This window comes from Rhinoderma darwinii (genome assembly GCF_050947455.1).
Source record: "Rhinoderma darwinii isolate aRhiDar2 chromosome 5 unlocalized genomic scaffold, aRhiDar2.hap1 SUPER_5_unloc_3, whole genome shotgun sequence".
Lineage (NCBI taxonomy): Eukaryota > Metazoa > Chordata > Amphibia > Anura > Rhinodermatidae > Rhinoderma > Rhinoderma darwinii.
Window position 1 is genome coordinate 52,129 of NW_027461787.1, and position 72,089 is coordinate 124,217.

Sequence of the window (72,089 nt, forward strand, 5' to 3'; positions counted from 1 at the left end):
AATGATGGCCGGGACCCGTGCCCCAAAGCATTTTTGTCTCACTTCCTCCTGACCCCATGGTCGGAGAACAGTAGGATGATTTCCGGTAAATCCCCCACCTCCAGGCAAACTGGTCACGTTTGCCGACAGATATCTCAGACCAGTCTATCTCCTAGACTGTCTTACCAATACGATATCAAAAGTCGTTCCTCCAGACATTCTAGCAGTAGGATCCCCTTTCCTCTGATCCCTCACTGTATTGCACATCAAGAACAGACAAAATGCTGCCAATCAACAATTACAAGAGCAAATTCTTCAACACAATCGACATTCATGAACCTCCATTGATTCAAGCAGGAGTTGGTCACATTCACTTATGCAGAACACTTGCTGCCGGGGGGTGTCTTTCGGTTCATACAGCCTGTGATGTAGCATATATCCCAAACTCTTTCCTCTAGCACTTTGCAATGGTTTCACAAATTATATTTGGTAACATATATGTTATCCTCCCCGCTCAGCCGTTCACTCTGTGGGTTGTAGTTTAGGGGCCTGTTATGTATGTTGGTGATGATTTCTTTAGGGGCTCTGGGTCTGAGCCAATACCAATGTCCTTCACTGTAATTACTACTACGTCACAGGTGGCATCTGGGATAAGTGTCAGGGTCATTCATTGAATACAGGATGTTATATTACAACGGTATTCAATCCAGCGGTCTGATGTTATACTACTACAGACTTAATTACTTGGATGTTATTATACATCAAAGTGTATATGCCGGATTATCACGTGCTAGAAATCAGTCTGTACTGATTCCCACCTTATGCCAGTCTGGCAATGCATACAACTGGTTTATGGACCCTTACACACAATATCACTGTCTGGCAGTGAGTTAGGAAAATATAAATGATTTTCTAATACAGTATTCAAAGTTTTCCCTGTTGCACTGGATTCTCCATTATCAGGACTTAACCATTGAAGCCCCTGTGGTACTACAGGATATTACTCACAACTATCCAACTTTTCTCTCACCTACAGACAGTCAGTACCTCCCAATTATAATCCCAGCCAATCGGGTAACAGAACAACTATTAATCCTCAACAATTTTACACAACTAAATAACAAATGACACATTACAACAGAGCAGTAAGCACAAGTTTTTTTCCCCTCACTGTCCAGACTACAATCTTTTCATTTCAAATACTTCACCTGTGAGTTACAACTTCTCTCCACCATGCGCTACGTCACTGCATTCCAAAGGGGGAGGTCTTACACTTCTCACAATTTTTCTGGTTAACAATGTAATTGCTGGCAAAAATTATCTCATGTCTTTCATATCAACAGTTTAAGATCACGTACACACCTGCAATCTTTCATCACACAAAAACTTCAACATACCTTTTTGGATCCATCTTTCAAGCCACTGCTGAACAAAGGGCCACGTCCAGAAAATGTGACGTCATGACAGCTAGATTACAAGGCTTACGCAATACATGTGTGAATGGTGTAAGAATAAGTTCCTTACCTACCGTGTTTTTTTGTAATTCACAGATGCAAAGCCAGACCTCTCCAGTGACAGCTTATCAGACGTGCAATCTCCCAGGTTTTATCGGCACCATTACTGTCGTGGAAATCAATGGCTCAAAATATATTAGACTGAAATTTAGACGAGTCCAAACAGACTCTCAGGCCAGGCCCCATTATTCAGAATCCTAATCAGGATATTTCATACCGATATATATCGAGAGAGGAGAAGAAAACACACAGACGCTGCTGATATGCTCAAAATACTCCTCTGAAGGTTTATTTCCAAACTCAAACTATAATACTATCATTTAGAAGGGGTGTGGGCTTGAGGTTAACCAATCAGAGACAATGTGACAATATTTGTTATTCAGTAAAAAGCAGATCATAACGTACATCCCAGATACATCATTATAATTCTTCACACATTAGGTTTGCAGGTGGCCTTATCTCTCTTGGGCAGAATGTTCCTGTAAGATGGCTCTCCCACACGCATATTTGCCACCCTCCCTTCTCACTCCCTGTTCCTTCTCTGCAAGCTTCGTATGGGAGCCAAGGTCAAAGACAAAACATATGAAATCAACATTACTTGTATTAAAGGAACAATGACTTTCCTATTCACTACAAAAGAACCAAGATGGGAACTCCAGACAAGATGGCGGCTGCACGAAACGAAGTCATTTAAACATTATTAGAATCACTTTCACATAATACATATCTTAGTAATTCGGCCTCCTGCTTAATAATTCATAATGTAATTTCATAAAGAGAATACAAGCAAATAAACCGTCATTCACAAGACCAAAGACCTTAGTGAATCCGTCAGCAGTATCAAGTGTTTTAATAAGTAAGTGACCAGGTGGAGGATAATAATAAATCCCCCACTGAACACCACTGTGCAGTCTGACTCGACAGAAGACAGGAGAAGAAGAGGACGATGATGTACAGGGCTGGCAATGAACTAATGGGACCCAAAACCTGAGGGTGATAGCATGAGCATGGTGATAGCATTATATTATTAGTTGAGGCCCTATTGTTTATATTGTCTGAGATTTATAATTATAATGTGTGTAAATATGCCGCGGCACTGCAAATTACAATCTGAGGAGTTTTATGTGGAGGTGTGAGGTGAAGGTCACTGGTTACTCATATGTAAGAAGTACATGGCAGCAATGACAGCCCGGAGGTTATGTCATCTGGGTGTCTTTAGGTTTGGGGAAGATGCTGCCCATGACCTGTTATATCTGCAGGGGTAAAAGTCCCATTAGGACAGTAAGTGACAGGGCGACAATTATTATCACTAATAAAAATGTAGACTGGATTAATTATATATATTACAACCAGCAGTGGTTTGTAGATTATACCAAGACAACCATCCTGTATCCTGAGGAGAATAGGGAAAGTTAGGACCACTCCGAAACCTTGGAAGTCCAGGTACAAAGGGGGGTTACTCAGAAGGAGTAGCTCGTCTCAAGCTGGTGAAGAAATAAAAAAACCCTACCCGCCTGGTTTGAGTGGTCAATGGTAGGTTGCTAGGCAAGACTCAGGGATAGAGTAATAGAGTAATAATATTATTTTTAGGGGGGACTGTCAGGGATCATTAGCTTGTATATTGTTTGCAAAAATATTATCTTTACATATATATATCAGTATATTACACAAAGAAATCGAATCTATGGAACAATGGAGGCTGTATGAGGGGCATGCCTATGGAAGACACCGCCCCTGGAATGCAAGAGTAGTGTGCAGATGGACTTACAGCTGAATAGAGCCAATAGGGCTTAAAGGTAATGTGTTGCCAGAAAAACATGTTGTTTTTTTTTAATTAAACATTTAGTGTGTGGGTGATTAAACATTGTTCAAATTTTTTTTATTTTTTTCACGAGTCAGGAAATATTATAAATTAATTCTAATTTAGAATATTTCCCATTTCTGGTCACTAGATGGAGCTATTCCCAAAATTGCAGCATTGCAAAATTGGGTAAAAAGCCCTCGCTCTAGTGAGCTCTCAGCATCCCCCCCCCTCCTTTATCCTGGCTAGTGCCGGGATAAACTAGGGGTTTGAACGGTGTAACCTCCTACACTGTGTGTCGCCATTTTTTGAGCTAACACACAGTGTAGTAGGTTTACATACAGTAGTAAACACACACAAACACGAACATACATTGAAATCTCTTACCTGCTCCTGCCGCCGCGGCTCCCTCCGGCCCGTCCGCTCCGTCTGCTGCCGCTGGTCCATGTGCACAAGTCCGGAAGCCGCGACCGGAAGTAGTAATATTACTGTCCGGCCGCGACTTCCGGTCCACAGGAAAATGGCGCCGGACGGCGCCAATTTCAAATTGGACTGTGTGGGAGCATGCGCAGTTCCCACACAGACGCCGTACACAGAAGTGAATGGGACGGGACCCGTTCGCAGTCCCTATGGGACTGTGGCTGCCGTATTCCATGTCTGTATGTGTCGTTAATCGACACATACAGAAATGGAACAAAAAATGGCAGCCCCCATAGGGAAGAAAAAGTGTAAAAATAAGAAAAAGTAAAACACAAACACACAAATAAATATAAACGTTTTTAATAAAGCACTAACATCTTTAACATATAAAAAAATAATTTGTGATGACACTGCTCCTTTAAGCACGTCCCACATCTCTAGGGAGGAAACTTTTGGGTTTCTTTGTTCAATAAAAAGTCCAGTTCTTACTTCCTACTACACTGAGGGAGGATCTGTACCAACTTGTCTCCTGGTATATTTTTTCCACGCATGCACCCAGATTGCAACTTACGGAGGTGGTTAGTTGGTGTGAAATAACAGGGAGAAGGAAGCTACCCTGACACTACTACTACTACTACTACTACTACTACTACTACTATTACTACTATTACCACTACTACAACGACTACTACGACCCCTACACACCCGCACATCTCCTGCCTGTCCATCACGTTCGATACAGTAGTAGTACTACTACTACTGCTGCTACTACTACTACTACTACTACTACTACTACACCTACACAGCCACACATCTACTGCCTGTCCATTATGTTCCATCCTGTACTACTACTACTTCTTCTACTACTACCACTACTACTACTAATACTACTACTACTACCCCTACACAGCCACACATCTCCTGCCTGTCCATCATTATCTATTCTGTACTATTACTAATATTACTACTACTACTACTACCACCACCACCACCACTACTACTACTACTACTACTACCCTTACACAGCCACACATCTCCTGCCTGTCCATTATGTTCTATCCTGTACTATTATTATTATTACTACTACTACTACTACTACTACTACTACTACTAATGCTACTACTAATGCTACTACTACTACTACCCTGACACGGCCATACATCTCCTGCCTGTCCATTATGTTCTATATTGTAGTAGTAGTACTACTACTACTGCTGCTGCTGCTGCTACTACTACTACACCTACACAGCCACACATCTCCTGCCTGTCCATCATGTTCTATACTGTACTACTACTACTACTACTACTACTACTACTACTACTACTACTACTACACCTACACAGTCGCACATCTCCTGCCTATCCATCATATTCTATACTGTACTACTACTACTACTACTACTACTACTACTAATGCCATTATTACTACTACTACTACTACTACTACTACTACTACTACAGCTAACACCCCTACACAGCTGCACATCTCCACCCTGTGTATCATGTTCTTTACTGTAATACTATTACTACTACTATTGCAGCAACCACGAGGAAGAGCTTCCCAGGAGGATGGGAGCAGTAGTGAAGTGCACGGTGTATGGCCTGAGGTATCTGTAGGAATCTCTACCTCTCCTCCCTCGCTCCTTCTCGGGCTGGCACAGTGACAGGGGGGCTGCACTATGGATGATGGTGGTAATAGTCTTTTCCCCCGTAGCAACTCCCGTGATGGTGGTAGTAGTATGTGTGCGCCTGGCAAGGTGGTATGTGGGGTGCCCTTGATGTTATGCAGTGCAGGGACCAGACGACACAGGGGATTTGAATAACTCACGTTTACTGAAGAACTTTATACAGTCTTCCAAAATGGAGGCACGTTATCTTCTGTCCACTTCAACAGTTGAGGGGAAGAAGGGACCAGTGGGTGACCAATGAGGGTTTCAATTGTCCAGCTATATCTAGAAATCATTCACTTTTCCAGCAGCGTGTGTAATAAATGAACTCACTTTTCTCAGTGATGAGGGTTGTAGTTGAGTGACTTGATAGACACTTCTTATATTAATTGTGGCGTGCGGCAGAACCGGTAACAGCGCCAGCAGGAGTTCTGAGGCCCAATATTATATAGACTTCTCCTCAGAAACAGACAGACAGCTTTTCAGCTAAATAATACTTGCTGTGGTGATGATAGAGATGATATGCTGGTTACAATCTCCTTACTGTTCCTCCTCTTGCATTGGGCTGCAGGTGCTGAGACCTGTTGCCAGTTGAAAGGATTGTATTAATCTGCTGTGTCAGAGCAGCTAGCAGACATGTCTGTCTCCTCACAGACACGACCCGACTCCTCTGTGTAGACTGTGAGACAGAGTCAGAGTGAGGCTCTCGGGCTGTAGCCAGGCTCCACCCCCTTTTCAAACAATGCTAGATGTACAATGCACCCTCTAGTGGCTCCCCACTGATACCTTCATCCTTCTCTTCAGCTGGTGAACAGCACACTGTGTGAAAAATAATAAAGACATGTAAAACACATACAATGCATGACATACAAATAACAGGGAACCAGAAGGGTATCTTCTGGGATGCTGCATAACTCCCGGACTTAAGACAAGACGTCCTCGTCGTTTTCTTGGATATAAACAGCCTAAAAGATGTAAAAAGGGTTAACATGAAATGCAAACATCTTAATAACATTGTATTCCTGTATTCTTGACTCTCGAAGGGGGAATAGGGGCGAAGATTTCTTCTGTAACAGTTGGAAGATGAGGGGCAGAAGTCTCAAGTCAAGATGAGCGGCAGTGTCCAACAGTTTATGGCACTTAGGATATGAGGGGCTCTGGTACGTCAGAGTCTATGGGGATATTCCCTCTTGAACGTAACAAGGGTTGGTAGGCTTCGGCCTAACTTGGATAGGAATAAATGAAGAAATGAAGAAGGGGCTCTAGAACATAAGAGTCTTTCTTGTTCCCTACTTGCAATTATATTCAATCCCTATAGCGAACTGGTTTCACTCCTTTAGTGGTTCTCTCTGATCTCCTGACAGGTTCAGGTACAACAACAGCAGGTACATGATGTGATCTGTCCTCTGTGTGAGTTGTAGACACTGTAGGTGTAGGATCAGGTGCAAGGAATGACAAAATTGGGGTAAACCACCAACTCAGTGGGTTCTTTATGTCCAAGTGTTGCTCTTGAGTTGAGGACTCAGTAGTTGTTGCTTCAATAGCTTCAGTTACTTCTGGTAGATCAATTGCAACTGGTTCTTCAATTGATATTTCCTGTTCAATGGTAGGCAACTGTTGATCTTGTAGGCACAGTTTAAGCCTGTTACGGTGGACAATTTGCGGTTGTTTACCATCTCTTTGGATCTCATAGATATCTGTTCCTTGGTATGGGACAGCCTTGATGGTATAAGGGATTCTTTCCCACTTAGTGTCCAATTTGCTGGTTCTTTGAAAGTTTTTCAACCAGACAAGGTCTCCAACTTGAAAGGGTTTAGCATTAGCATGTTGGTCATAATCATGTTGTTGCTTCTTTCTCGCTTCTTCCATCCTAGCTTCAACAATTTCATTTGCATCAGCCATGCGTCTTTGGTGTTCACTCACCCACTCTGTGGTTGGTAGAGGGTTCAAGTCATCTGGAACGGACACATTCAATGAAATGTCTGAAGGCAGCTTTCCTTGTCTTCCGAACAATAGGAAGTATGGGGTGTAACCTGTGGAGGCTTGCATAGTGTTGTTGTAGATGTACACCAACTCAGGCAAATGATTTGGCCAGACAGCTCTCTGATGAGGCGGTAAAGTTCTGAGCATCTCAATCAGAATCTGGTTCATCTTCTCACACAACCCATTTCCTTGGGGATGGTAAGCGGTTGTTCTTAGTTTCTTACAGTTGTACAGCTGACAAAGTTCCTGAAATAGTTGGGATTCAAATGCAGAACCTCTATCTGTCAAGATCTTCTCAGGACAGCCATAGGGTAGAAGGAAAGTTTTTAGGAAGACTGCAGCGGTGGTCTTTGCTGTCAAGTCCTTTACTGGTACTGCGACTGTGAATTTGGTGTAATGGTCGATGATGGTCATGGCATAGGTGTATCCTGTTCTACTTGGCTCCATTTTCACATGGTCGATGGCCACGATCTCCAGCGGTCGATGACTCACGATAGGATGCAGAGGGGCCTTTTGGTTTGGCTTCTCTCCTCTTGCTAAGGCACAAGCAGTACATTCTTGACACCATTTCTCGACATCACCTCTAATTCCGATCCAATAGAATCTTCTGCGAATTGTAGCTTCTGTCTTTTGAACTCCAAAGTGTCCAGACTTGTTGTGGTATGCCTCAAGGACAACTTTGGCATCTCTCCTTGGGATGACAATTTGGTGCAGCCGATTACTGGTGATGGGATCCAGCACTCTCCTCAGCAGCAGACCATTCTCTTCAAAGAGACGTTTCCTTTGTCTCCAAAGGCGAAGTAGTTCTGGGTCTGTGTTGCCTCGGCGGATTCTAATGGGTATTTTTTTGGTATCCAGGTAGTCTAGGATATCTCCAATCACTCTGCTCTCAGCTTGCAACAGGGCCCATTGTTCTTGTTCTGGTGACTGCTTCTTGGCCTGTTGGGAAGAACAATGTACCTGGGTTTTGTTGTTGATAGCATCAGGATCTGCAAAGCGGTTGTAGAATGCAGGCATCTCTACTTCCTCTTTGTGGTTGTCATCATCAGGATTCTCCGGGTCTTCTCCTGTAGGCAGGCGGGACAAGGCATCCGCATTGATGTTGGACTTGCCTGTTCTGTATTTGACCACGAAGTTGTAATTTGCTAATCGTGAAGCCCATCTCTGTTCTAAGGCTCCCAGCCTTGCGGTGTTCAGGTGTGCTAGCGGGTTGTTATCTGTGAAGACAGTGAAGGAAGAAGCGGCAAGGTAGTCCTTAAACTTCTCTGTGACGGCCCAGACCAATGCAAGGAACTCCAGCTTGAAGGAACTATAGTTCTGATCGTTTCTTTCAGCTCCTTTGAGTGCTCTACTTGCATAGGCGATCACTCTTTCTTTGTCTCCTTGTTGTTGGGCCAGCACTGCACCAAGTCCTTGGTTGCTTGCATCTGTGTAAAGATGGAAGGGCAGGCTGTAATCTGGGTAGCCCAGAGTGGGTGGTTCAGTCAATAATCTTTTCAGTAACTGGAAGGCAATTTCTTGTTCTTCTTTCCAGTTAATGGGAATTCTCCTCTTCAAGTGTTCTTTAGGGTGCCCCCTCAAGAGTTCTTGTAGCGGTTCAGCGATGCGGGCAAAATGAGGAATGAATCTCCTGTAGTACCCGGCAAATCCGAGAAAGCTTCTTACTTCCTTCACAGTGGTAGGTGTAGGCCAACTGTGGACAGCAGCTATCTTCTCAGGATCTGGCTTTATGCCTTCTGCGCTCACTATATGTCCCAAGTACTGGACTTGAGGTTGGAGGAGGTGACACTTGGAGGGTTTGATTTTTAAGCCATTTTTGGTTAGGACCTGGAACACTTCAGCTAGATGCTTGAGATGATCTTCATAGGACTTGGAGTAGACTATGACGTCATCCAGGTATAGGAGCACAGTCTCAAAGTTCCGGTGACCTAGGCATCTTTCCATCAGCCTTTGGAATGTTCCAGGAGCATTGCACAGTCCGAAGGGCATGCAATTGAACTCGAATAAGCCCATTGAGGTGGTGAAGGCTGTCTTCTCCCTATCAGCTGGAGACATTGGTACTTGCCAGTAACCACTTGTGAGATCCAGTGTAGAGAAGTAGGCAGCTGATCCCAGGGCTGTCAGAGATTCTTCAATCCTTGGAAGAGGATAGGCATCCTTGTGGGTAATGTTATTAATTTTTCTGTAATCCACACAGAAGCGAAGGTTGCCATCTTTCTTCCTGACAAGAACTAGTGGTGCAGCCCAGGGGCTGTGACTTTCTTGGATGACTTTAGCCTCTTTCATGTCGTGGACCATCTGCTTCACGTCTTGGTATAGGGCAGGTGGTATAGGCCTGTGTCTTTCCTTAATGGGAGGATGAGTACCAGTGGGAATAGTGTGCTCAATGTCTTTTGCTCTCCCATGGTCCAGAGGATGCTTACTGAAGGCTTCATGGTTATCCTGAGCCACTTCAAGTACTCCTTGGATCTGGTAGGCAGGTGTTGTTGCAGTTCCCACATGGATTTCTCCCCACCAGGGTGTTTCTGGTGCTTCTTCTGACGTCTTTAGTTGCTGTGCAGCCTGTTTAGCGGTGACAGTTGGAATGTCCACCAGGTCTTGCACACTGAGTTGGGACAGCTGTGCTACAGGGTAGTACTTCCTCAGGGTTACTGAATGGTCTCCTAAGTTGAGAAGACGGATGGGTACTTTCCCTTCGACCACAGTCACTAAACTTCGGGCAGCCATAACCATTGGATGTTCATCTAGTGGTATTGGTTCCACTAGGGCTTGGTAGTCAAGTCCTTGTAGGCCTGAACGGGCCCGACACCATAGCAGTGTTTCTGTGCCAGGTTTTAGGGTTACTGGATGGTGGTCCTTGATGCGAGCTCTGCAGATCTCTCCTCTGGCGTTGGTGAATCGCTGTTGGGCAGCCAGTACACGGATGGTCTTGTGTATTACCTTCTGGGCAGCCTGGGAAGCCGTGGGGACGGATTGTCGTAGGGCCTCTAGCATTTCTCCATAGCAGTGCTTTAGGATGTTCATTCCCAGAATTACTGTGGGTTGTCCTTGATCTTTAACTTTGATCACGAGGACTCCTTGCTGAGGTAAGTGCACTCCTCCCACTTGGACAGTAGGCTCCCAGTACCCGTGCAGAGGTAGGGACTGGCCGTTGGTAGCGATGACGTCTAACCAGGCTTCTGGAGGTTGCATCAGGATCTCGCTACTCCAGTGTTGTTCAAAGGCGGCCTGCTGGATGGTTGTCACTTGGGATCCCGTATCCAGGAGGGCAGCAAATGGTACTCCATTGATGCGGATGGTAACTTCTGGACGAGGTCCGACAAACCGTGGCAGCCATTTTGGATCTTTGGGACCTATTATTTCTCCTCCCGAGGAATGGTCCTCTGCCTCGGGAGACGTCCGTTTAACGCCCAGCATTGACGTTCTTGGTGACCTATCTTATGGCAGTGTCTGCAGGCAGGTCTCCCATGTTCATCAAAGCGATCTGTCGACGTTTTGTTGGGACTATTGCGGTAGCCCTTGCTAGGACTATTTGGATAACTGTCTCTAGATGTTGGCAGCTCACATTTTACTGGAGAGCTGGCTTCTAGATTCTCCAGTCGTTGGCAGACTTGCTCCAGGCTTTTGGCAATGAGTTTCAGTTGATCTTGGTACTGATCTCCTCCAGCTGTGATTTGAGCCTGTGTAGCCTGGTAGGTGATGGGCTTGCAAGGTGTTGGATGTGGTGCTACTGGGGCAGGTTCCTCTTCTGCCTCTTTAAGAGGGGTGGTAGCCCTGACTGTTCTTCTTCTGGGCCTTCTTTCTAGTACCTCTATGGCCAGTTCTTTAAACTCATGGAAGGTGCTGTCAGGGTTCTGGACGGACATCATTTGTAGTTGATGACTCATGGAATCTGAGGCGACTCCTTCAATGAACTGCTCCCTCAGGATTCTGTCTGCTTTTTCAGCCTCATGGGGGTCGGCTTGTATCATGGCCCTCATGGTCTCCTGTAAGGAAAGAGCAAAATTTCGGAGTGTCTCACCTGGTTGCTGAACTCTGTCCATGAACCTCATCCTGAGCTCAGAGATGGATTTGGGCTCAAAGGTGGTACGTAGCTGGACCAGGATCTGATCCACAGCCTTCTTTTGGATACGTGGCCAGGACTCCACTTCTTTTAGGGCCACATCTTGTAGTTGTCCCATTAAGATCTCTACCTTCTGTTCTTCTGGAATGGGGTAGAGGCGGAACATGGCAAGCATCTTTTTTCTAAAGTCTTTTAAGGTGTGTGGTTCACCTTTGTAGTGGGGCAGCCATGGGGCCCCTGCATAGTAGGGCATGGACAGCGGCATGATGCAGGGTGCTGCAGCAGGTGTTGTTCTTTCTGTCATGGCCAGTGTAGTGACCGTGCTGAGACCGGGCTCTTCCGTGTCACTTGAGTCCGACATTGTTACTGTCCCTTTAAATTTTTCCAATGTCTATTATTGGCGCTCCCGGACTTTTAACTGAGTCGGGGGTCTTGTTAAAGGTGCTCCCGGACTTTTTATTGGGTCCGGAGTGATGTCCAGGATGCTCCCGGGGTTTTTTATTGGGCACCGGTGGTGGTACAGCAGGGGTTAACTTGATGGCCAATTGAATCGGGACTCACCGATGGTATGCTGTTGCTTCCCTCTGGGCTGTACTTTGTTACCGGGCTGTTCCGTTGCTCTCCTGTGATGTTTTTGGGAGAGTTGCTGGTTGCAGGGCATCCGCGGTGGAGGTGCCGTGCAGAGGCTTCACTCATCCAAGATGGCGGCGCCTAGCAGTTTTCGGCCGTTCCCTCTTGCCTGTGCTGGATATTGTGAGTTCCTATAATCATCCAGATGGTGGCGCTAGACTGGCGCCGCAGGTTAACCTGTCTGGAGCGGGTAAATGGAACTGTGACGCAGCAGTTTGTGAGGTAAAATGGCGGATTAACCCCTTTTGGGCTGGAACTGCCGGGAAACAGTGATTTTAACCCCTTTTGGGGCTGAAATAGTCTCTTGCAGCTGCGGTTGCAGCTTTGTACGGTGGGGACCAGGGCTTTGGGACAAAGTCTCTCTGGTTTGGGGCCCACATGAGATTTAAACGTATCCTGTTCGTGACGCCAAAGTTTATATGCAGCAACCACGAGGAAGAGCTTCCCAGGAGGATGGGAGCAGTAGTGAAGTGCACGGTGTATGGCCTGAGGTATCTGTAGGAACCCTCTATCTCTCCTCCCTCGCTCCTTCTCGGGCTGGCACAGTGACAGGGGGGCTGCACTATGGATGATGGTGGTGATAGTCTTTTCCCCCGTAGCAACTCCCGTGATGGTGGTAGTAGTATGTGTGCGCCTGGCAAGGTGGTATGTGGGGTGCCCTTGATGTTATGCAGTGCAGGGACCAGACGACACAGGGGATTTGAATAACTCACGTTTACTGAAGAACTTTATACAGTCTTCCAAAATGGAGGCACGTTATCTTCTGTCCACTTCAACAGTTGAGGGGAAGAAGGGACCAGTGGGTGACCAATGAGGGTTTCAATTGTCCAGCTATATCTAGAAATCATTCACTTTTCCAGCAGCGTGTGTAATAAATGAACTCACTTTTCTCAGTGATGAGGGTTGTAGTTGAGTGACTTGATAGACACTTCTTATATTAATTGTGGCGTGCGGCAGAACCGGTAACAGCGCCAGCAGGAGTTCTGAGGCCCAATATTATATAGACTTCTCCTCAGAAACAGACAGACAGCTTTTCAGCTAAATAATACTTGCTGTGGTGATGATAGAGATGATATGCTGGTTACAATCTCCTTACTGTTCCTCCTCTTGCATTGGGCTGCAGGTGCTGAGACCTGTTGCCAGTTGAAAGGATTGTATTAATCTGCTGTGTCAGAGCAGCTAGCAGACATGTCTGTCTCCTCACAGACACGACCCGACTCCTCTGTGTAGACTGTGAGACAGAGTCAGAGTGAGGCTCTAGGGCAGTAGCCAGGCTCCACCCCCTTTTCAAACAATGCTAGATGTACAATGCACCCTCTAGTGGCTCCCCACTGATACCTTCATCCTTCTCTTCAGCTGGTGAACAGCACACTGTGTGAAAAATAATAAAGACATGTAAAACACATACAATGCATGACATACAAATAACAGGGAACCAGAAGGGTATCTTCTGGGATGCTGCACTATTACTAATACTGCTGCTACTACTACTACTACTACTACTACTACTACTACTACTACTACTACTACTACTATTACTAATACTGCTGCTACTACTACTACTACTACTACTACTACTACTACTACTACTACTACTATTACTAATACTGCTGCTACTACTACTACTACTACACCTACACAGTCGCACATCTCCTGCCTATCCATCATATTCTATACTGTACTACTACTACTACTACTACTAATGCCATTATTACTACTACTACTACTACTACTACTACTACTACTACTACTACTACAGCTACCACCCCTACACAGCTGCACATCTCCACCCTGTGTATCATGTTCTTTACTGTAATACTATTACTACTACCATTACTAATACTGCTGCTACTACTACTACTACTACTACTACTACTACTACTACTGATACTACTACTACTACTACTACTACTACTATTACTAATACTGCTGCTACTACTACTACTACTGATACTACTACTACTACTTATACTACTACTGCTACAACTACTACTACTACTACCCTTACACATCCACACATCTCCTGCCTGTCCATCATGGTTTATACTGTACTACTAGTACTACTACTACTACTACTACTTCTACTACTACTACTACTACTACTACTACTACTAGTGCTGCTGCTGCTGCTGCTACTACTACTACTACTACTTATACTACTACTACTACTACTGCTGCTGCTACTACTACTACTACTACTAGTGCTGCTGCTGCTACTACTACTACTACTACTACTAATACTGATAATACTACTACTACTACTACTACTACTAATAATAATAATAACACTACTAATACTACTACTATTTCTACTACTATTAATACTACACCTACACAGCCACACATCTCCTGCCTGTCCATCATGTTCTATCCTGTAGTACTACTACTACTACTACTACTACTACTACTGCCACTATTACTATTACTACTACTACTACTACTACTACTACTGCTACTGCTACTACTACTACTACTGCCACTATTACTATTACTACTACTACTACTACTACTACTACTACTAGTAATACTAGCCCTACACAGTTGTTGTTGTTGTTGTTGTTTCTTTTAAATAGCATTTATAACTTTGCTACGTATGTTATTACGAGTATGGAGATACCAAATAAATGGAAAGCATAAACATTTTTAAAATGTGTCTGTGTGCAGGGGGAGTCCTCACTGTGACTTATTGGACTCCACGATCCAAATACCGGTCTACACGAGGAGGCCTGATTAAGAGGGCGTGGGGTAACTAGATAGGCTCCGTAGTAAAAAAAAAAAGAACCCCTTTCCCATGTGATAATCAGCATGTATCGTCTCTGCTTGTTTCAGGTGTGTCCCTGCATAAAGTATGGTTCACATAATACCCCCGGGATGATCTAGAGCAGGGGTCTCAAACTCGGCCGGGTAAGTGGGCTACATATAGAAAGAATGTGAAGTTGACGGGCCGCATTACTTTCAAATTTGATACAATACAAAATGATTGTTAATCAATTAGTTATTTGAACAACTATAATAATACAAAATTACTATAACATTAATACATTACTATAATAATAGCACTAGGTTTAAAAGGAAATTTCCGAGATTTATCTGCGTACTTATTTCAACAGTCCAGTTTTACAGTTTAAATGTTGCTAAATGCAGTCCGGCAGCTCAGTTGGCAGCGTTTGGCAGACGCACAAATGTCAAGATTAGGCAGCCCCTTTTTAGATCGTGCCACAGTGCCCTCTGTAGATGCTGCCACAGTGCCCTCTGTAGATGCTGCCACAGTGCCCTCTGTAGATCCTGGACCAGAATGTGATGTCAGGGGCAACCCCAGAGCCGATGTTCCAGAGCGGAGCACTAGTGTAGGCTCTGCTCCAGAACTCTGCGGAAGCCACTGACATCAGTGTCCATATATGGACAATGATGTCAGGGGCTTGCCCAGAGCTGGAGTCCCAGAGCAGAGCCGCTTCTAGCACCCTGCCTGGGATTCCAGCTCTGCTCCAGACGTCACTGTTCATATATGGACAGGGATGTTAGGGGCAAGCCCAGAGCTGGAGTCCCAGGCAGAGAACTACTAGCGCTCCTACTGGGACTTCAGCTGTGCTCCTGACATCACTGTCCAGCTCTGGGGAAGCCACATATGGACAGTGATGTCAGGGGATTCCACAGAGTCCCGGAGCACAACCTATACTAGCGCTCTGCCCAGGACTCCGCCCTGGGGAAGACCCTGACAAAACTGAACATGTATGGACAGCGATGTCAGGGGATTCCACAGAGTTCCGGAACAGAGTCTATGGTAGCGCTGTGCCTGGGACTCAGGCACTGGGGAAGCCCCAGACATCGCGTGTCTATTCATGGACACCAGAGTCAGGGGATTCCACAGAGTCCCGGAGCAGAGCCTATACTAGCGCTCTGCCCAGGACTCAGGCTCTGGGGAAGCCCCAGACATCGCGTGTCCATTCATGGACAGCGATGTCAGGGGATTCCACAGAGTCCCGGAGCAGAGCCTATGATAGCGCTCTGCCTGGAACTCCGCTCCGGGGAAGACCCTGACAAAACTATCCATATATGGACAGCAATGTCAGGGAATTCCATAGAGTCCCGGAGCAGGGCCTATACTAGCGTTCTGCCCGGCACTCAGGCTCTGGGGAAGCCCCAGACATTGCGTGATCATTCATGGACAGCGATGTCAGGGAATTCCACAGAGTCCCGGAGCAGAGTCTTTACTAGCGGCTCCGTGTCCCGCGGGCCGCAGATGACAGCCTCAAAGGCCGCATGCGGCCTGCGGGCCGCGTACTTGAGACCCCTGATCTAGAGTCTGCAGGGATTAGTATATGACCATGCGTCTGCTCCCTGCATTTACTTGCAGTGAGGTCTAGGAGCGATACACAAACCCCTCCTCATCACGTCACTTCTGCATTTTAAAGCCAAGAAAAGTCTTAGCCAGGAGTTTGGCCTGAAATGCTATTACTGCCAATATGTAAATATTTAAGTGAAAGGATTAAAAGAAACAAAAGGAAGAAGTAACATTTAATAGCTAAACCCAGAATTATACATGATCGGGCAGGCTGGATGGACCTCTTGTGTTTTTTTTTCAGCCACCACAACCCTCAGTTGTGCAAAAAATTGTTCTGCCTCTGAGAAAGTACAACATCCAAATGTCTAGTGATGTAAGGGATAAAGCGGAAGTGCATTTTGTGCGCCTGGTTACTTGCCTGCTGTTTATTCCCTTCAGCGTTGGTGTTGTGGCTGCTTTTTAATGTATCTTCACTTCGTTTTATGTGTATACTTATATATATTGCATGGTTGTAATGGCGCCTGACAAGGGGGGGGGGGGGATATATTCGGCAGCAAGTGATCAGTCAGTTTTTGAAGTTGATGTTGAAAATAGGAAAATTGGAGAAGTGTAAGGATCTGAGCGACTGGGACAAGAGGCAAATTGTGATGTGTAGACAACTGGGTGAGAGATTCTCAAAATGGCTGGTCTTGTGGGGTGTTCCCGGTATACAGTGGTTAGTTCCGACCAAAAGTGCTCCAAGAAGAATGGCCTGTGACCAGCAACAGAATCATGGGCAAACAAGACTCGTCTGTCTGGTCCGATACACAGCAGCAATACTGTACCACAAATTACTGATAAAGATACTGCTGGCTATAATAGAAATGTGTCAGACGACCTAGAGCATCGCAACTGGCTGTATATGGGGCTATGTACCCGCAGACTGGTCAGAGCGGCCGTGCGGACACCTGTCCACCGCTGAAAGTGCTTATAGTGGACACGTGGTCATCATTACTGGAGCATGGGCCAATAGAAGAAGGAGCCTGGTCTGTTGAATCACGTGTTACATCTGCTCTGAAGAGATTTAGTCAGGGAGTTCTTGAACATGCAGAATGTTGCAATGACCGGTGAGATCTGAGTACAAGCAATTGCTCGCCACTTTATTTAACTTGGTTGTACCAGAAGGGACATAAGAAATGAACCAATAATATACATTTATTGGAATTACATATAATATATTTCCTATAAACACATTATACACACACAATTGAAGCCTGGGGTTCAGCACATTGACCTATTGGAGCACCACGGAGACCAATGACCTTCAGCGGTGGTACTTTCTACATTTATAATGTTCATTTAAGGCCTGTAAATGAGTTCATCAAAAATTTTGCATCTTACTGAAAACATTTCCTCCCCATTGGCTGCTTTCTGTGGAAAGGGGAATATTCATATCCAAGCTCTACGGACCGGCGGATAAGATCTTTGTTCTTGTAACATGGAAAATACGGGGTAGAACAATCATTGGGACCCTGGCCCAGCTCGTTGTTCTCAGGGTAATTTTCCGGGGATCCATTGTATCTTGAAATCCATGTTTCAAAAATCCTGTGCACAATATGGAAGCACAATATTAGACAGATCAGTGTAAGTGCAGAAGCAAACAATTCGGCAGAATAAGCGCTCTTATAGACCAGCAAATAATCGGGCAAATGAATGCTCGTTCCAGATAACTGCCCTGTGTAAACAAGGCAACGATCAGGCGATGAAAGAGCAAACAGTGGTAACCGCTGACATGTTAATGTATGAGGACGAGTGATCGTAGTAACAAGCGCTCATCTCCATACAAAGATACTTGTGACAGGAGCAAATGAACGCTGATAACTAGCTGTGCCATTGGTCGGCGCTCGATTACACGGCCCTTGTCCTTAAGTTTTCCATACATGTTAGTGTGGATTTACTACAAGTTCTGGCGACTTCTCTGATAAGGGACAAGATCATGACAGATCCCCACCATTCTAATGGACATCTCAAAGAGGAATCTCTCAACAAAACCTACCACCATTTAAAATACCTTTATTGCTGAGGACACAATACATTACACCAATGCAGAAAAATAAAAATAAGCTGCAATCACAAAAAATTGTCAAAGCTCATAAACCAGTGTAAAGAGACCACAGAAAATAACAATGCGTCTCTCAAGACACAAATGTTCAAGTGTGTTCTGAATACTACAGACAAATTCCTGGCCCCGGGTGAGTATTACTAGTTATGGTGCTTAGTCCCATGTGATTATTAGTGTATATGATGTTCAGTATCTAGTAAATATTAGTGTATATGATGTGTAGTATCTAGTAAATATTAGTGTATATGATGTTCAGTATCTAGTAAATATTAGTGTATATGATGTTCAGTATCTAGTAAATATTAGTGTATATGATGTGTAGTATCTAGTAAATATTAGTGTATATGGTGTGTAGTATCTAGTAAATATTAGTGTATATGGTGTGTAGTATCTAGTAAATATTAGTGTATATGATGTGTAGTATCTAGTAAATATTAGTGTATATGATGTGTAGTATCTAGTAAATATTAGTGTATATGGCGTGTAGTATCTAGTAAATATTAGTGTATATGATGTGTAGTATCTAGTAAATATTAGTGTATATGATGTGTAGTATCTAGTAAATATTAGTGTATATGGCGTGTAGTATCTAGTAAATATTAGTGTATATGATGTGTAGTATCTAGTAAATATTAGTGTATATGATGTTCAGTATCTAGTAAATATTAGTGTATATGGTGTGTAGTATCTAGTAAATATTAGTGTATATGATGTGTAGTATCTAGTAAATATTAGTGTATATGATGTTCAGTATCTAGTAAATATCAGTGTATATGGCGTGTAGTATCTTGTAAATATCAGTGTATATGGCGTGTAGTATCTAGTAAATATTAGTGTATATGATGTGTAGTATCTAGTAAATATTAGTGTATATGGTGTGTAGTATCTAGTAAATATTAGTGTATATGATGTGTAGTATCTAGTAAATATTAGTGTATATGATGTCTAGTATCTAGTAAATATTAGTGTATATGATGTTCAGTATCTAGTAAATATCAGTGTATATGGTGTGTAGTATCTAGTAAATATTAGTGTATATGATGTGTAGTATCTAGTAAATATTAGTGTATATGATGTTCAGTATCTAGTAAATATTAGTGTATATGGTGTGTAGTATCTAGTAAATATTAGTGTATATGATGTGTAGTATCTAGTAAATATTAGTGTATATGATGTTCAGTATCTAGTAAATATCAGTGTATATGGCGTGTAGTATCTTGTAAATATCAGTGTATATGGCGTGTAGTATCTAGTAAATATTAGTGTATATGATGTGTAGTATCTAGTAAATATTAGTGTATATGGTGTGTAGTATCTAGTAAATATTGGTGTATATGGTGTGTAGTATCTAGTAAATATCAGTGTATATGGTGTGTAGTATCTAGTAAATATTAGTGTATATGGTGTGTAGTATCTAGTAAATATTAGTGTATATGGTGTGTAGTATCTAGTAAATATTAGTGTATATGATGTGTAGTATCTAGTAAATATTAGTGTATATGAAGTGTAATATCTAGTAAATATTAGTGTATATGGTGTGTAGTATCTAGTAAATATTAGTGTATATGGCGTGTAGTATCTAGTAAATATTAGTGTATATGGTGTGCAGTATCTAGTAAATATTAGTGTATATGATGTTCAGTATCTAGTAAATATTAGTGTATATGATGTGCAGTATCTAGTAAATATTAGTGTATATGATGTGTAGTATCTAGTAAATATTAGTGTATATGATGTGTAGTATCTAGTAAATATCAGTGTATATGATGTGTACTATCTAGTAAATATTAGTGTATATGATGTGTAGTATCTAGTAAATATTAGTGTATATGGTGTGTAGTATCTAGTAAATATTAGTGTATATGATGTTCAGTATCTAGTAAATATTAGTGTATATGATGTGTAGTATCTAGTAAATATTAGTGTATATGGCGTGTAGTATCTAGTAAATATTAGTGTATATGATGTGTAGTATGTAGTAAATATTAGTGTATATGATGTGTAGTATCTAGTAAATATTAGTGTATATGATGTGTAGTATCTAGTAAATATTAGTGTATATGATGTTCAGTATCTAGTAAATATTAGTGTATATGATGTTCAGTATCTAGTAAATATTAGTGTATATGATGTTCAGTATCTAGTAAATATTAGTGTATATGATGTGTAGTATCTAGTAAATATTAGTGTATATGGCGTGTAGTATCTAGTAAATATTAGTGTATATGAAGTGTAGTATCTAGTAAATATTAGTGTATATGATGTGTAGTATCTAGTAAATATTAGTGTATATGATGTGTAGTATCTAGTAAATATTAGTGTATATGGCGTGTAGTATCTAGTAAATATTAGTGTATATGAAGTGTAGTATCTAGTAAATATCAGTGTATATGGCGTGTAGTATCTAGTAAATATTAGTGTATATGATGTTCAGCATCTAGTAAATATTAGTGTATATGATGTGTAGTATCTAGTAAATATTAGTGTATATGATGTGTAGTATCTAGTAAATATTAGTGTATATGAAGTGTAGTATCTAGTAAATATCAGTGTATATGGTGTGTAGTATCTAGTAAATATTAGTGTATATGATGTGTAGTATCTAGTAAATATTAGTGTATATGGCGTGTAGTATCTAGTAAATATTAGTGTATATGGCGTGTAGTATCTAGTAAATATTAGTGTATATGGTGTGTAGTATCTAGTAAATATTAGTGTATATGATGTTCAGTATCTAGTAAATATTAGTGTATATGGTGTGTAGTATCTAGTAAATATTAGTGTATATGGCGTGTAGTATCTAGTAAATATTAGTGTATATGGTGTGTAGTATCTAGTAAATATTAGTGTATATGATGTGTAGTATCTAGTAAATATTAGTGTATATGGCGTGTAGTATCTAGTAAATATTAGTGTATATGAAGTGTAATATCTAGTAAATATTAGTGTATATGGTGTGTAGTATCTAGTAAATATTAGTGTATATGGCGTGTAGTATCTAGTAAATATTAGTGTATATGGTGTGCAGTATCTAGTAAATATTAGTGTATATGATGTTCAGTATCTAGTAAATATTAGTGTATATGATGTGCAGTATCTAGTAAATATTAGTGTATATGATGTGCAGTATCTAGTAAATATTAGTGTATATGATGTGTAGTATCTAGTAAATATTAGTGTATATGATGTGTAGTATCTAGTAAATATTAGTGTATATGATGTGTAGTATCTAGTAAATATTAGTGTATATGGTGTGTAGTATCTAGTAAATATTAGTGTATATGGTGTGTAGTATCTAGTAAATATTAGTGTATATGATGTTCAGTATCTAGTAAATATTAGTGTATATGATGTGTAGTATCTAGTAAATATTAGTGTATATGATGTGTAGTATCTAGTAAATATTAGTGTATATGATGTTCAGTATCTAGTAAATATTAGTGTATATGATGTTCAGTATCTAGTAAATATTAGTGTATATGATGTGTAGTATCTAGTAAATATTAGTGTATATGGTGTGTAGTATCTAGTAAATATTAGTGTATATGATGTTCAGTATCTAGTAAATATTAGTGTATATGATGTGTAGTATCTAGTAAATATTAGTGTATATGATGTTCAGTATCTAGTAAATATTAGTGTATATGATGTGTAGTATCTAGTAAATATTAGTGTATATGATGTTCAGTATCTAGTAAATATTAGTGTATATGATGTTCAGTATCTAGTAAATATTAGTGTATATGATGTGTAGTATCTAGTAAATATTAGTGTATATGGCGTGTAGTATCTAGTAAATATTAGTGTATATGATGTGTAGTATCTAGTAAATATTAGTGTATATGATGTGTAGTATCTAGTAAATATTAATGTATATGGTGTGTAGTATCTAGTAAATATTAGTGTATATGGTGTGTAGTATCTAGTAAATATTAGTGTATATGATGTGTAGTATCTAGTAAATATTAGTGTATATGATGTGTAGTATCTAGTAAATATTAGTGTATATGATGTGTACTATCAGTATATAGATATGTGCCTGTGTGCTATCAGTATATAGATGTATGCCTGTGTGCTATCAGTATATAGATATATTCCTGTGTACTATCAGTATATAGATATATGCCTGTGTGCTATCAGTATATAGATATATGCCTGTGTAGTATCAGTATATAGATATATGCCTGTGTACTATCAGTATATAGATATATGCCTGTGTACTATCAGTATATAGATATATGCCTGTGTGCTATCAGTATATAGATATATGCCTGTGTACTATCAGTATATAGATATATGCCTGTGTGCTATCAGTATATAGATATATGCCTATGTGCTATCAGTATATAGATATATGCCTGTGTACCATCTGTGTATAGATATATGCCTGTGTACTATCAGTATATAGATATATGCCTGTGTGCTATCAGTATATAGATATATATGCCTGTGTAGTATCAGTATATAGATATGTGCCTGTGTGCTATCAGTATATAGATATATGCCTGTGTACTATCAGTATATAGATATATGCCTGTGTGGTATCAGTATATAGATATATGCCTGTGTGCTATCAGTATATAGATATATGCCTGTGTACTATCAGTATATAGATATATGCCTGTGTACTATCAGTATATAGATATATGCCTGTGTACTATCAGTATATAGATATATGCCTGTGTACTATCAGTATATAGATATATGCCTGTGTACTATCAGTATATAGATATATGCCTGTGTACTATCAGTATATAGATATATGCCCATGTACTATCAGTATATAGATATATGTCTATGTGCTATCAGTATATATATATATACATCCCTAGTCACTCATATTTGCACATGGCGGCCTCCAGTAAGGTCTACGCTCTCCTGTATTTTCTCTTTTATTGTAATGTTTCCTGTTACGCCAGAACTGTTATTGTTTTACCATTTTTTGTTACATTCTTTCTTTGCTTGTAGAGTTTTGAGTCTAATGACTGGTAGATTTCCATTAGTCGCTTTCATTCAGGCACTCACTTGTCAATGAAGCTGTGGTGCAAGATGAATATTGGGTCATTGCCGGAAATTGGGACCTGGGACATGGTACCTCCCATATATATATGGACCAGGTTGTGTATGCTTCTCCTCAAAGTCATTCCATCTGGTGCCAAAAAACCTGGAAAAAGATAAGATTATTTCCCTTTAAGGAATGTTCTTGCTGGTGAAAGTGGAATAATATGACAGAAACCTCGCAGCTTCAATGCTCAGGCACATCGTCGGTGTAATGAACTGAAATCATCTGCAGAGAAGTAGAGAATAGCGGGACGGGACGCGCTTTGTGATTAGTGTATGGACAGGACGCGCTTTGTGACTAGTGTATGGACGGGACGCGCTGTGTGATTAGTGTATGGACGGGACGCGCTTTGTGATTAGTGTATGGACGGGACGCGCTGTGTGATTAGTGTATGGACGGGACGCGCTGTGTGATTAGTGTATGGACGGGACGTGCTTTGTGATTAGTGTGTGGACGGGATGTGCTTTGTGATTAGTGTATGGACAGGATGTGCTTTGTGATTAGTGTATGGACGGGACGCGCTTTGTGATTAGTGTATGGACGGGACGCGCTTTGTGATTAGTGTATGGACGGGATGTGCTTTGTGATTAGTGTATGGACGGGACGCGCTTTGTGATTAGTGTATGGACAGGACGCGCTTTGTGACTAGTGTATGGACGGGACGCGCTTTGTGATTAGTGTATGGACGGGATGTGCTTTGTGATTAGTGTATGGACAGGACGTGCTTTGTGATTAGTGTATGGACGGGACGTGCTTTGTGATTAGTGTGTGGACGGGATGTGCTTTGTGATTAGTGTATGGACAGGATGTGCTTTGTGATTAGTGTATGGACGGGACGCGCTTTGTGATTAGTGTATGGACGGGACGCGCTTTGTGATTAGTGTATGGACAGGATGTGCTTTGTGATTAGTGTATGGACAGGACGTGCTTTGTGATTAGTGTATGGACAGGATGTGCTTTGTGATTAGTGTATGGACAGGACGTGCTTTGTGATTAGTGTATGGACAGGATGTGCTTTGTGATTAGTGTATGGACGGGACGCGCTTTGTGATTAGTGTATGGACAGGATGTGCTTTGTGATTAGTGTATGGACGGGACGTGCTTTGTGATTAGTGTATGGACAGGACGCGCTTTGTGATTAGTGTATGGACAGGACGCGCTTTGTGATTAGTGTATGGACAGGACGCGCTGTGTGATTAGTGTATGGACGGGATGTGCTTTGTGATTAGTGTATGGACGGGATGTGCTTTGTGATTAGTGTATGGACGGGATGTGCTTTGTGATTAGTGTATGGATGGGATGTGCTTTGTGATTAGTGTGTGGACGGGACATGCTTTGTGACTAGTGTATGGACGGGACGCGCTGTGTGATTAGTGTATGGACGGGACGCGCTTTGTGACTAGTGTATGGACGGGACGTGCTTTGTGATTAGTGTATGGACGGGACGTGCTTTGTGATTAGTGTGTGGACGGGATGTGCTTTGTGATTAGTGTATGGACAGGATGTGCTTTGTGATTAGTGTATGGACGGGACGCGCTTTGTGATTAGTGTATGGACGGGACGCGCTTTGTGATTAGTGTATGGACGGGACGCGCTTTGTGATTAGTGTATGGACAGGATGTGCTTTGTGATTAGTGTATGGACAGGACGTGCTTTGTGATTAGTGTATGGACAGGATGTGCTTTGTGATTAGTGTATGGACGGGACGCGCTTTGTGATTAGTGTATGGACAGGATGTGCTTTGTGATTAGTGTATGGACGGGACGCGCTTTGTGATTAGTGTATGGACAGGATGTGCTTTGTGATTAGTGTATGGACGGGACGCGCTGTGTGATTAGTGTATGGACAGGATGTGCTTTGTGATTAGTGTATGGACGGGACGTGCTTTGTGATTAGTGTATGGACAGGACGCGCTTTGTGATTAGTGTATGGACAGGACGCGCTTTGTGATTAGTGTATGGACAGGACGCGCTGTGTGATTAGTGTATGGACGGGATGTGCTTTGTGATTAGTGTATGGACGGGATGTGCTTTGTGATTAGTGTATGGACAGGACGCGCTTTGTGATTAGTGTATGGACAGGACGCGCTTTGTGATTAGTGTATGGACAGGACGCGCTTTGTGATTAGTGTATGGACAGGATGTGCTTTGTGATTAGTGTATGGACGGGACGTGCTTTGTGATTAGTGTGTGGACAGGACGTGCTTTGTGATTAGTGTATGGACGGGATGTGCTTTGTGATTAGTGTATGGACGGGACGCGCTTTGTGATTAGTGTATGGACAGGACGCGCTTTGTGATTAGTGTATGGACGGGACGTGCTCTGTGATTAGTGTATGGACAGGATGTGCTTTGTGATTAGTGTATGGACAGGACGCGCTTTGTGATTAGTGTATGGACAGGACGCGCTTTGTGATTAGTGTATGGACAGGACGCGCTTTGTGATTAGTGTATGGACGGGACGTGCTCTGTGATTAGTGTATGGACGGGATGTGCTTTGTGATTAGTGTATGGACGGGACGCGCTTTGTGATTAGTGTATGGACAGGACGCGCTTTGTGATTAGTGTATGGACGGGACGCGCTTTGTGATTAGTGTATGGACAGGATGTGCTTTGTGATTAGTGTATGGACAGGATGTGCTTTGTGATTAGTGTATGGACGGGACGCGCTGTGTGATTAGTGTATGGACAGGATGTGCTTTGTGATTAGTGTATGGACAGGATGTGCTTTGCGATTAGTGTATGGACATGATCAGGGGACTGTAGAGTGCGTACACTCCTACCGGGGGGAAGTGGCTTCACCTACTCACCTTCCCCATTAATGGCCATACCTTTTTCCAAACCCCCTGTCCCTCTAATAAGACTCAGACACTTGGGTTGGATAAATTTGGCCACAGCAGCCATTTTATTTACAAACAAACATCAAGAACACCAATTTACAAATAATAATAACAATGGAAGGGGAGTCCTTGGAGCTACAAAAGTCTGTCACGAAACAGCCCACCTGCATAGTATTTTTCTCCCAGCCGTCACCCTACTGGCTCAGGGGCACCGTTATACCTGCAGTTGGCTGACCTCAACCGCAACCACTCCCCGGGACACCACCCAGCGGGAGCCCAAATTGACCACTCCTCGGGACACCACCCAGCAGGAGCCCAAATTGACCACTCCTCGGGACACCACCCAGCAGGAGCCCAAATTGAGCAGACTACCAACCATAATAAATTGGGGAGGGACCATACCCCCTATGAATCCCCCCCCCCCACAGTAATTTACCACCAACTCCAAGGACCCCCAATCCGCCATACAACTGCTGCGACATTGCAAAACTGTTCCACAGCATCCTCCGGTACCTGCGGAAAAACAAAAACAACGAGCAACAAAGCGAAATACCAAAATAGTCACACAGATGAACACATCATTTTGGGAGGGAGGGTGGGACAAGCTTCCCTGTGCTGTTACTAAAGATGGCGACGCCTTTCCCTCTCCTACCCTTAAGTAAACTGACCTCGCCCCCCTCACATCCGCCCCCTCCTAACCACACCCCTAACTCCTTAACTCCTTCCCTTCCTAACATCCCTGATCATGGTGGCCTCCCCCTATGGCATTCTGCCGGGTCCAGCCTGTACTTGATCAGGGGACTGTAGAGTGCGTACACTCCTACCGGGGGGAAGTGGCTTCACCTACTCACCTTCCCCATTAATGGCCATACCTTTTTCCAAACCCCCTGTCCCTCTAATAAGACTCAGACACTTGGGTTGGATAAATTTGGCCACAGCAGCCATTTTATTTACAAACAAACATCAAGAACACCAATTTACAAATAATAATAACAATGGAAGGGGAGTCCTTGGAGCTACAAAAGTCTGTCACGAAACAGCCCACCTGCATAGTATTTTTCTCCCAGCCGTCACCCTACTGGCTCAGGGGCACCGTTATACCTGCAGTTGGCTGACCTCAACCGCAACCACTCCCCGGGACACCACCCAGCGGGAGCCCAAATTGACCACTCCTCGGGACACCACCCAGCAGGAGCCCAAATTGACCACTCCTCGGGACACCACCCAGCAGGAGCCCAAATTGAGCAGACTACCAACCATAATAAATTGGGGAGGGACCATACCCCCTATGAATCCCCCCCCCCACAGTAATTTACCACCAACTCCAAGGACCCCCAATCCGCCACACGAACATACTTAGACACCTTTAAGTATGCGAGCCCCCACCCAACGAGAGGGCCCTTTCGATACCTTCCTGCAGGCGCAGAGTCCACAGGTCGATCCCCACGGCCATCAGGTGCACACCATCACCTAGCCAATAATTACCCTGGCCATCCTCGAAGTCATAATGACGCACGAAGACCCCCCCGTTTCTCACCACGAAACCCGAAACTGCCCGATTAACCTTAACCCTGGCTTTATTCAACCGCTGCACCGATCTAGCATGCTGCCAAACCTTCCGCGGGACAATCTCTGACCACACCACCTTAATAGCCGGGAAAACGGACCATAACCTGAGTAGATCGTATTTTATATCCCTGATCAATTCCCGAAAAGGACGACTACCCAAATCGTTACCCCCGACATGCAACACCAAGACATCCGGGGCCCTGTCCATCAGCGCAAACCGATGCACGTCCGGCAACACCCGACTCCACAGCATCCCCCTACTCCCCAGCCACCGCACGACTACATCCTCCCGCCGAAAACCCAACTGCCGCCCGTCTGGACGAACATCCGCCCGCTCCGCCCCCCAATGAACGTAGGAATGCCCGACGATCCACACCAATCGCCCCGCTGGTCCTGAAAAATAAAACCACTGATTAACAAAACGAGTAAGGATGCAAGCGAAACATGGAGGAGGAGAGAAAAACGATGAGGGGACCTGGAGGGAGTGTAGAGAAGGAGGGATTACGACTGGAAGATCATATAAACTGAGGGCGCACATACAGCTGGAAGCGGCGGGAATCCCATCGACCTATCTGCTTTACCACTTCCTCACCCAACCCCCATGCCACTGCCTCCGTCGCTGCCCCAATCCGAAAAGAATGGGGGGAAAACAACGCCTCCTCCAGTCCCAACTTCCGCAGACACCTACGAAAAACCCACGTAAACTGATACCGGGACATAAAGGACCCATCCTCATGACACAACAACTGTCCCCTACGCACCGTTGAGACCTCTCTGAACCCCGCAAAGCAGGCGACTGGGCACATCCTGACCCCCTTGGCCACCCCCAACACCACTCTCTTACCCCGACCCCCTTGATCCGTCTTAGACCGCCGGATCCAGAATTCCACACTCCGATCCGTTACCAACACATCTTCCATTCTCAACCCCCCAGGTCTCCTTGTGCTGGGAGCCACCAGCTCCCCGACCCTCAGGGCCCCAAAAAATGCCCACGAGAATGCCAACCTATACAGGGTCACCTCGTAGCTGGAAAAACAAATGTCACACAACACCCCCCACAACTGTTCCAACAACATAAACGACACAGGGCGCCGCTGATCCGGCAACATCCTCCCTCTCCTGTACCCCCTCAGGGCCTGGCCAACCAAAAAACTTTTTGTAACATCTGTGTACCCCCGGACCTTAAAACCAAAAGCCAGGGCTGCCACAAAACGATTTACCTTGGACACTGACCAGCCCGCGATAGAGACTTGCCCCAGAAAGACAACGCCACCACCCGATCATCATCCGTCACTACACCCTCCAGAACTGCCAACCAACTCTCCCACTCCCGCCACGCCGAATCATAAGCAGCCCAAGTACCCTGCGCAAGCGAAGCCTGAATCAAACCTCCTGCGGCTCGTAACCCAGCCCCCACAACCATTCCGGGCAAGCGATCCCGTCCTCCTCCGCGTCCGGAGCCACCATCCTGAACCGCTCCCACTGCAAGCGAGAAAGAGAATCTGCGATGTAATTTTTGATCCCTGGCACATGAACCGCCACAACCCAAGCGTTCAAAGACAAGCAACGTAAAACCAGGTGCCTCAACAGCCGGACGACCGGGGGGGATGACGCTGACACGTTGTTAATAGCCCCCACCACGCCCAAGTTGTCACAATGGAACCGTACCTTGCTGTCCCGAAACCTCTCACTCCAAATTTCCACCGCCACTACTATGGGAAACAGCTCTAGGAATGCCAGGTTCTTCACCAAACCCAACTCCCATTCCTCAGGCCACCGCGCCGCGCACCACTGACCCTTGCAGTAAGCCCCAAATCCCACGCCCCCCGCAGCATCTGTAAACAGCTCCCAATCCACGCTGTCAACCACCGGGGCCATGATCAAGGACCTCCCATTATAACGATGCAAAAACTCAAACCAAACTGCCAAATCTGCCCTCAGCGCCTGTGTCAGACGAATGAAATGATGAGGGGCTGTCACCCCAGCCGTCGCTCCCGACAGCCGCCTGCTGAAAATCCGGCCCATGGGCATAATCCTGCAAGCAAAGTTAAGCTTACCCAATAATGACTGTAATGCACGTAACGTGATCTTACGCAAATGTCTAGCCCGGTCCACCTCCGCCCGTAACGCTACCAATTTATCTTGCGGGAGCCGACACTCCATCCTCAAAGAATCAATGGTGATTCCTAAAAAGACAAGACAGGAGCTAGGTCCTTCCGTTTTGTCCTGGGCCAAAGGCACACCGAACCTCTTTGCCACCCACTCTATCATGTTCAACAACGTAGCACAAACCGAAGACCCGCCTGGACCAACACACAGGAAATCATCCAAGTAATGTATGACCGACGAGACCCCCGCAACATCGCAAACCACCCACTCCAGGAAAGAACTAAAAGCCTCAAAATAGGCACAGGAAATAGAACACCCCATAGGGAGGCAGCGATCCACAAAATAAGCCCCGTCCCAATAACATCCTAACAGCCGTATGCTGTCAGGATGCACAGGGAGGAGGCGAAAGGCCGACTCAATATCCGTTTTTGCCATTAATGCACCCACACCATAGCGGCGCACGCACGCAACTGCCGCATCAAACGACGTGTAAGCCACCGAGCAAAGTTCCGGAGAAATCCCATCATTAACCGATCGCCCCCTCGGGTAAGATAAATGATGTATGAGCCTAAACTTATTCGGCTCCTTCTTAGGCACCACCCCCAGTGGTGACACCACCAGCTCCGGTAAAGGGCAACTCCCAAACGGACCTGCCATGCGCCCCAACTCCACCTCCTTCCACAACTTATCCCCTACTACCCCTGGATACTGCAACGCTGAACGCAAACTACGCAAGGTAAACGGCACCTTGTGAGCAGGGGCAGGGTTCCGGAAACCAACCCGAAAACCATCCAACAACAAACTTGCCCTGGACCTAACAGGGTACCTATTTAGAAAGGGCTCCATGTCTTCCCACCTCACCGGTGTCCGGCCCTTGACTAGCGCCCCCGGCCCCTCGTCCTTGTCCCTTCCGAAAACATTTAACCGCTCCGTGAGAGATCCCCCCGCAGGAGGAGCAGCTATGTTTGAACTTACAACCCGATCCGAACTTACACTGGCCCTGTTATGGAATAAATATATGTATAATGTATCTGGGGCCCCAAGGAGTGAAATGTTGTAGAGGAGAACATGTGTTACAATAGAATGGGTATTTTAGAGAGGTTAAGAGAGGAAGTGGTTTACGGCTGCTTTGATGTCCATTGAAATTGCAAACAGATGGTGGACAATCAATTGACCAACCCCCCCCCCTAAGCATAAAGGAAGCCTAAGGGAATACCTTGAGTTCCACCAATGGGCTTTATGGGAAAAAAAGGATGTAAGGATTGAATATACAGATGACTCATATGTTATGGAATGTTCTTTGTTCGTCTGATGCTATAAGTAGGAACGTTTGTAGTTCAATAAATTAGAAGGATTTTTACTTTGAGAAACGTCTCAGTGTATCTGTTGCTTCTCCGAGCTCGCCCCCCCCCCACCTGATTTGAACCTGCATGGAGATCAAGGCGTAACGTGACTCAAATTGCGATCACAGAAATTGGCGCCCGAACCAGGGACTTGACCAGAAGGACGGCACCCCACCTAGGGGATCTCCCGGGACTAGAGTGGCGACCACCCGGACGAAGGAACGTGCAGACCACTGCTGCAGCAAGGTAAGAAGACTTAATTCTTACAAACTCTGCTCTGCACCTTCCTGTCTGGTAGGTCACCTTCCCGGTAGTACTCCTGAGGGATAGAGGGGCCACATGAGGGTATTTTTTAGTGTAAAAATCTGGTCAAGTCTATATGTAATCCTACCCTCAGGATAAAGTGCCTGATCTCCATGACAGTATTTGTATGAATGTTGTAGAAACCCAGTTTTGTGTCACAAATGCATTTTAGAATAAGGAAATTGTTTTTGGAAAAAAACTTCCGATAATCCGGCAAATTACCAAAAACATGTGTACATGCTTCAGGTGACTACGGGGATTATGATAGGCTAAATTTTAGCCCGAAAATCGAAAATTTTGTGCAATCTGATAATCCGGCAAAATACCGAAAATGTGTGTACAGCATTGAGGTACTTGCGGAGATTATCATGCACTGATTTTCAGCTCAAAATTCCAGAATTTTGTGCAATCTGATAATCCGGCATGTCAAAAGAACAGCTTGATTTTACGTTTGCCTTATTATTTGGATCAGGAATATTTGTCATATTACTGTTATGGTGTGGAGGATATCTCCTTGAGTGGTGTCTCAGACGAGGAAAGTTATAAAAGGACTGTGAAAGGGAAAGATCCTCTGGCCAGAGTAGAAGAAGTACGGAAGCTAGAAACTGTCTAAAATAGATGAGAATGGAATTCATCTGTCAGTAGCTAAAATCTGTAACAAAATAAGAAGTATCAAGTGGATAAGTAACTGTCGAAAATAGGCAAGAAAGAAATTTGCCTATCAGGAAACTTACCCCTTTACTTAGGGTGTGCCAAAAAAGGCCACCACTTACAGTCACAAGATGAGGAACTTGGTGTTCCTATTAAGGAGTTTCGAGGGGATAAGTAACTGTCTAAAATAGGTGAGAAAGAAATTCACCTATCAGTAAAATTACCCCCTACGTAACTTAGGGTCTGCCCATAGGCGACCACTTATAACTAGTGATGGGGAACTTGGTGTTCCTATTACGAGATGAGCACCCACAAGGACTGACAGCCAAACAGGTAGTAGCAGAAAGAGAAGGTAAAAAGGCAACACAAGGAACGAATCAGTTAATGAAGGCATGTGGAATGGGAAAAGCGGGAAGATTAGATCTGGAAAAATATAGATGATATAATGAGCAGATCCTTTGTGGGATTATTGTTTAGTTGGTTGTAATTTGGCTCAGTTGGATAGTGTATACAGAGTGTACGTAGGAGATACGTAGTGTGGGACTTTCCCTAACAGCCAATAGCCATAGTGTTTGTTAGTGAAGATAAAAACTGAGAGAGAAGGGTATGAGTCCCCTCCATCATAGCAGGGCTATGGGCAACAGTCACGGCAAACGAGAGTAGGTATGGCATATGGGTGAGCAAGCACCTGTTAAAATGGTGTAAATTTACTAGGGGATTGTAAATCCAGAACCACACAAAGTCAAATGACAAAGCAGATTGGAGTAGATGGATTGTAGCATCTTTTAGAAAGCAACAAAGAGCCTACAAATGTATGTAATGTTAATACACTGAAGTAAAAGTGCAGGAGGTTGTCAGAGGAAATTCAAAGGGAGGTATAGAAGTAGTAGTAGTTTTAATGTTGCAAATGACCTTATAGTAAATTCCCATACGATATAATTTAGAATCAACTTGTGTGATAAGAGAAGGGGGAGGTGGAGAACAGCTGCTGGTGATATAAGAAATGTAATCTTGTTCTTGAAATGAATGGACACAACATTAAATGCTGATCCAGCCGACGCCCGGTAATGGCGTCCGTACCTCATGTTGAGTGTGTCCTCATTGTTGGTGGGAAACCCCCTGCGCACTGTTTCCAATGGGAGAGGCTGCCCCCCCCCTGCCCCTGATGTGGCCACGCCCGGCCCATCCAAATCAGTATGAAATAATCACCTTGTTAATTTTGTCATTTGTAGTGTTTTTTTCTATTTACAGAAGTTCCAGTCTAGTTCACTGATGAAACAACATGTAATTATAAGATAGAGATGGTGGCCGTCAGATTGTACGGTTAAACATTAACGTAGATAATTTCTATACAATGGTGTGATAAATGATTGCAGATACGTATGTTGTTTTGCCGGCATTGAAAGTGTTAAGTTGTGAGAAGTTGTGAGAAGCTTTGAGTTTGTGACCCCCCTCCCTCCCCTCTAAAGTGTGCTGTGTTTGGGAGGAGGAGGAGGGGGGCTGACTGGGTGCAGTCTGCAGGGCTGATGAGACAAAGGGATCTCAATATGCACTACTGAGATATATATATATCAGTAATGTCTACAAACCGAAATACATTTCTTCTCTTTTGCGCAAGCGCTGTTGGTTATAAAAGTTACGATATTTATGTGTTATGATGTGATCAGATTTCATGTGTTTTGATGTTAATTCAGATGTATTAAACTACAGATACTGTGAGACACGGGGGTTTGAAAATGTATGTGCCCCCACCATTATACTGTTTATTGGTTTGCAGTAATTAATGTTATCAGAGATAATATTTTCTGTTTTATTGAATAACTAACTACAATTGTTTTGTTTTTGATTTCACACATGAGTTATGTCATTGTAAAGATAACATGTTTGTCAGGAAAAAGTCATTTTTGTTTCAGGCTGTTGCACATTACAAGGGGTTAAATTAGTGTTATGTTGAGATGTAGTTTTGAACTCTGCTACATCACTCTCGCAGAGTCCACAAAGGGGGGAAGGGTGAAGGAACTGATCAGGTACAATTGTGGTTTATGTGTAAGAGACCATCCCCCTCCAGCAAAGTTACACAGGAGGCGAGGTGACATCACTCACACGAGTTTTTATGGATTTAGATGAGGGAGAAGGCAAAACAAAACTTGTCTGGACATTGTTAATTTGATGTAAAGTTTTTGGGAATGTTTTATTTTTATTTGTTTTTGTATTAATCAAGTATTTGCAGAACCTGATAAAGGTGAGATTCTCAAAGTATTCTGGATTATCAGCTGAATGAGGAGGAGTTGTGTTTGGTAGCGGCTTGTGACACCAATCCATGGAGTACCTCTACGCAAGCATATACTTTGTACTGTACTGAACAAAATGGACATGCCACTGCAGTTCTCACACAAAGTCATGGACCACAGCAGCGCCCGGTAGCATATTATTCAGCTAGACTAGACCCTGTGGCCCGAGGTTCCCCATCATGTGTGAGAGCTATCATTGCTGTAAATTCAATGTTAAACAAGGCCTCAGATTTGGTCCTGGCATTTCCAGTCCAAGTTTTTGTACCACATGATATTACTGCTATTCTTACTCAAGTACAGCTAAAGCACTTGTCAACAGCAAGATATTTGAGATTAATTTGTGCACTTCTTTTTTCTGAGCAGGTTACTTTACACCGCTGTACTACATTGAACCCAGCTACCTTACTGCCTTTGGAGCAAGGGGGAGAAGACGTAGGTAAAGTATGGTCACAATTTTTGCCTGAAACTGATGAACATGATTGTATGGCCCTTATGGCCCAGGAAACAGTGGGGTTTGCACATGTAAGAGATACCCCACTCCAAAACCCAGACCTAAGACTCTTTGTGGATGGTTCAAGGTATTGTGTAGAAGGATCTTTTCTTACAGGATATGCAGTAACCACCGAAGATGTATCCTAGAAGCAGCCTCCTTACCAGCGTCCCGCTCAGCACAAGAAGCGGAGCTTAAGGCCCTGGCAGTAGCATGCCAACATGCAGAAGGAAAGACAGCAAATATATACACTGACTCTCGATATGCTTTTGGGATTGCACACGATTATGGCCCCATATGGAAGGCTAGACAGTTTTTGACCTCTGCAGGTACACCTGTAAAGAATGCAGACTTTGTAAAATACTTGATGGAGACCCTGATGTTACCCACAGAAGTAGCAGTAGTAAAAATTAAAGCTCACACTAAGTTGAGTTCACCAGAGACAAAAGGGGAAATGCCCTGGCAGACGAAGCGGCAAAGCAAGCAGCACAGAAGCTACCCGTGTTAGCAGCCGTATGTCAGATAAACGATCCAGAGGAAACAAGACCAGCTGTAAGCCCGGAACTACTGCAAAAACTTCAAGGACAAGCAACAGAAGAAGAAAAAGACAAGTGGACGGCCCAAGGAGCAACGCTACGAAAAGATGGCCTCTGGCAGTGCCAGAATAAACTGTGCCTGCCTAAGACAATGTTCCCAATGATGGCCCAAATAACACATGGAGCAACTCACCAATCAAAAACGGCAATGATGGACTTGGTAAACAAGGTGTGGTATGCCCCAGGGTTTAGTGTGATGGCCAGCAGTTTTACACAAGGATGCATGATCTGTGCAACACATAATATTGGAAGAACTGTAAAAGTACCACAGAAGCACACACCCAGACCTATATATCCGTTCCAGAGACTACAGATAGACTATATTCAATTACCCAAAGTTGGTACCTATGAGTATGTGCTTGTTTGTATTGATCTCTTTTCAGGATGGCCAGAAGCTTTTCCAGTAACCAAAGCTACAGCCGTAGCCACAGCAAAGAAACTGATCAACGAGGTGGTGTGCAGATATGGAGTTCCAGAGGTGATCGAGAGCGACAGAGGAACTCATTTTACGGGTGAAATCATGAACTATGTGTTGTCAGCTCTAGGCATAAGTCAAGCCCTACATACACCATACCATCCACAAAGCAGTGGGAAGGTTGAGAGACTAAATGGGACTCTCAAATTGAAAATCCAAAAAGTAATGGTAGAAACCGGGAAACCATGGACCGAGTGTCTACCATTAGCCTTGTTCTCAGTAAGATACACGCCCACAAAAAGAACAGGTCTCAGCCCATATGAGATCTTATTTGGGTCGGCTCCCAGATTAGGATGTTATTTTCCACAGGTGCTCCAAATGCAGTATGGTAGACTAACAGATTATGTATAAACGCTGAACAAACAATTGACCAAGGTGTATGCACAAGTATTTGCTTCCATTCCAGATCCTGATTCAGTTGAAGGGACGCATAAGCTAGAACCAGCAGATTGGGTCGTTGTCAAAAGACACGTGAGGAAAAGTCTAGACCCAAGATTTGATGGTCCTTTTCAAGTCCTACTCGTTACAAGCACCTCAGTGAAGCTAGAAGGAAAGACAAGCTGGATTCACGCCAGTCATTGTAAAAAGGTTCTTCAGCCAGAAGAATGAAGATCTTTGCGGTTGTTGCGGCGGTTGTTGCGTGTGCTCTTATACAAAAAGGCAGAACTGCTACTCCTGTACACGTAATCAGTACAGAATCACTGGAACAGTTCAGGACAGGGTGGGCGAATGCCACAGTGGATAGAAAGCAGGGTAACTACACCTGTAAGGCCAATGCCCCGTGTTATACTACAAATGTGACTACAACCGAAGGGACTTGGAAAAAAAGTACCACATGGAGGGACTGTGTACCTTCACATAGACAAAACAGCCAACATTAGCATACAAGAAGAGACGGCTGTTGTTTTGTTGTTATGAATCAGATTTACAGTATTTATAGAAATATACAACCAGTAAAAATAGAAATGAAATGATAAATAAGATTTATGAAAGATGCAACAAGGAGAGGCTCAACTCTATGATTGTAATAAAAGAAACTGATGGGATGATATTATGCATGAATAATAGCCAAATAAGAAATAGAAGATATTTTGTATTCTTGATAACAATTTTAAGAGATAGTTTTAAGCCACATATAACAGTACAAAGTCTGGAAAGAATCGCACACACTTGTAAGAGCGCTGTAACCCAACAGCAGAAAGAGAATGTACACTTCAATATTTCCTTCCCTGAATCCCCCAGCTGTCATAGACAAAAAAAAAGAGAATGGTATGACCCGCTATTAGGAGGGGTAGGAACGGGATTAGGAGTATTGAATGGTATACAGTTAGAAACAGTTATGAACAAATTAAACTCAGTGGGAGACGACACATCTACTGCATTAAGGAGAGGTGCGTCATGGTTACCTACTACCTTTCACTTACAGCAAAAAGGGTTAGCTATAGATGAACTGTTCCTAAATGTTTTTAATGAAAGTATGCTAACCGAATATAGAACATTACAGAATGTATCAACTTTTGTAAATTGGACAGTATGTACGCTTAAAACGATGTGGCAACAAGAACAGATGAATAATTGTAAGAATAAATTGTTTAGTAGTCATGTTAGGCAATGGACAGACATTCTGCCCATAGGAGAGAGAAATGATACGTGGTTATTGTTCCAGCCTGAGTATACGGAGTGTACACCTAAATGGTGCGCAGGAAGACTAATAGCATCTCATGTGAAAAATCCTACTCTATTATGCAAATTTATTGTTATGCCAATGGTAATGATTGATCCGGTGACATTATTAGGACAATATTGTATCCTGGAAATGAAAGGAACACTCATAGATTCTCAAAATAAGACAAGGAATATAGATTTGTGCCAGTTAACAGAGCAAGGATATGTATGTAATGAACAGTCAGGGATATATGAACCCTGTCTAATGCAGCAGCAGGATAATGTATGCGCACTCACTATAATCCCAGAAGCTAACCTACAGGTTTATATTGAAGTAGGTCCACAGCATGTATGTTTAATAACTAACAACAAGCAGACCCTTAGCCAGTTTAATCTCATAGGACCATTTTCAGGATGTCTATACAATGTGACGCATTTGACTTGGGGGAACCAAACTATAGTGTTCCTGCCTACTTTAGAAGAAATAATGTCCACTGTATGGGTACCTGAACCTTTGCCCTATGGAAATTTTAGTTTGCCACTGGAAGAGTTAAAACAAGTGTTACAAAAGTCTAAAGACGTAAAGAAATTGATAGCAGCCCATAATGTAACTCTAAGTAAAGTGAAAGTATTGGCTACAATAGCAGCTAGGGAAGTAATAAATTTATTGTCAGCAATAAAAGATGCTAGTGCCCATCATTGGTATGACATATTTACAGGATTTTCCCCCACTGCCACTAAGATACTGCATGTGTTATTCCAACCCTTGATATGTTTCATAATATTGTTTATATTGCTTACATGTTTTAATTGTTATACATTTTGCAAAATAAGGGAAGCATTCAATCAGAGGCCTATACATTATGATGAAAGAGTGTTGTGAGATTACCCCACCTACATACCTGTGTGAATCAAGTGAAGAAATGGATCGAAGCCTTGCTATCAGGAGATAGAAGTAGCATTGGAATTTAGGTGTTGGTAAAATCACAAAAGGAGGGATTGTTATGGAATAAATATATGTATAATGTATCTGGGGCCCCAAGGAGTGAAATGTTGTAGAGGAGAACATGTGTTACAATAGAATGGGTATTTTAGAGAGGTTAAGAGAGGAAGTGGTTTACGGCTGCTTTGATGTCCATTGAAATTGCAAACAGATGGTGGACAATCAATTGACCAACCCCCCCCCCTAAGCATAAAGGAAGCCTAAGGGAATACCTTGAGTTCCACCAATGGGCTTTATGGGAAAAAAAGGATGTAAGGATTGAATATACAGATGACTCATATGTTATGGAATGTTCTTTGTTCGTCTGATGCTATAAGTAGGAACGTTTGTAGTTCAATAAATTAGAAGGATTTTTACTTTGAGAAACGTCTCAGTGTATCTGTTGCTTCTCCGAGCTCGCCCCCCCCCACCTGATTTGAACCTGCATGGAGATCAAGGCGTAACGTGACTCAAATTGCGATCACAGCCCTCATTAAACTGCCAGCAGAACCCGGATTTTCCTCCTGTCCCCCCTGCTCCCCCCCCCGAAGGCAATGAGGGGCCGGCCACCCCGGCCCCACCCCCTTGAAAGGACTGGCCAAAACGCACTGGAGCCATGACCCGCAACCATAACCCTATGTCTTTGTTATCCCACCTAATGTCAGGTCTCACTGCCTTCCGCTGCCGGAACTGCTCATCATAGCGCAGCCACGTCTGCCCGCCGTAAACTCGATGAGCCTCTCCGATAGCATCCATATAACAGAAGAGGCCGGAACAATGCTCCGGCGTCTTCTGTCCAATTACGCTTGCCAAAATAGCAAACGCCTGCAACCAATTAACAAAAGTTTGGGGAATCAATCGATACCGACGTTTTTCCTCCTTCTCCTTCTTGCTTTCCAACCACTTCCCTTTATCTAAATTGAACTTCTCCAACGGCAACAATGAAAAAATTTCCACATATTCATCCCTCCATATCTTTTCCCTTACTTCCGGTTTCAGATGCGCCCCCAATGGGCCCTCAAAACAAACATAGACCTCGCCCTTCGCCTTATCATCCAACCGCACCTCATCCACTGCCACATCCTTTTCTGTCTGCACCGACACTGCCACGCCCGATTCCCTAGACACCACCCCAGCTCCCCATAGCGTGCTATCCACCACTGCAGGCCCCGACGGCCCCACTCAAGCTGCAACCGGGGACGGGGAACCTATCGCCCCCCCTCCGCATCGCGCCAAAAGGTCACGCACACAACACAACAATTCCTGAAACTCACCCCCACCACCCGTACTTCCTGTAATCCCCCCGCTACACCCCGGCAATCCCGTAGGCAAAAGTGAACCCCCACCCCCTACCCCTGGGGACCGAAATACAGCAGGCAATGAAAAAGTAGGAGACAGCGACTCACCGGGCTGCGCAGGTGCTGTGTCCCCACCAGCCGGGGCGAAGGATCCATCCAGACGTCCCTCTTGGTCACCGAACTCACGGTCGTCCACTTCATCCTGCCCAGACGGGCCAGGACAAGCGCCGCACGCATGACATCCCCGACCTTCTGATGGAGCGCTCCTTAACTGCGCCAATGAACTGGGCCTCTCCGCCCGTCTGTTGGGGGGGCTCGACCACCCTGCGGCCCGCAGGTAGCCGCCCTCCTGCCCGCCGTGTCACCACCGACCGTGGCACACGCCTGGAATTGGTTGCACCATCCTGGGTACAGGTGGGCCGCCCGACTGGAGCATCGCCAGCACGGCCCACCGCAAGTCCTGGGTCCCGTCGTCTGGAGGCAGAGGGAGGTCCCGGATGCATGGGTGCCTGCCCTACCACCTCCGCTGAGCCAGGCCGGCTTCCAGGATTCCTCTCAGACCAGGCCGTCCTGCTCACGGCAGCCGAGCGAGGGGCCCGGCCTGGAGGGTCCCTCGTGGGGCTCCTTACCCTGCGCCTGGCTCGTGGCATCACTTCCGGGCTCAACCTCTCCGGAGGCCTCGTGCGACGTGACCGCCGCCGGGGAGGAGAGGACGGCACCGCCTGCGCCCCAGATCCAAACACGGAGCTGGGTAAGTAGTGCATCCATTATAAAGTACTGGACAAACTTCCCTGTGCTGCTGCAATCTTCCCTGTGCTGTTAAATAAAGATCACCAGCTTCCCTGTGCTGCTGCAAGCTTCCCTGTGCTGTTACTAAAGATGGCGACGCCTTTCCCTCTCCTACCCTTAAGTAAACTGACCTCGCCCCCCTCACATCCGCCCCCTCCTAACCACACCCCTAACTCCTTAACTCCTTCCCTTCCTAACATCCCTGATCATGGTGGCCTCCCCCTATGGCATTCTGCCGGGTCCAGCCTGTACTGGATGTGCTTTGTGATTAGTGTATGGACAGGATGTGCTTTGTGATTAGTGTATGGACGGGACGTGCTTTGTGATTAGTGTATGGACAGGACGCGCTTTGTGATTAGTGTATGGACGGGATGTGCTTTGTGATTAGTGTATGGACAGGATGTGCTTTGTGATTAGTGTATGGACAGGACGTGCTTTGTGATTAGTGTATGGACGGGACGTGCTTTGTGATTAGTGTATGGACAGGATGTGCTTTGTGATTAGTGTATGGACGGGACGTGCTTTGTGATTAGTGTATGGACAGGACGCGCTTTGTGATTAGTGTATGGACGGGACGCGCTGTGTGATTAGTGTATGGACGGGACGCGCTGTGTGATTAGTGTATGGACAGGATGTGCTTTGTGATTAGTGTATGGACAGGACGTGCTTTGTGATTAGTGTATGGACGGGATGTGCTTTGTGATTAGTGTATGGACGGGATGTGCTTTGTGATTAGTGTATGGACGGGACGTGCTTTGTGATTAGTGTATGGACAGGACGCGCTTTGTGATTAGTGTATGGACGGGACGCGCTGTGTGATTAGTGTATGGACGGGATGTGCTTTGTGATTAGTGTATGGACGGGATGTGCTTTGTGATTAGTGTATGGACAGGACGCGCTTTGTGATTAGTGTATGGACAGGACGCGCTTTGTGATTAGTGTATGGACGGGATGTGCTTTGTGATTAGTGTATGGACAGGATGTGCTTTGTGATTAGTGTATGGACAGGACGCGCTTTGTGATTAGTGTATGGACGGGATGTGCTTTGTGATTAGTGTATGGACGGGATGTGCTTTGTGATTAGTGTATGGACAGGATGTGCTTTGTGATTAGTGTATGGATGGGATGTGCTTTGTGATTAGTGTATGGACGGGACGCGCTTTGTGATTAGTGTATGGACAGGACGGGCTTTGTGATTAGTGTATGGACGGGACGCGCTTTGTGATTAGTGTATGGACAGGATGTGCTTTGTGATTAGTGTATGGATGGGATGTGCTTTGTGATTAGTGTATGGACAGGACGCGCTTTGTGATTAGTGTATGGACAGGACGGGCTTTGTGATTAGTGTATGGACAGGACGCGCTTTGTGATTAGTGTATGGACAGGATGTGCTTTGTGATTAGTGTATGGACGGGATGTGCTTTGTGATTAGTGTATGGACGGGACGCGCTTTGTGATTAGTGTATGGACGGGATGTGCTTTGTGATTAGTGTATGGACAGGACGCGCTTTGTGATTAGTGTATGGACGGGATGTGCTTTGTGATTAGTGTATGGACAGGACGCGCTTTGTGATTAGTGTATGGACAGGATGTGCTTTGTGATTAGTGTATGGATGGGATGTGCTTTGTGATTAGTGTATGGACGGGACGCGCTTTGTGATTAGTGTATGGACAGGACGGGCTTTGTGATTAGTGTATGGACGGGACGCGCTTTGTGATTAGTGTATGGACAGGATGTGCTTTGTGATTAGTGTGTGGACGGGACATGACCTGCCTATGTAGAGTCGTGTGTTAATGAACCTTCCCTTACCCATCCTATCCCCCCACCCCCACTTTAGTAAAGACACATGACACCGAGGTTGGATGTGAAATGGCCACAGCAGCCGTTTATTAATTTCACAGTTTTATAAAAACAATTTAAATCCGAAACATTCGAATAACTAGTTAGGAATCCACCAGAGAATTCCTCCTAATAATTCACATGACCCAACATGGGTCAGAATCGTAAATAACAATTTAACGTTAACATTAACCCGAGCAGAGGAAGTCCTTGAAGCCCCTTCAGATGTTCCTTTTTTAAGAACACACCGAATTAGCCATCTGCAAACCACCAATTACCTCCAGCCGTAAACCAGCTCGGAAGCACCGTTCACCTCTGCAGATGGCTCCAACCACTAGAAGTCCACTTCAAGGGGATAACACCCGATGAAGCCCTCAAGTGATATACCGACCACTAGAAGTCCACTTCAAAGGGATAACACCCGATGAAGCCTTCAAGTGATATACCTTCTACCAGAAGACCACTTCAAAGGGATAACACCCGATGAAGTCTTCAACCATGTACCTTTTTTGGGGGACGCATACCCCCGATGCGACCCCCCCACCATTTTGTACTGACTGGCCTCAAGGACTCCCCCCGCCACAGCGAAACAGGCCTTGACCACCTTAAGCCTGTGAGTTCCTCCACACCACCACCGCCCTTTCTATGCCTTCTGCTATCGCCAAGCTCCAAAGATCAATGCCAACCTCGGTCAGATGAACCCCGTCACTTCTCCAGAAATTCCCCACTCCTGACTCCAAATCCCTATGCCTCACGCAAATGCCCCCGTTCTTTGCCACAAAACGGGACACCGCCCGGTTAACTTTTATGCGAGCCTTATTGACTCTCTCCACCGATCTAGCTAACCACCAATGCTTTCTTGGGACTATGTCCGACCACACTACCACCAACTTGGGATAAGATACCCACAAACACAACATATCATGTTTGATATCCCGCACCAACTCACGAAAGGGGCGGACTCCTAAGTCATTCCCACCCACGTGCAACACTAAGACCTCCGGAACCCTATCAAGCCGCACATATGTCTGGAATTCCGCCAACACCCTGCTCCATGACATACCTCTAAAACCCAGCCAATGCACAACCGCGTCCTGTCGCGGAATGCGCAACTGGCGGCCATCCGGGCGGACGTCCGCCCTCAAAGCCCCCCAGTGCACGTACGAATGACCCATCAACCACACCAAACACGGAGGCGAATCTGAAACGGAAAAAACAATTAGGCACCACCATATAACATTTGTAAAGCATAAACAACAAAATTCATAACATATGGGGGCGGACATAGGACTTAAACCTTTTAGACTCCCAACGACCAATACGCCTCACCCCCTCATCATCCAACCCCCAGCGCCCCGCTTCCGTTGCTGCGCCAATCCTGAAGGAATGAGATGAATATGAGCCTGCCGCAACACCAACCGCCGTCAAACATTTTTTAAATACAGCTCCAAACTGAAACCTGGACAAAAACGACCCGTCCACATGACGTAACAAAGGCAAATCTGGAGACCCCCCGTTTTGCGTAAAACCCCGCATGCACTCTACTGGGCACATGACCGACCCTGGGAGAGCGAACAAAACTATCAGTTTACCCTTCCCTACTTGGTCAGTTTTAGATCGACGCAACCATACCTCCAGCCGATCTGCAAATAGGCTCACCTCCCCAGATCTCAGCCCCCCTGCCTGTTTAGTACTTGGCGACACCAACTCACCTATTCTAAATGCTCCAAAGAACGCTAACGAAAAAGCCAACCGAAACAAATCCATTTCATCTGAAGAACGACATACCGATGCTAATGAACCGCCCAACAAGCTAAGCAAAGCAAACGACACCGGCCTTCTACTATCCGCCTCCACCCTACCTGGGCGCAACCCCTTCAAAGCCTGCGATACCAGAAATTCCGTCGATACATCCCGAAAGCCCCGCAACTTAAACCCAAACGCCACCGCAGATATGAACCGGTTCACCTTCGCTACTGAAAACCCTGCCTCCCAGGCGTCCCCTAACCAGTACAAAAGTGCCACCAACCTGTCTCTATCTGTATTGACGTCACCCAACTCTCTTACCCACTCCTCCCACTGCCTCCAACAAGCAGCATAAGCACTCCACGTCGTGCGCGCCAAAGACCTTTGTAACAGCTGCTCTACGGGACCGATACCAGATCCCAAAGATGCTCCGGACAAGCCAAACCGAGACGTTCCGCTCCCGGTGCCAATTGCCGAAACCGGTCCCACTGCGAGCGAGAAAGAGCATCAGCGATACAATTCCGTACACCCGGGACATGCACCGCCACCACCCACGCGTTCAATGACAAACACACCAACACTAAATGTCGCAACAATTGAACTACCGGAGGAGAGGACGCCGTGATGTTATTAATGGCAAGCACCACCCCCATGTTGTCGCAGTAAAAACGGACCTTCTTATCCCTGAGCCTGTCCCCCCAAATGGTAGCCGCCACCACGATGGGAAACAGCTCGAGCAGGGCCAGATTCCGCATGAGTCCACTGGACACCCAGCTAGCCGGCCATTGACCCGCGCACCACGGACCTCCCCCGTAAGCTCCAAAACCACCCGCCCCAGCCGCATCCGTAAAAATATTCAAATCACTCGTATCCTGCGCTGGGGCCATCCATAGCGAGCGACCATTGTACTGGCCCAAGAAGTCATCCCAAACCTGAAGATCCGCTCGGTGCTCCTCCTTGAGCCGCGCAAAATGATGCGGCGCGCGCACTCCCGCCGTTGCCGCCGCCAACCTCCTACCAAACACCCTCCCCATCGGCATAATCCGGCAGGCGAAATTCAACTTCCCCAGCAGCGACTGAAGCTCCCTCAGCGTCATTTTCTTCATTCTACAAGCCCGTCGAACCTCCAGCCTCAAAGTACCCAACTTATCCGCCGGGAGACGACACTCCATTGCCACCGAGTCTATTTCGATTCCCAAGAAACAAATCGTTGCTACCGGGCCCTCCGTTTTTTCCGGCGCCAAAGGAATCCCAAAATCCCTCGCCACCTTCTGTAGTGCATGAAGCAAATTACCGCAAACCGGCGAACCCCCTGGGCCAACGCACAAAAAATCATCTAAGTAATGGATCAACGAGTCGACCCCGGATACTCCCCTCGTTACCCACTCCACGAAGCTACTAAACGCCTCGAAGTATGCACAAGAAAGAGAACACCCCATCGGAAGGCACCGATCCACGTAAAAGGCCCCATTCCAAAAACAACCCAACAGCCGTTGGCTTTCTGGATGGACCGGCAACAACCTGAACGCCGCCTCGATGTCGGTTTTTGCTAGCAGCGCCCCTGGACCCGCAGCCCGCACCAACCCCACCGCCTTATCGAATGAGGTATAAACTACGGAGCACAACTCGTGATCAATCCCGTCATTTACCGACGAACCCTTGGGATACCATAAATGTTGAATCAAACGAAATTTTCCGGGCTCGCGTTTAGGGACAATACCCAACGGGGACACAACTAAATCTTTTACCGGCGACTCAACAAACGGCCCCGACATGCGACCCAACGAAACTTCTTTTAACAACTTTTCCGACACGACTTTCGCATGCAAGTAAGCCGATTTTAAATTCCTCCGCGTAACCGGAACCTCATAAGGAGGCGGAGGAATAACAAAACCAACACGAAACCCTTCATAAAGCAACTTAGCTGCCGCCCTATCCGGATACTCATTTAGATAAGGGGCCATCTTTTCCACCCTCACCGGCGACACCCCCTTGACCAGCCGCGTGCTGGTTCCCTGACCTCTTTTTTCGCAGACATTTTGCCGCCCCGTGTGATGCACCATTACACTCGGAACACACGTGATTGAACTTGCACGTGGCCCCGAACTTGCACTGACCTTCATTAAATTGCCAGCAAAACCCCGCCTTTCCCCCGCCGCTTTGTCCAACCTGACTAGACTGGCCTCCCTGGCCGGCGCTCCCGGGAAAGGACTGCCTAACCGGAGCCGTAACCCGTAACCAGAGAGCAATATCCTTCTGGTCCCACCGAATCGCCGGCCGAACCGCCTTCCGCTGACGGAATTGCTCATCGTATCGCAGCCACGCCTGACCCCCATACGCCCTATGAGCCTCCCCAATGGCATCAAAATAACAAAACAACGCCGAACTATTTTCCGGCGCCTTTTCCCCTATCACACTAGCCAATATGGCGAACGCCTGCGACCAATTAACGAACGTCTGCGGGATAAGCCTATACCGCCGCCGTTCCTCCTCGTCCTTTTTACTCTCATCCCGCTTGCTCTTATCCAAATTAAATTTAGCCAGCGGCAAGAGAGAAAAAATTTCAATATATTCGTCTTTCCAGATCCGATCGCGCACCTCCTGCTTTAAATGCGCCCCCAACGGACCCTCAAAACAAACGTACACCTCCCCCCGAGCACGATCATCCATACGCACTTGATCGCCGTCCTTTTGTGCCTCGGTCTGTACCGACACCGCGACCGCCTCTCTAACCGCCACCACGGGACGCGCCTGTAACGATCCCACGTCCCTGGGGCCTTCCCAAACTACCGCAGGGGACACTTCCGTTACTACCGGCACCGCGGCCCTGTCCAGGCGCCCCACCAGCTCCCGTAAGCAACCCACTAAGTCTGCCAAACCCGCTCCGTCGCGTCCGCCCGCGCCACTACCGGCCCCCGATGCAACGCTAGCAGCCCCCCCGCCGACACCCGACATAAAAATCGCTGGATAAGACAATGATGGAGTTATACACTCACCGGGCTGCACAGGCGCTGTGTTCCCGTCAGCCGGACCATCCTGACCTCGACGATACACGTCCAGTTCACCTTCCTCCAGCTCTTCTCTCGCCGACGACTGTCCATCCCAACGACATCTTCGGAACGGGGATGAGGACGCGCTGACCGATGGGCCGGCAACCTGCCGCCCGACCGCCGGGACCCAGACTTCCGACCGGACCTGTTGCCTCGACGTCGCTGCAGATCTAGGCGTCCGTCTAGACGATCCTGACGAAGCCTGCCCCCTGGCCGGAACATCACCATGCGGGGCGGCCGTACCTTGTCCTCCAAATCTTCCATCTGATGGGGGAGGGGTGACAGGGAGCCCAGCCTGCGACTCCCTGCTAACCGCCGGACCCCGTCGCGGCCTGGGATTCCTGCCAGGACGCAGGGCCTGGGAAGGGGCGGTCCTCCCAGCTGCCTGGCCTGCAGCGTCCGGGATCGGGCTCCCTCTGCGACGCCGTGTCCGCGGGACTGCCTCCGGACTGAGGCGCTCTGGAGGTCGGGACCGCCGAGAGGGACGGGTCGACCCGGCCTGCGTCGCCGTCACCCCCGGCAACGCTCTCTGCCTGCTCTGCGCAGGAGCGGTTGATGCCGACTCCCCCCCCGCCGCCATAGCCATGCTCGTAAGGGGGCCGGGGGAGGGGAGCCTGTCCTCTGCAACAGACCCCGAACGCCGGGCCCGACGTGGCGAAACGGCGTCCGGGATCTTCGTTATTGCAGCCACGGTCTCCTCTAGCCATCCGGGACCGTGGTGCACAGCAGCGGCACGCAGCCGCTCTAACATTAAAGTCTCTGCCATCCTGAGAAGCACGGGCAACGGGGAGCTTACTGTTTTTGTGTTACTCCTCCCGCTGCTTCCGGCTCAATGCCGAGAAACAGCGGGAAGCTCAGTAACGGCCCCCCGTCCCCCTTAACTCCTCCCCGTCCCTCCTCCAGCTCCTTCCAACTCTCCCTCACCTAATTAACCCTTTCCCTACCAGGACGGTCATGTCGGCTTCCCTTAATCCCTGCGGGCTGCGTCCAGCCTCTTCTGGACGCGCTGTGTGATTAGTGTATGGACAGGACGCGCTTTGTGATTAGTGTATGGACAGGACGCGCTTTGTGATTAGTGTATGGACAGGACGCGCTTTGTGATTAGTGTATGGACAGGATGTGCTTTGTGATTAGTGTATGGACGGGACGCGCTTTGTGATTAGTGTATGGACAGGACGCGCTTTGTGATTAGTGTATGGACAGGACGCGCTTTGTGATTAGTGTATGGACGGGACGCGCTTTGTGATTAGTGTATGGACGGGACGCGCTTTGTGATTAGTGTATGGACGGGACGCTCTTTGTGATTAGTGTATGGACGGGACGCGCTTTGTGATTAGTGTATGGACAGGACGCGCTTTGTGATTAGTGTATGGACGGGATGTGCTTTGTGATTAGTGTATGGACGGGATGTGCTTTGTGATTAGTGTATGGACGGGACGCGCTTTGTGATTAGTGTATGGACGGGACGTGCTTTGTGATTAGTGTATGGACGGGACGCGCTTTGTGATTAGTGTATGGACGGGACGCGCTTTGTGATTAGTGTATGGACAGGACGCGCTTTGTGATTAGTGTATGGACAGGACGCGCTTTGTGATTAGTGTATGGACAGGACGCTCTTTGTGATTAGTGTATGGACAGGATGTGCTTTGTGATTAGTGTATGGACGGGACGTGCTTTGTGATTAGTGTATGGACGGGATGTGCTTTGTGATTAGTGTATGGACGGGACGCGCTTTGTGATTAGTGTATGGACGGGACGCGCTGTGTGATTAGTGTATGGACGGGACGCGCTTTGTGATTAGTGTATGGACGGGACGCGCTTTGTGATCAGTGTATGGACGGGATGCGCTTTGTGATTAGTGTATGGACGGGACGCGCTTTGTGATTAGTGTATGGACGGGACGCGCTTTGTGATTAGTGTATGGACGGGACGCGCTTTGTGATCAGTGTATGGACGGGACGTGCTTTGTGATTAGTGTATGGACGGGACGCGCTGTGTGATTAGTGTATGGACGGGACGCGCTGTGTGATTAGTGTATGGACGGGACGCGCTTTGTGATTAGTGTATGGACGGGACGCGCTTTGTGATTAGTGTATGGACAGGACAGGCTTTGTGATTAGTGTATGGACGGGACGCGCTTTGTGATTAGTGTATGGACTGGACGCGCTGTGTGATTAGTGTATGGACGGGATGTGCTTTGTGATTAGTGTATGGACGGGACGCGCTGTGTGATTAGTGTATGGACGGGACGCGCTTTGTGATTAGTGTATGGACAGGACGCGCTTTGTGATTAGTGTATGGACGGGACCCGCTTTGTGATTAGTGTATGGACGGGACGCGCTTTGTGATTAGTGTATGGACAGGACGCGCTTTGTGATTAGTGTATGGACAGGATGTGCTTTGTGATTAGTGTATGGACGGGACGTGCTCTGTGATTAGTGTATGGACGGGACGCGCTGTGTGATTAGTGTATGGACTGGACGCGCTGTGTGATTAGTGTATGGACGGGATGTGCTTTGTGATTAGTGTATGGACGGGACGCGCTGTGTGATTAGTGTATGGACAGGACGCGCTTTGTGATTAGTGTATGGACGGGACCCGCTTTGTGATTAGTGTATGGACGGGACGCGCTTTGTGATTAGTGTATGGACAGGACGCGCTTTGTGATTAGTGTATGGACAGGATGTGCTTTGTGATTAGTGTATGGACGGGATGTGCTTTGTGATTAGTGTATGGACGGGACGCGCTTTGTGATTAGTGTATGGACGGGACGCGCTTTGTGATTAGTGTATGGACAGGACGCGCTTTGTGATTAGTGTATGGACAGGATGTGCTTTGTGATTAGTGTATGGATGGGATGTGCTTTGTGATTAGTGTATGGACGGGACGCGCTTTGTGATTAGTGTATGGACGGGACGCGCTTTGTGATTAGTGTATGGACGGGACGCGCTTTGTGATTAGTGTATGGACAGGACGCTCTTTGTGATTAGTGTAATATTAAATGTAGGTGTGTATGACAATATGATTTACATATGGACAGCGGAGAGTGGGAGTAATACCGGTGACATCAGCATTGCTGCGGTGTACTGTCTGGAGGATTATGGGCCCGTATATTATACCTTTGTGTCAGTAAATTACAGATTATAGGATCTCTACTTTGAACTTCAAGAGGATGTAAATCTTTTCATGGCACTGGGCGTGGCCTTCTTAATGGGTGGAGTCTAAGTTTCCAGAACTACAGCCAATCGGCTCCCGAGATGTAAACCCGGTACTGGAGACCTGACCGTTATCTCCTCACAGTGCTATGAACATTTCACTTTAAACCCCACGCCACGCACCTTCTAGAGAATTCCGGAAGCTACGTCGGGCTGTCTCATTAAATGGAGAATTATCAAAATCTTTCAGTTTCAGTGCATTGTCAACATCCTCAAATGTGGGCAAATTTGGAGCATAAGGTGTAGTCCCAGGCTTCCTGTGCAGCCTCTCCATTTTATATTCAGCATCCGCCAAAGGGCAGTATTCATCCGGGAAATTAAAACCACTGCATATGGCCTGTTTTAAAAAAAAAATATTAAAAATTAAAAAAAAGATAAAAGATAAAGCAAATTAAACATTCCTTCATTTCCCGTTCCCTCACATTATTTCCCTACCATTAAAGTGTCCTTTTTAGCAATCATCAGGCTGGTAAATGATAATATACCTTTTTTTTTCCGACCGTATTGAATATCGTAGTTGATAGAGGCAGCCATTTTCTTAACATGTCAGCCTATGGGCGATGTATGTGTATACAGGGACACACGTCGGAAGCGTACATCTGAGGTTATGTTGAGAAATCATCCTGATGTACCTCCAGTGGGGACAGACCAACAGGCAGATATAGAAGCACAGTTATTGCAGCTGCGTAGATCGCTTACATGGTGTGATCTAATAGACCAGGGCTGGGGAACCTTTTTTCTGCCAAGGACCATTTGGATATTTATAACATCATTCACGGGCCATACAAAATGATCAACTTAAAAACAAGCCTGCTATATATGGTCAAACTTCTAATTACCTCCCCCCTAATGTGATGTCTGGAGCTGCTTCTCTTTGATGCGGCGTGTGATATTCGCCGGTATTGATGGTGTGTCAGTCAGTCTGGAGCGGTCGACTCTTTGATGCTGCGCGTGATATTCGCCGGTATTGATGATGTGTCAGTCAGTCTGGAGCTGCTTCTCTTTGATGCGGCGTGTGATATTCGCCGGTATTGATGATGTGTCAGTCAGTCTGGGGCGGTCGACTCTTTGGTGCGGAGCGTGATATTCGCCGGTATTGATGATGTGTCAGTCAGTCTGGAGCGGTCGACTCTTTGATGCTGCGCGTGATATTCGCCGGTATTGATGGTGTCAGTCAGTCTGGGGCGGTCGACTCTTTGATGCGGCGTGTGATATTCGCCGGTATTGATGATGTGTCAGTCAGTCTGGGGCGGTCGACTCTTTGATGCGGCGTGTGATATTCGCCGGTATTGATGATGTGTCAGTCAGTCTGGAGCTGCTTCTCTTTGATGTGGCGCGTGATATTCGCGGGTATTGATGATGTGTCAGTCAGTCTGGAGCGGTCGACTCTTTGGTAAGTTTTGAAAAGCCCTGCTCGCAGCGGTAAGTTGTTTCGACTTACTTAAAGGGGTTTTCCCATCAGGGACATTTATGAAATACCCACTGGCTATGTGATAAATGTTATATAGTTGCGGGTCCCACCTCTGGGACCCGCACCTATCTCTAGAACAGGGCCCCCTAAACCCCTTTCTAGCTCTCTGTGTCCCGGGTGATTTCCGACCATGAAGAAGAAAACAGCGCTGCTCGCTGAGGTACGTAACTCCCAAAGTAGTGAATGGCAATTACGGAAGCAGCGTAGCATGCGAGTTGTGCTGTTTCCGTAACTATCATTCAGTTCTATGGGATTTACAGAAACAGCATAGATCTGCGACATGAGGTCAGGTGACCAGACTGGTCCACTCTCGGGCCGGCACGCACCGACCTCTCTCAGAACGCCATACTTGGCTCCGTCCGCCCTTCTCACGCTCCTAAATGCAAATGAGTAGAGCAGATGGAGCCAAGTAGTGAATGACGCGGCAGCAGTGTGGTCTGAGTGCGGTCGGGTCGGACGTTCCACACCCCTGTAATAGATAAAAAGTGGACCACACCTCTAAAGGTAACCAGGGAATGATTCACACAGCTCATATACCCAATGCCAAACTAAAACCCTAACCTTACTAATCAAAACACCTAATAAACCCAACCCTGGAATCCATTACTTTAAGAATGAAATCAATAAGTTAAGTAGAAAAATCCAACATCAAAAGAGCCCGGCCCATCCCTTCAAGACATGCTGAGTAATGAGGAGCTGCAGGAAACATTCACACACTCAGACGTATGAATTGACTGCGCTATTGAGTCCGTCAAAAACGATGGAACCCTCTCACAACGGTGACGTCCCCATTGATATCACTGCTGAGGGAAACGGAAGCTTAGGTTTCCGTTTGCCTTTCCGGTGAGGGGTTAACCCGATGGAATCCTTTGACGGCACCCCGGAAAGCAACGGTGATGTGAACACAGCCTATCTGACGACTTCTCATCATGTTCTTATGGGAAATGATTAATATTAACCCTTAATGTGTGTTACAGTTATTACTTTCTCTAAGTATTATTATCCCCACCTCCACAATGTTCACCAATGTCGTCATCCAGAGTGATTGTTAATCTAAGGTTTTTTAAACAATTTTTTGTTTTTTTTAGTGAGTAGCCACTTAAAATGTTTACTAAGCCAGATTTATAATAAACCTTCTACAGTAAAAACTTTTTTTTTGTTCACCTCCCAGATTGTTTTATTAGATGCAACTATCTCATTATAATCCCGCGTGCTATATCGCACATATTATATACTGTACTCTCCTGAGCTCTTCCAACCATGTAAACTTTTTTCCCTTTTCAAACTGCACGATCCTCATTGACATGTGACTACCCTGTTCTCGACCCACACAAATTAAAAAACGTAATATTAATTTCAACATTTACTAGTCCTTCTCAATGAATTAGAATAGCATCAAAAAGTTAATTTATTTCAGTAATTCATGGAGTCTGAGCCCCGACCAAGTATTGGGGGCAGATACTGGACAGACTTCTCAGTAGGACGACATTTCGGTATTAAAAATCATTTTTGAAGTTGGGCTTATATAATATGAACATTTTCTGAGACACTAAATTTGGGGTTTTCAGTAACTGTTCCCATAATCATCAACATTACAAGAAAACTGCTGGAAATAGATCCCTCGGTGTGTGATGAATCTATAGAATATACGAGATCCCTCTGTGTATAATGAATCTATAGAATATACCAGATCCCACTGTGTGTGTGATGAATCTATAGAATATTTGAGATCCCTCTGTGTGTGATGAATCTATAGAATATACCAGATCTGTAATGATGGGGGTAGGGAAACGGACAAGTGAGCCCTAATCTACCCGCCACTCTGTCCCTGCCTACTTGCAACGACCCGCCCTAGGCGACGGGGTACAACTGGGCGGCGGTCCCTACGCTCAGTAAGTGCACGAGACAAACAGACAAGGGTACACAAAGCTAAGGGAAAAGGGGCAGCAGAGTGGTGAACAAGCCGAGTCAAACCAGGAGGGAACGAGGTACCAAACGCAGAGCAGGAGAGTAGTCAGTAAGCCAGGGTCAGTATGGAGCAGGATCAAATAGTTAGTAGCTGTAGCTGGGCCAGGAAACCACACGAGAAGAATCACAAGCAAAGGAGGAACAGGAAAGGCAGGTATAAATAGACAGAGGGCGGGAGCTATCTCCGTCTGGCCAGGCTGTGATAGGCTCTCCCACTCCTAAGCCTGCCATCCTGGGTGGTGGAAGATGGAGTCAGTCTCAGGGACGTAGAGTCAGGTGCAGACTGATTACCTATGGGCGTATACACAGAAGTTGTGCCTGGCAGATCCTTTACAAGATCCCTCTGTGTGTGATGACTCTATAGAATATATGAGATCCCTCTGTGTGTGATGAATCTATAGAATATATGAGATCCCTCTGTGTGTGATGAATCTATAGAATATGTAACAGACACTTATTGAATTGAATTACTGAAACAAATCAACTTTTTGATGATCTTCTAATTCATTGAGAAGGACGAGTATCTCAGACTATGGGTAAATGAATTAAGTGTACTGTAATATTACCTTCCAGAAGGAAAAATGGGAGTATGGATTTAGGACCCCCTGGGCATCATTAGTACCCATGAGTTCATCAGTACAAATGGAGCAATTCTTCTCCCCTCTCCAGTCATAATAGGGAATTGCAAAATCTTCATCTCCAGTCATGAGCTGCATGTGTCTCTCCAGGAACAGAAGACCTAGGCGATGCCATCCGGGAAATGCGGGCCCTTGATGAGCAAAGTTTTTAATCGAGTCAAATGTGCTGTTTATCATGATAGGTTTCATGGAGTAATAATGCATCCATGCAAAAATATCATAGAGAGATGCATCTACAAAGCGGTAAGTCTCACGATGGTGCCGGTCTCCGGTGCTCAGGACAACAAAATCTTGACTTTTTGTGGTCTTGGCCAAAGCCAAGTAACTGAATAATCTTTTCTGCTCCAAAACGGACAGTTCTCGGATTTCTCTCCTTATGACTACTTTCTTTCTGTCACACTTCTCACCATGGTAACCAAATTTGCAGTCACCACAATCAAAGCCACTATAGTTTCCAAAGCACTCGCAGGTATAGTCATAATAGTGTCTTGGCCAGTCTAGTCGATCATCATTATACTGGGGAATCTTCTTTCCTGTTGAAGCTGCCCAGTCCGTACATCTCCCACGACCGGACAGGGCACCACATGGACTTTTGTCTTTCCAAAGTGGACAACAACTCTTGGTGCGAAAAGAAGCTTCAGTGGTGCAGACTCTGGGAAACTGGCTGTCCACTGAGCAAAGGCAAAAAGTGAAGAAGACAATGAGGCTAAACATGACTTTTTGAAGTTGTGTGGAACCTGGTGACAGAAAAGCGGGAAACAATGTTACTACTTTTAACCCATTAACTGAATGATCTGCGAGAAAGGGAGAGGGGAACTCGTTATTTTCAAAAGGTCAATTCTTGTTTTTTGCCGGTCTTTCTTGTGGTGCTACTAATTGTCCCCTGTTTACATTGGACATCCATTTGGCTAATAATAATAATAATAGAGGGGTCCAATGTGTGTAAATTGTAACGATCCTTAGCAGTGGGTAGCGATAAATGTGGGGTCATCTCCTAGGCTGTATTCACACGTGCAGGTTTTTTTTTAATGCAGTTTGTTAAGCCAAAACCAGACCACACCTGGTTTTGGCTTCAAAAACTGCATTAAAAAAATTAATTGATTAAAACCTGTATGTGTAAATATAACCCTACCTGTAGAGTTCGATGTTTATTTATGGTAATTCACTGTCTCGCTGTCCTGAAGACGGGACTTCTGCGTAAAGCTCAGTAGTGGCAAAACAATGTAAATTAACCCATTGCCAGTCATGTAAGGGGTCAAGAGGGATCTCTGCCGCTTCCCAGTATATCTCTTTATATATAAATATTTCTCAGGAGTCAGAGCTCAAACTAAAGTCCTTGTCATGGTAGGCAGAAACCCTACCAGTGACCACAGGGCTATCAATGAATAGATGTTCTCTTCCTAAATAGCCTAATATTATTATTCTGCACAGGAGCAATGTACTGGCACATATGGATGTAAAGAGAAATATGGATAAAGAGAAACACCGTGTTCCAAATTATTCCGCACATTGGATTTAAGTGTCATAAACATTTAATGATTCGTTTTTCAATGAAACTCATGGCTGGTCTTGTGTCTTAGGGCTCTTTGGATCATTGTAATCAATCTCAGACACTTGTGATAATTCGTTTGCCAGGTGTGCCCAATCAAAGGAAAACTACTTAAAGAGACTCTGTCACCACATTATAAGTGTCCTGTCTCCTATATAAGGAGATGGGCGCTGTAATGTAGGTGACAGTAATGCTTTTTATTTAAAAAAACGATCTTTTTTCACAAAGTTAGGAGCGATTTAAGTTTATGCTAATGAGCTTTCTTAATACCCAAGTGGGCGTGCTTTTACTTTCGACCAAGTGGGCGTTGTACAGAGGAGTGCATGACGCTGACCAATCAGTGACCAATCAGCGTCATGCACTCCTCTCCATTCATTTACATTGCACTAGCGATATAGATATATCACTATGTGCAGCCTCATACACAAGCCCTAACATTACTACAGTGTCCTGATAATGAATACACATGAAATCCAGCCTGGACGTCATGTGTACTCACAATCCTGACACTTCTGACTCTTTTTTTTGTGAGATTCCGGCAAGTGAAACCAAATCTCGTTTAGCTCCGAAATCTCGCGAGATTTCGTATCCGTTGCTGGAATCTCACAAAAAAGAGTCAGAACACATGACGTCCAGGCTGGATTTCATGTGTATTCATTATCAGGACACTGTAGTAATGTTAGGGTTTGTGTATGAGGCTGCACATAGCGATATATCTATATCGCTAGTGCAGTGTAAATGAATGGAGAGGAGTGCATGATGCTGATTGGTCAGGGTCATGCACTCCTCTGTACAACGCCCACTTGGTCGAAAGTAAAAGTACGCCCACTTGGGCATTAAGAAAGCTCATTATCATAAACTTAAATCGCTCCTAACTTTGTGAAAAAAGATCATTTTTTTAAAATAAAAAGCATTACTGTCACCTACATTACAGCGCCCATCTCCTTATCTAGGAGACAGGACACTTATAATGTGGTGACAGAGTCTATTTAAGAAGGACGTTCCCCATTATTAAGCAGCCACAGGTTTCAAGCAATATGGGAAAGAAAAAGGATCTCTCTGCTGGCGAAAAGCATGACATTGTGCAATACCCTGGACAAGGTATGAAAACATTGGATATTTCAAGAAAACTTTAGCGTGATCATCATACTGTGAAAAGATTTGTGGCTGATTCAGACGGGTTCGTTCAGATAAAGACATAATGAGGAAGGTTTCTGCCAGACAAATTAATAGGATTAGGAGAGCAGCTGCTAAAATGCCATTGCAAACCAGCAAACAGGTATTTGAAGCCGCTGGTGCCTCTGGAGTCCCGCGAACCTCAAGGTGTAGGATCCCCCAGAGGTTTGCAAGTGTGCATAAAGCTATTATTCTGCCACCCCTAAACAATGCTCACAAGCAGAAACAGTTGCAGTGGGCTCAGAAATACATGAAGACTAATTTTCAAACCGTGTTGTTTACTGATGAGTGCCGTGCAACCCTGGATGGTCCAGATGGATGGAGTAGTAGATGGTTGGTGAATGGCCACCATGTCCCAACAAGGCTGCGACATCAGCAAGGAGGTGGTGGAGTCATGTTTTGGGCTGGAATCATGGGGGGAGAGCTGGTAGGCCCCTTTAGGGTCCCTGACGGTGTGAAAATGACCTCTGCAAAGTACGTAGAGTTTATGACTGACCACTTTCTTCCGTGGTACAAAAAGAAGAACGTGCCTTCCGTAGCAAAATTATCTTCGTGCATGACAATGCACCATCTCATGCTGCAAAAAATACCTCTGTGTCATTGGCTGCTATGGGCATAAAAGGAGAGAAACTCATGGTGTGGCCCTCATGTTCCCCTGACCTCAACCCTATTGAGAACCTTTGGAGCATCCTCAAGCAAAATATCTATGAGGGTGGGAGGCAGTTCACATCAAAACAGAAGCTCTGGGAGGCGATTCTGACATCCTGCAAAGATATTCAAGCCGAAACTGTCCAAATACGCACAAATTCAATGGATGAAGAATTGTGAAGGTGATATCAGAGAAGGGTCCTATGTAACATGTAACTTGTGCTGTGCAGGTGATATCAGAGAAGGGTCCTGTGTAACATGTAACTTGTGCTGTGCAGGTGATATCAGAGGAGGGTCCTGTGTAACATGTAACTTGTGCTGTGCAGGTGATATCAGAGGAGGGTCCTGTGTAACATGTAACTTGTGCTGTGCGGGTGATATCAGAGAAGGGTCCTGTGTGACATGTAACTTCTGCTGTGCAGGTGATATCAGAGGAGGGTCCTGTGTAACATGTAACTTGTGCTGTGCAGGTGATATCAGAGGAGGGTCCTGTGTAACATGTAACTTCTGCTGTGCAGGTGATATCAGAGGAGGGTCCTGTGTAACATGTAACTTCTGCTGTGCAGGTGATATCAGAGGAGGGTCCTGTGTAACATGTAACTTGTGCTGTGCAGGTGATATCAGAGGAGGGTCCTGTGTAACATGTAACTTGTGCTGTGCAGGTGATATCAGAGGAGGGTCCTGTGTAACATGTAACTTGTCCTGTGCAGGTGATATCAGAGAAGGGTCCTGTGTAACATGTAACTTCTGCTGTGCAGGTGATATCAGAGGAGGGTCCTGTGTAACATGTAACTTGTGCTGTGCAGGTGATATCAGAGGAGGGTCCTGTGTAACATGTAACTTGTCCTGTGCAGGTGATATCAGAGAAGGGTCCTGTGTAACATGTAACTTGTCCTGTGCAGGTGATATCAGAGAAGGGTCCTGTGTAACATGTAACTTGTGCTGTGCAGGTGATATCAGAGAAGGGTCCTGTGTAACATGTAACTTGTGCTGTGCAGGTGATATCAGAGTAGGGTCCTGTGTAACATGTAACTTGTGCTGTGCAGGTGATATCAGAGGAGGGTCCTGTGTAACATGTAACTTGTGCTGTGCAGGTGATATCAGAGAAGGGTCCTGTGTAACATGTAACTTGTCCTGTGCAGGTAATATCAGAGAAGGGTCCTGTGTAACATGTAACTTGTCCTGTGCAGGTGATATCAGAGAAGGGTCCTGTGTGACATGTAACTTGTGCTGTGCAGGTGATATCAGAGTAGGGTCCTGTGTGACATGTAACTTGTCCTGTGCAGGTGATATCAGAGAAGGGTCCTGTGTGACATGTAACTTGTCCTGTGCAGGTAATATCAGAGAAGGGTCCTGTGTAACATGTAACTTGTGCTGTGCAGGTGATATCAGAGGAGGGTCCTGTGTAACATGTAACTTGTCCTGTGCAGGTGATATCAGAGGAGGGTCCTGTGTAACATGTAACTTGTCCTGTGCAGGTGATATCAGAGAAGGGTCCTGTGTAACATGTAACTTGTGCTGTGCAGGTGATATCAGAGAAGGGTCCTGTGTAACATGTAACTTGTGCTGTGCAGGTGATATCAGAGAAGGGTCCTGTGTAACATGTAACTTGTGCTGTGCAGGTGATATCAGAGAAGGGTCCTGTGTAACATGTAACTTGTGCTGTGCAGGTGATATCAGAGTAGGGTCCTGTGTAACATGTAACTTGTCCTGTGAAGGTGATATCAGAGAAGGGTCCTGTGTAACATGTAACTTGTCCTGTGCAGGTGATATCAGAGAAGGGTCCTGTGTAACATGTAACTTGTGCTGTGCAGGTGATATCAGAGAAGGGTCCTGTGTAACATGTAACTTGTGCTGTGCAGGTGATATCAGAGAAGAGTCCTGTGTAACATGTAACTTGTCCTGTGCAGGTGATATCAGAGGAGGGTCCTGTGTAACATGTAACTTGTCCTGTGCAGGTGATATCAGAGGAGGGTCCTGTGTAACATGTAACTTGTCCTGTGCAGGTGATATCAGAGAAGGGTCCTGTGTAACATGTAACTTGTCCTGTGCAGGTGATATCAGAGAAGGGTCCTGTGTAACATGTAACTTGTCCTGTGCAGGTGATATCAGAGAAGGGTCCTGTGTAACATGTAACTTGTGCTGTGCAGGTGATATCAGAGAAGGGTCCTGTGTAACATGTAACTTGTGCTGTGCAAGTGATATCAGAGAAGGGTCCTGTGTAACATGTAACTTGTGCTGTGCAGGTGATATCAGAGGAGGGTCCTGTGTAACATGTAACTTGTCCTGTGCAGGTGATATCAGAGAAGGGTCCTGTGTAACATGTAACTTGTGCTGTGCAGGTGATATCAGAGAAGGGTCCTGTGTAACATGTAACTTGTGCTGTGCAGGTGATATCAGAGAAGGGTCCTGTGTAACATGTTACTTGTCCTGTGCAGGTGATATCAGAGGAGGGTCCTGTGTAACATGTAACTTGTCCTGTGCAGGTGATATCAGAGAAGGGTCCTGTGTAACATGTAACTTGTGCTGTGCAGGTGATATCAGAGAAGGGTCCTGTGTAAAATGTAACTTGTGCTGTGCAGGTGATATCAGAGAAGGGTTCTGTGTAACATGTAACTTGTGCTGTGCAGGTGATATCAGAGAAGGGTCCTGTGTAACATGTAACTTGTCCTGTGCAGGTGATATCAGAGAAGGGTCCTGTGTAACATGTAACTTGTCCTGTGCAGGCGATATCAGAGTAGGGTCCTGTGTAACATGTAACTTGTCCTGTGCAGGCGATATCAGAGGAGGGTCCTGTGTAACATGTAACTTGTGCTGTGCAGGTGATATCAGAGGAGGGTCCTGTGTAACATGTAACTTGTCCTGTGCAGGTGATATCAGAGAAGGGTCCTGTGTAACATGTAACTTGTGCTGTGCAGGTGATATCAGAGAAGGGTCCTGTGTAACATGTAACTTGTGCTGTGCAGGTGATATCAGAGAAGGGTCCTGTGTAACATGTAACTTGTGCTGTGCAGGTGATATCAGAGAAGGGTCCTGTGTAACATGTAACTTGTGCTGTGCAGGTGATATCAGAGAAGGGTCCTGTGTAACATGTAACTTGTCCTGTGCAGGTGATATCAGAGAAGGGTCCTGTGTAACATGTAACTTGTCCTGTGCAGGTGATATCAGAGAAGGGTCCTGTGTAACATGTAACTTGTCCTGTGCAGGTGATATCAGAGAAGGGTCCTGTGTAACATGTAACTTGTGCTGTGCAGGTGATATCAGAGAAGGGTCCTGTGTAACATGTAACTTGTGCTGTGCAGGTGATATCAGAGAAGAGTCCTGTGTAACATGTAACTTGTCCTGTGCAGGTGATATCAGAGGAGGGTCCTGTGTAACATGTAACTTGTCCTGTGCAGGTGATATCAGAGGAGGGTCCTGTGTAACATGTAACTTGTCCTGTGCAGGTGATATCAGAGAAGGGTCCTGTGTAACATGTAACTTGTCCTGTGCAGGTGATATCAGAGAAGGGTCCTGTGTAACATGTAACTTGTCCTGTGCAGGTGATATCAGAGAAGGGTCCTGTGTAACATATAACTTGTCCTGTGCAGGTGATATCAGAGGAGGGTCCTGTGTAACATGTAACTTGTCCTGTGCAGGTGATATCAGAGAAGGGTCCTGTGTAACATGTAACTTGTCCTGTGCAGGTGATATCAGAGTAGGGTCCTGTGTAACATGTAACCTGTCCTGTGCAGGTGATATCAGAGGAGGGTCCTGTGTAACATGTAACTTGTGCTGTGCAGGTGATATCAGAGAAGGGTCCTGTGTAACATGTAACTTGTCCTGTGCAGGTGATATCAGAGAAGGGTCCTGTGTAACATGTAACTTGTCCTGTGCAGGTGATATCAGAGAAGGGTCCTGTGTAACATGTAACTTGTCCTGTGCAGGTGATATCAGAGAAGGGTCCTGTGTAACATGTAACTTGTCCTGTGCAGGTGATATCAGAGAAGGGTCCTGTGTAACATGTAACTTGTGCTGTGCAGGTGATATCAGAGAAGGGTCCTGTGTAACATGTAACTTGTGCTGTGCAGGTGATATCAGAGAAGAGTCATGTGTAACATGTAACTTGTCCTGTGCAGGTGATATCAGAGGAGGGTCCTGTGTAACATGTAACTTGTCCTGTGCAGGTGATATCAGAGGAGGGTCCTGTGTAACATGTAACTTGTCCTGTGCAGGTGATATCAGAGAAGGGTCCTGTGTAACATGTAACTTGTCCTGTGCAGGTGATATCAGAGAAGGGTCCTGTGTAACATGTAACTTGTCCTGTGCAGGTGATATCAGAGAAGGGTCCTGTGTAACATATAACTTGTCCTGTGCAGGTGATATCAGAGGAGGGTCCTGTGTAACATGTAACTTGTCCTGTGCAGGTGATATCAGAGAAGGGTCCTGTGTAACATGTAACTTGTCCTGTGCAGGTGATATCAGAGTAGGGTCCTGTGTAACATGTAACCTGTCCTGTGCAGGTGATATCAGAGGAGGGTCCTGTGTAACATGTAACTTGTGCTGTGCAGGTGATATCAGAGAAGGGTCCTGTGTAACATGTAACTTGTCCTGTGCAGGTGATATCAGAGAAGGGTCCTGTGTAACATGTAACTTGTGCTGTGCAGGTGATATCAGAGAAGGGTCCTGTGTAACATGTAACTTGTGCTGTGCAGGTGATATCAGAGAAGCGTCCTGTGTAACATGTAACTTGTGCTGTGCAGGTGATATCAGAGGAGGGTCCTGTGTAACATGTAACTTGTCCTGTGCAGGTGATATCAGAGAAGGGTCCTGTGTAACATGTAACTTGTGCTGTGCAAGTGATATCAGAGAAGGGTCCTGTGTAACATGTAACTTGTGCTGTGCAGGTGATATCAGAGAAGGGTCCTGTGTAACATGTAACTTGTGCTGTGCAGGTGATATCAGAGAAGGGTCCTGTGTAACATGTAACTTGTCCTGTGCAGGTGATATCAGAGGAGGGTCCTGTGTAACATGTAACTTGTCCTGTGCAGGTGATATCAGAGAAGGGTCCTGTGTAACATGTAACTTGTCCTGTGCAGGTGATATCAGAGAAGGGTCCTGTGTAACATGTAACTTGTGCTGTGCAGGTGATATCAGAGAAGGGTCCTGTGTAACATGTAACTTGTGCTGTGCAAGTGATATCAGAGAAGGGTCCTGTGTAACATGTAACTTGTGCTGTGCAGGTGATATCAGAGGAGGGTCCTGTGTAACATGTAACTTGTCCTGTGCAGGTGATATCAGAGAAGGGTCCTGTGTAACATGTAACTTGTGCTGTGCAGGTGATATCAGAGAAGGGTCCTGTGTAACATGTAACTTGTGCTGTGCAGGTGATATCAGAGAAGGGTCCTGTGTAACATGTTACTTGTCCTGTGCAGGTGATATCAGAGGAGGGTCCTGTGTAACATGTAACTTGTCCTGTGCAGGTGATATCAGAGAAGGGTCCTGTGTAACATGTAACTTGTGCTGTGCAGGTGATATCAGAGAAGGGTCCTGTGTAAAATGTAACTTGTGCTGTGCAGGTGATATCAGAGAAGGGTTCTGTGTAACATGTAACTTGTGCTGTGCAGGTGATATCAGAGAAGGGTCCTGTGTAACATGTAACTTGTCCTGTGCAGGTGATATCAGAGAAGGGTCCTGTGTAACATGTAACTTGTCCTGTGCAGGCGATATCAGAGTAGGGTCCTGTGTAACATGTAACTTGTCCTGTGCAGGCGATATCAGAGGAGGGTCCTGTGTAACATGTAACTTGTCCTGTGCAGGTGATATCAGAGAAGGGTCCTGTGTAACATGTAACTTGTGCTGTGCAGGTGATATCAGAGAAGGGTCCTGTGTAACATGTAACTTGTGCTGTGCAGGTGATATCAGAGAAGGGTCCTGTGTAACATGTAACTTGTCCTGTGCAGGTGATATCAGAGAAGGGTCCTGTGTAACATGTAACTTGTCCTGTGCAGGTGATATCAGAGAAGGGTCCTGTGTAACATGTAACTTGTCCTGTGCAGGTGATATCAGAGAAGGGTCCTGTGTAACATGTAACTTGTGCTGTGCAGGTGATATCAGAGAAGGGTCCTGTGTAACATGTAACTTGTGCTGTGCAGGTGATATCAGAGAAGGGTCCTGTGTAACATGTAACTTGTGCTGTGCAGGTGATATCAGAGAAGGGTCCTGTGTAACCTGTAACTTGTGTTGTGCAGGTGATATCAGAGAAGGGTCCTGTGTAACATGTAACTTGTGCTGTGCAGGTGATATCAGAGAAGGGTCCTGTGTAACATGTAACTTGTGCTGTGCAGGTGATATCAGAGAAGGGTCCTGTGTAACATGTAACTTGTGCTGTGCAGGTGATATCAGAGAAGGGTCCTGTGTAACATGTAACTTGTGCTGTGCAGGTGATATCAGAGAAGGGTCCTGTGTAACATGTAACTTGTCCTGTGCAGGTGATATCAGAGAAGGGTCCTGTGTAACATGTAACTTGTGCTGTGCAGGTGATATCAGAGAAGGGTCCTGTGTAACATGTAACTTGTGCTGTGCAGGTGATATCAGAGAAGGGTCCTGTGTAACATGTAACTTGTCCTGTGCAGGTGATATCAGAGAAGGGTCCTGTGTAACATGTAACTTGTGCTGTGCAGGTGATATCAGGGAAGGGTCCTGTGTAACATGTAACTTGTGCTGTGCAGGTGATATCAGAGGAGGGTCCTGTGTAACATGTAACTTGTGCTGTGCAGGTGATATCAGAGAAGGGTCCTGTGTAACATGTAACTTGTGCTGTGCAGGTGATATCAGAGAAGGGTCCTGTGTAACATGTAACTTGTGCTGTGCAGGTGATATCAGAGGAGGGTCCTGTGTAACATGTAACTTGTGCTGTGCAGGTGATATCAGAGAAGGGTCCTGTGTAACATGTAACTTGTGCTGTGCAGATGATATCAGAGAAGGGTCCTGTGTAACATGTAACTTGTGCTGTGCAGGTGATATCAGAGAAGGGTCCTGTGTAACATGTAACTTGTGCTGTGCAGGTGATATCAGAGAAGGGTCCTGTGTAACATGTTACTTGTCCTGTGCAGGTGATATCAGAGGAGGGTCCTGTGTAACATGTAACTTGTCCTGTGCAGGTTATATCAGAGAAGGGTCCTGTGTAACATGTAACTTGTGCTGTGCAGGTGATATCAGAGAAGGGTCCTGTGTAAAATGTAACTTGTGCTGTGCAGGTGATATCAGAGAAGGGTTCTGTGTAACATGTAACTTGTGCTGTGCAGGTGATATCAGAGAAGGGTCCTGTGTAACATGTAACTTGTCCTGTGCAGGTGATATCAGAGAAGGGTCCTGTGTAACATGTAACTTGTCCTGTGCAGGCGATATCAGAGTAGGGTCCTGTGTAACATGTAACTTGTCCTGTGCAGGCGATATCAGAGGAGGGTCCTGTGTAACATGTAACTTGTCCTGTGCAGGTGATATCAGAGAAGGGTCCTGTGTAACATGTAACTTGTGCTGTGCAGGTGATATCAGAGAAGGGTCCTGTGTAACATGTAACTTGTGCTGTGCAGGTGATATCAGAGAAGGGTCCTGTGTAACATGTAACTTGTGCTGTGCAGGTGATATCAGAGAAGGGTCCTGTGTAACATGTAACTTGTGCTGTGCAGGTGATATCAGAGAAGGGTCCTGTGTAACATGTAACTTGTCCTGTGCAGGTGATATCAGAGAAGGGTCCTGTGTAACATGTAACTTGTCCTGTGCAGGTGATATCAGAGAAGGGTCCTGTGTAACATGTAACTTGTCCTGTGCAGGTGATATCAGAGAAGGGTCCTGTGTAACATGTAACTTGTGCTGTGCAGGTGATATCAGAGAAGGGTCCTGTGTAACATGTAACTTGTGCTGTGCAGGTGATATCAGAGAAGGGTCCTGTGTAACATGTAACTTGTGCTGTGCAGGTGATATCAGAGAAGGGTCCTGTGTAACCTGTAACTTGTGTTGTGCAGGTGATATCAGAGAAGGGTCCTGTGTAACATGTAACTTGTGCTGTGCAGGTGATATCAGAGAAGGGTCCTGTGTAACATGTAACTTGTGCTGTGCAGGTGATATCAGAGAAGGGTCCTGTGTAACATGTAACTTGTGCTGTGCAGGTGATATCAGAGAAGGGTCCTGTGTAACATGTAACTTGTGCTGTGCAGGTGATATCAGAGAAGGGTCCTGTGTAACATGTAACTTGTCCTGTGCAGGTGATATCAGAGAAGGGTCCTGTGTAACATGTAACTTGTGCTGTGCAGGTGATATCAGAGAAGGGTCCTGTGTAACATGTAACTTGTGCTGTGCAGGTGATATCAGAGAAGGGTCCTGTGTAACATGTAACTTGTCCTGTGCAGGTGATATCAGAGAAGGGTCCTGTGTAACATGTAACTTGTGCTGTGCAGGTGATATCAGGGAAGGGTCCTGTGTAACATGTAACTTGTGCTGTGCAGGTGATATCAGAGGAGGGTCCTGTGTAACATGTAACTTGTGCTGTGCAGGTGATATCAGAGAAGGGTCCTGTGTAACATGTAACTTGTGCTGTGCAGGTGATATCAGAGAAGGGTCCTGTGTAACATGTAACTTGTGCTGTGCAGGTGATATCAGAGGAGGGTCCTGTGTAACATGTAACTTGTGCTGTGCAGGTGATATCAGAGAAGGGTCCTGTGTAACATGTAACTTGTGCTGTGCAGATGATATCAGAGAAGGGTCCTGTGTAACATGTAACTTGTGCTGTGCAGGTGATATCAGAGGAGGGTCCTGTGTAACATGTAACTTGTCCTGTGCAGGTGATATCAGAGGAGGGTCCTGTGTAACATGTAACTTGTGCTGTGCAGGTGATATCAGAGAAGGGTCCTGTGTAACATGTAACTTGTGCTGTGCAGGTGATATCAGAGGAGGGTCCTGTGTAACATGTAACTTGTGCTGTGCAGGTGATATCAGAGAAGGGTCCTGTGTAACATGTAACTTGTCCTGTGCAGGTGATATCAGAGAAGGGTCCTGTGTAACATGTAACTTGTCCTGTGCAGGTGATATCAGAGAAGGGTCCTGTGTAACATGTAACTTGTCCTGTGCAGGTGATATCAGAGAAGGGTCCTGTGTAACATGTAACTTGTCCTGTGCAGGTGATATCAGAGGAGGGTCCTGTGTAACATGTAACTTGTCCTGTGCAGGTGATATCAGAGAAGGGTCCTGTGTAACATGTAACTTGTCCTGTGCAGGTGATATCAGAGAAGGGTCCTGTGTAACATGTAACTTGTGCTGAGCAAGTGATATCAGAGGAGGGTCCTGTGTAACATGTAACTTGTCCTGTGCAGGTGATATCAGGGGAGGGTCCTGTGTAACATGTAACTTGTCCTGTGCAGGTGATGTCAGAGAAGGGTCCTGTGTAACATGTAACTTGTGCTGTGCAGGTGATATCAGAGGAGGGTCCTGTGTAACATGTAACTTGTCCTGTGCAGGTGATATCAGAGGAGGGTCCTGTGTAACATGTAACTTGTGCTGTGCAGGTGATATCAGAGGAGGGTCCTGTGTAACATGTAACTTGTGCTGTGCAGGTGATATCAGAGAAGGGTCCTGTGTAACATGTAACTTGTGCTGTGCAGGTGATATCAGAGAAGGGTCCTGTGTAACATGTAACTTGTGCTGTGCAGGTGATATCAGAGAAGGGTCCTGTGTAACATGTAACTTGTGCTGTGCAGGTGATATCAGAGAAGGGTCCTGTGTAACATGTAACTTGTGCTGTGCAGGTGATATCAGAGGAGGGTCCTGTGTAACATGTAACTTGTCCTGTGCAGGTGATATCAGAGAAGGGTCCTGTGTAACATGTAACTTGTGCTGTGCAGGTGATATCAGAGGAGGGTCCAGTGTAACATGTAACTTGTCCTGTGCAGGTGATATCAGAGAAGGGTCCTGTGTAACATGTAACTTGTGCTGTGCAGGTGATATCAGAGAAGGGTCCTGTGTAACATGTAACTTGTCCTGTGCAGGTGATATCAGAGAAGGGTCCTGTGTAACATGTAACTTGTGCTGTAAATATGACCTCCTGATGCTGCAAATTCAACTAATTACCATTTTACTTCTCTTTACAACCTGTAAAATGTTTTGATCCCTGTTGTGCATAATAATGTGAAACAAACGGTTGATGCTGGAAGATTATACTGACTGTCATTTGCATCGACTATTTAGGAAAATCAGCCAAAAATAACATTTGCATAATAATTTGGAACGCGGTGAATATCGAGACATATAGACCTGGGAATTCCCTCCTGCAAAGTCCACATTTCCCTACGGACGTTAAAGGGTGAAAATCAGGGAATCTCTTGGACTGCACACCCCAGTCTATCCTGTATCCGGCCGCCTGCGCTTTCTCAGGTGAGCAGACGTAGCGATACAGATATAGAAATATTCAAGATACATACAGACTGTAAGCACCAACCCATGACGTGTGCCGGCAGCTTTCTTATTGAATAATATAAATAAAGGCCAGGACACCAAATTATTATTTTACTGGAGGGTGATCGGCCACAGCTTTTATTTAACTTCTTAAAACCAAAAGCCGCTATATATTTTCTCCAAAGCTATGAAGCTTTATGCCGGACTCCCGACGGGGAAGTCCGCCCTCTTAGCTCCTCCTCATACCACCAAAGTCTCCAAGACGCCAGCTGTGACCTGAATAAGGAAGATGGTGCAATCACATTATTGCCAGAAACACACATTGTGACATCCATGGGCGCGAACCGTCGGGAATACTCATCCCCTGACAGCCGCAGCCATGGATCAATGAGCGCTGGCCCGCCATGGACATGTGAATTTTCGGCGGCATCTCCCTCCTGAGAGACGCCAGCACTCACTTCCTGGTCCAGAGACTGTCTCCTGCAGGGCGTGCGTGCCCGCGCGTGCATGGCCTTAAAGGGCCAGTGAGCGCACAATTGTAGGAAATCTGCAATCAAGTCCAGAATGTAGCTGGACTTTAAAAAGGGCTCTGCCCTCTTGATCATTGCCTGAGTGTTGTTGTGTACCTAAAGTTTGCCTTGCAAATTGTCTCCTAGTGTTTTCCAGTTCCCAGTGTTACCCGTTCCTGCTGCCTGTACCCTGTATCACGTGCTACCTTGCCTCTGTGCCGTCTAGAGTTGAAGTCTAGTTGTGTCTTCCACTGCATCTACTGTATCACACCCCGCCGGGTGTCCGTCTACTGCCGGAGCCTTATCTTTAGCCTGAATCACCGCTACTGTCTACATTGCATCAGGTACCATTTCTGGACTATAGACTTTGAACTGTACCTGTTTGTCCAGCTGCTATCCCGCTACACGGTACAGCCCAGTGGGTCCACACCCCGCGCCATGACAAGAGCCTCCCCAGTTTCTTGCGGGTACCAAGGTCTGACTGTCCTCTAGGAATATCCGGCTGCGGGTGCTCTCACACAAGTTTGCTCCCAGGTTCCTCGGACCCTTCGAGATCTTGCAACAGATCAACCCTGTCTCCTACCCTCAAGATCCCCAACTCATTTCTCCCTCCTGAAACCTGTGGTCCTGAACCGGTACACCAAGACTCCTAGTCCTGCAGTTGCCCCCAGCAGTTCATCGGATACATTCAAGGTTAAGGAGATACTGGACACCAAGAAAGTAGGAGGAAGAACTTTTTATTTGGTGGATTGGAAGGGGTTTGGTCCAGAAGAGAGGTCCTGGGAGACAGAGGAGAACCTCAATGCTCCTACCCTTGTGAAGAAGTTTCTCTCCCGCTATGGCCCCAAGAGGAGGGGGCGTAAGAGGGGGGATACTGTGACACCCATGGCCACGGACCGTCGGGTTTACTCACCCCCTTTCGGCCGCAGCCATGGATCAGTGAGCGCTGGCCTGCATCTCCTCCTCAGGAGACGCCAGCACTCACTTCCGCTTCACATTGCTGTGTCCCGTAGGGTGCGCGCGCTCGTGCCCGACCTTAAAGGGCTAGCACTCCTGAAAAGAATGTCAAATTAGCCCATGATCACCCTGGACTATAAGAAAGGCCCTGCCCCTTCCTTCATTGCCTGAGCGTTGTTGTGTTTACCCGTGTTAGTCTTTGCAAATGTTCCCTTAGTGTTTTCCAGTTCCCAGTGTTTCCGTACCTGCTACCTGTATCCTGTATCCCGTGCTACCTTGTACCTGTGCCCTTGAGAGTTGGAGTCATGTGGTACCGTATACTATGCCTTCTATGTTACACCGCGCCTGGTGTCTGCCTGCTGCCAAGGTCCCATCCGAGCCTACCATTGCTTCTGTCTGAAATTACCACAGGTACCCTTATTCGAACTATAGACTTTGACTTGGTATCCTGTTGGCCAGCTGCTATCCTGCGACAGCGGTACGGCCCAGTGGGTCCCTACACCCACTGTGACACTTATGTTTTTGTTTTTCTGTATTTGTGGTTTTTACAGGTTTGGTTGTTGGACTACTTCGTATTCGAGGACTACTTCAATGATGGCTTTTTTAAACTCACTAAAATGGTTAACGAGGATTGTGTTGTTTTTTTTATTTCAATAAAATTATTTTTCTGTGTATTTGTATTTTTTTTAATCTTTAATACTACCGCCTTAGTAATAGCTGCTGGCTGATTGACAGCATCCATTACTAAGACGGGGCTTAGTGTTAGCCAGTGCAGAGGCTAACACTAACCCCCATTATTACCCCGGAGTCGTGAAGAGCCTTGTACGATCTAGTAACCAATCATCTTTAGTGATGGTCGGGCTATGGGGCGGCCGCAGGCTGTTATTATCAGGCTGGGAAAGCCCAAAAACAGTGGTCCTTCCCACCCTGGTAATGCTAGGCTGCTACTGATATGTTGTATCTGTCTGATTATGAAAAATGGGGGGGAACCCTTGTAATTTAAAAAAAATATAACAAAAAATAATAATTGAAAATAAAATGATGTGGGGTTCCCCCATTTTTCATTACCAGTCAGCTACAACATAGCACTGGCAGCCTAGCATTACCAGGGTGGGAAGGGCCACTGTTTCTGGCTTTTCCTAGCCTAATAGTAGCAGCCTGCAGCCGCCCCAGTGCCCGACTATCGCTACAGATGGTCGGGTACTGAATCGTACCTGGCTCTTCCTGGTACCCCTGGTGGCGGTGTGTACCGGGGTAAAAACGGGGGTTAGAGTCAGCCTTTTCACCAGCTAACATTAAGCCCCACCTTAGTAATGGACGCTGTCAATCAACCAGCGGACATTACTAAGGGGGTAGTAATAAAGTTTAAAAAAAATACAAGGTCATAGGAAAAATAGTTTATTGAAAAAAAAAAACCCACACACAACTCTCGTTATCCATTTTATTGAGAATAAAAAAAACGCTGTCATCGAAGCAGTCCTCGAATCTGAAGAAGTCCAACATCCGAACCTGTAAAAAAAAGCAAAGAAATTCTTATCTTACCTTTCCTGGATCCAGCGCTGGAGCTGCAATGTCAGCGAGCTGAGCTGTGTATCTAATCCTATCATGTGTGATACTGTCTGCTGAGCCACTATATCTAATCCTATCCATAGCTATAGGGTCGTAGTGCTACAGATATGCTGTTCCTATATACACATATACGCACACACATTTTTTGGGGGGGAACACATATGTATTGAGGCTATTGCCCCTGATGTTTTAAGATCTTAGTGATGCCCCTCGCTGCTAGCGCTGCATTGTTGTCGCTTAGGAGACCCAGCAATGCCACAGAAAGCTGCGGACCATCAGCCATGAGAAGTTGGGAGGGGGGGCAAGAAGAACATTTGCACCGGGGCCCATGAGCCTTTAGCTACGCACCTGCTTAGGACGCAGATACTATTGAACTCTATGGCAGAGGAGGCAGACATCTACTAGGCCACAGGCCACAATCGTG

The 72,089-nt window shown here is 45.6% G+C and overlaps 1 protein-coding gene across 2 annotated transcripts; it reads right to left on the bottom strand.

Moving 5' to 3' along the window:
- Positions 1-15,552: 15,552 nt before the first annotated feature.
- Positions 15,553-55,543, bottom strand: LOC142689486 (tyrosinase-like). Of its 2 annotated transcripts, XM_075847581.1 has the most exons (4): positions 54,758-55,543; positions 50,876-51,089; positions 23,466-23,604; positions 15,553-17,923 (listed from the first exon to the last, which is right to left on the bottom strand). In XM_075847581.1, exons 1-4 carry the CDS (start codon positions 55,541-55,543, stop codon positions 17,716-17,718), a joined length of 1,347 nt encoding a protein of 448 aa, XP_075703696.1. In that variant the 3' UTR covers positions 15,553-17,715. The 2 variants fall into 2 exon arrangements, 1 of the variants encoding a protein (XP_075703696.1); XR_012858362.1 differs by lacking the exons at positions 15,553-17,923; positions 50,876-51,089; positions 54,758-55,543 and adding an exon at positions 40,221-41,002 and having other exon boundaries at positions 23,520-23,604.
- Between the last annotated feature and the right edge of the window lie 16,546 nt (positions 55,544-72,089).

Coding starts and splice junctions, on each gene's coding strand:
- LOC142689486 (XM_075847581.1), bottom strand. CDS start 55,543: ATGTTTAGCCTCATTGTCTTCTTCACTTTTTGCCTTTGCTCAGTGGAC. Junction 51,090..54,757: donor CCCATTTTTCCTTCTGGAAG/GTAATATTACAG, acceptor TTTTTAAAACAG/GCCATATGCAGTGGTTTTAA. Junction 23,605..50,875: donor CTTCCGGAATTCTCTAGAAG/GTGCGTGGCGTG, acceptor ATCTTTTTCCAG/GTTTTTTGGCACCAGATGGA.